At 45.2% G+C, this 71820-nt stretch overlaps 1 protein-coding gene and 3 long non-coding RNA genes across 5 annotated transcripts in view; 1 reads left to right on the top strand and 3 right to left on the bottom strand.

Moving 5' to 3' along the window:
• The window catches only part of LOC310743603, a 1574-nt gene extending 1409 nt beyond the window's left edge, over positions 1-165 (bottom strand). The window contains exon 1 of the long non-coding RNA XR_014539114.1: positions 1-165. This exon is cut by the window's left edge and continues 102 nt beyond it. This is a non-coding gene — a long non-coding RNA (uncharacterized lncRNA).
• Positions 166-29658: 29493 nt separating this feature from the next.
• Positions 29659-37710, bottom strand: LOC310743846. The gene is made up of 2 exons (XR_014539267.1): positions 37617-37710; positions 29659-29882 (listed from the first exon to the last, which is right to left on the bottom strand). It is a non-coding gene; the product is annotated as an uncharacterized lncRNA (long non-coding RNA).
• CAVIN2 (caveolae associated protein 2) lies at positions 37623-71544 on the top strand. The gene is made up of 2 exons (XM_083570989.1): positions 37623-40337; positions 66413-71544. Exons 1-2 carry the CDS (start codon positions 39831-39833, stop codon positions 67202-67204), a joined length of 1299 nt encoding a protein of 432 aa, XP_083427115.1. The 5' UTR covers positions 37623-39830; the 3' UTR covers positions 67205-71544.
• Positions 52383-61107, bottom strand: LOC310743586. 2 transcript variants are annotated; one of them, XR_014539110.1, is made up of 3 exons: positions 58936-61107; positions 56569-56661; positions 52383-54803 (listed from the first exon to the last, which is right to left on the bottom strand). It is a non-coding gene; the product is annotated as an uncharacterized lncRNA (long non-coding RNA). The 2 variants fall into 2 exon arrangements; XR_014539109.1 differs by having other exon boundaries at positions 56569-61107.
• Positions 71545-71820: the final 276 nt, after the last annotated feature.

The following is a 71820-nucleotide window of genomic DNA, read 5'->3' as shown; positions in this document are numbered from 1 at the left end:
TAAAAATGGAATAATACCTTAACCGAGGCTTGGGTACTTCAGCTGGCTGCTCTCTGTATGGCCCTGGAAAGTGGGCAAAAAAACAGTAGTCCTAGAGGGAAGGGCAAAAATACCACCGCAGTTACAGAGAGAGACAGGGGAACTGAACAAATGCTTTGCCTCTTTATTTGCATCCCAACCCTCTTCTAGCAACATGGCCCCAAATGTTCTAGCTGGAACGCCAGCAACGTATTAGCCACCTGATCAAAGTTATCTTTGCTAACAGCCTCCTGAAATAATTGGATGGTTGGTAAATGAATCTAGCCTTTATTTCTTTCTTTTTCCATTTACAATTCCTCAGACCCCCGTCCTATTGTTTTACCTTTTACTCGCTGCCTAATAAATTATCAGTAATGCGCTCGCATAAAACATTTATTGTCCTGAGCATCATGTGATTAGGAGTAGCTGCAAATTTCTGTCAATATAAATCTATGCACATTGATTTCTCATGAAAACAGCCCAGGACTTGTATGTCAGGACAGGGTGAAGTTAATATGTTTAACTTTTTTTAAAAAAAAAAAAACACAAATGCTTTCTTTCTTTTTAACAAGAGCACAGACCCTCCTCACTTTGCCTAGCCGGAAAGGTCTTATGTTTTGACAATTGATGAAGTAAGCTAGTACAGTTATATCTCGGGTTACAGACGCTTCAGGTTGCATTTTTTTGGGGGGTTGTGGACCGCCGAAACCCGGAAGTACCGGAACGGGTTACTTCCGGGTTTCGGCGGCCGTGCATGCGCAGAAGCTGTGGGTTGCGAACATGCATCCCGCACGTATCACGTTCGCAACCCGAGCGTCCACTGTACAAACCCCACAAACAAACAAAAAACCGGACAAATATTTTTGTCACACTCAAAAAAGGAAGGTCCTTTGTATAAGCCAAATATTTTCCAGTTGTTATTGGCCTTAATGCATAGGTGCCAAAGAGGCAATGCACAAAGCAAAGAACTTGGTAGGAGAGGTGCTTCAACAAGAGCATTTTTAATTTAGTAATTTTTACTTTTATACCACACTTTTCCTCCAAGCTCAGCGTAGCATTCATGGTCCTGTTCCTCCCCATATCTTCCTCACAACAACCCTACAGGGTAGGTAAGGCCAGGTGTGTGCTTTCCAGCAGGAGCTCACAAGAGCTTAGCTCTGGCACTTCTCAGTGGACACCATTGCCAATCTGAGAGAACAAGGGAGAAGTTTGTGGTGAGCTCCGGCGCCTCTTCTTCTAGAAAAATAGCACAGGGTAAGATGCAGGTGGCGCTGTGGTCTAAACCACAGAGCCTAGGGCTTGCCAATTGGAAGTTCAGCGGTTCAAATCCCCACGACGGGGTGCGCTCCTATTGCTCAGTCCCTGCTCCTGCCAACCTAGCAGTTCGAAAGCACGTCAGAGTGCAAGTAGATAAATAGGTACCACTCCGGCGGGAAGGTAAACAGCATTTCTGTGTGCTGCTCTGGTTCACCAGAAGCGGCTTAGTCATACTGGCCACATGACCCGGAAGCTGTACGCTGGCTTCCTCAGCCAGTAAAGCGAGATGAGCGCCGCAACCCCAGAGTCGGCCACGACTGGACCTAACGGTTAGTGGTCCCTTTACCTTTACCTTTAAGGCTGAGAGGCAGTGACTGGCCCAAGGTCACCCAGTGAGCTTAATGGCTAAATGGAGATTTGAACCCTGGTCTCCCAGGTCCTAGTCTGACACTCTAACCGCTACACCACATTGGCTCCACTGAAATAATTTCATAACTCACCATATTAACAAATTACATATTGTCACAAAATAAAGTAACTCAATATGGGTAAGTGAACTGTAATACAGTCGTACCTTGGTTGTCGCACGCCTTGGTACTCAGACGCTTTGGCTCCCAAACGCTGCAAACCTAGAAGTGAGTGTTCAGGTCTGTGAATGTTCTTTGGAAGCCGAATGTCCGACGCAGCTTCCGATGGAGTGCAGGAAGTCCTGCAGCCAATCGGAAGCCGTGCCTTTGTTTTCAAACCGTTTTGGGAGTCGAGCGGACTTCCGAAACAGATTAAGTTAACCAAGGTACAACTGTATAACACGGGGTAAGCAAACTTTTTCAGCAGGGGCCAGTCCACTGTCTCTCAGACCTTGTGGGGGGCCGGACTATATTGGGGGGGGGGGGATGAACAGATTCCTATGCCCCACAAATAACCCAGAAGTGCATTTTAAATAAAAGCACACATTCTACTCATGTAAAAACATGCTGATTCCCGGACCATCTGCAGGCTGGATTTAGAAGGTGATTGGGCTGGATTCAGCCCCCAGGCCTTAGTTTGCCTACCCATGGTATAACATATCAATACTTGCCAGAAGAATGTAGCTCAAACTGGAGGGGGCACATTCTCTGTTTCTTACACACACATGCACACATACGCAGTAACACTTTTTCTGACCTCAATATACTATAATACTCAGCATTCCTGACTTAAAAGCTCTCAGAGCTGCAGAGTATATACTCTCTCTCTCTCTCTCTCTCTCTCTCTCTCTCTCTCTCTGTGTGTGTGTGTGTGTGTGTGTGTGTGTACATATTTTATACATAAGTATTTTCAAAGAATCTCTGTTAGCAGAGCACCTTAGGCAATATTTTAACTGCCTACATTGTACCTTTTGTAAAAGAAATTGGGTTTGAAACCACATGAAAGATGACAGCAGAAAAGGTCCTTTCTGCACCTCTTTTTCAATTAAGCCTGGCAACAAGCTTAAGATTTTAGCAGCATTTTTGTTGTGCAGCAAAGGGGTCAAACATAGAACAACAGAACGACAGTCTTGCTCCTCATTCGGTAAATTGGCGATATACAAAAGGAGAGTTGGTTCGTTTTCTGATTTGACTTTTGTCCCTTTGGGCTATGAGAGTTGTAAAACACATACTGGCTCCCTGTGGCCCTGCATTCCTGAGCACCCACAAATTTTGGTGCATGTTATGTACTGAAGTTCTCACCCTGGGCCAGCAGGGGGATACTGTAGATAGCTATGCAAATGAAGGATCGAAAGTGACGTTCAGTGATTGGATAGTTTGTATACAAATGAAGGATCAAAAATGACATTCAGTGATTGGATAGTTTTAGAAAGTTGCAACAGTTACACTGTTCTGGAGCTCTATATAAGCAGGCTGACTGAGCTCCTCAGTTCAGTTCTGTTCTGGCCTCTGAATAAACAAGAGCTGTTTGAAGAATCGCTGTGTCGTCTGATATGCTCGCCCACAACTTAACAGTGCAACTTAACAGTTGCTAAAATAGTAGAGAGTTATGGTGGTGGTTTTTCTTATGAACAGATATTATATTACTGCATAATTTTTGAACAGTTTAAACAGGTTATCTGACACAGCAACAGCCAGTTTTCTGCTTTCCCAAACCCAAAACACCTCAATGAGGTTATCAATTCAAAAAAATTGTCAAGAGATCGTGATTCTACCGGAATGTCAGGGATCGGGGTGTGACAGACAGGCCTTGGGTCACCCTTCTGGAAACCCCATAGCAAATCATGGAGAAACAACCAATCAGGAGGGAGTGAAGAGTAAAAAGGTATAATTTGGCAGTTTAACTGCCAGATAGGGCCTGGCTAGGGAAGTAGATGGGTGGTTAGGGGGTTGAAATTAAACCAGTTTAATTTCCTTAGGGAAAGGAAGAGATTTTAAAAAGGGGCTGGAGGCATTTTACAGGCAGGGTAAAGAGGATAGCCCGTTCTCATAGGAATTGGATTTATGAGAAACAATCTTTTAGAGGAAAGTTATAAGTAAAGTTTTTAATTACATCTGTAAAAGAAGTTTTGACTGAAACAATTGTGCCTTTGCAAGCAGAACCATTAAGTTTATCCCTCATAAAGTGCTTGTTAATAAAATTCCAGTTTTGTTTCCATTGTGCCTCATCTTTAGTTTATTCCCAGTTCAACAATAACTGGTCACAGGACCCCCAAAACAACCATGAGAGTCCTTGCATATAATTAAATGCTACTCTAGAGCTCATCTCATTGCAGGGATTCAAACCGCCAACCTTCTGATCGGCAAGCTCAAGAGGCTCAGTGGTTTAGACCACAGCGCCATAGTACTAGACTAAGAGCTGGGAGACCAGCTCTGAAGTTCACTCAGCAACCTGGGCCCATCACTGTTCCTTAGCTAAACTACCTCATGGGGTTATTGTGAGGGCAAAACAAGAAGGGAAAGAACCATTTGTGCCACCTGGAGCTTCTTGGGGGAAAGGTGGAATGGAAATGTGATAAGTAAATAAATAAGTAAGATTAAATAGCTACAACCCCCTGGCTATGAAGTTAGGGGGTTAAAACAGTTGGGTTATGCACAAGAGCCTTCACACTGTAAGGGAGACAGAGCAGAAAGCGATGAGAGTGACAGCTGACAGAACGAGGAAGCCATTAGCGCCAAAGGGCTATAAGGTGAAAAGGCAAAGTGAAAGTTAGACTATATCTACAGGGACATAGATCCAATCAGTCTAGAAGACTCGTGGGCAGGAAGCGCAGACAGCTGCATTCTTGGTTCTTTAGTGTCAAACAACTTCACCAAGGGAGGAGGGCAAGTGAGAGCTGGTTTTTGATGTTTTCCAGAGAATTGGGGGTACGACTGAGACCTGTTGTATGCCCCAATTTGTCTCTGGTCAAATGGACCTTCAGGTTTCTTTCACACCTCAAATACTTTCAACCCTGCAGATGAAAGATGCCAGAAATGATTGTGTACACTCTAGGCCACAGCTTCATCATAACACTTCTAATTCTCAAAAAAGAAAAGGTGGAACATCTTGGAATGTCAACGTTATTAAACTTACTTTTTTGGTAGCTGCGTATTTATTTATTGTTTGTTTGTTTATATGTATCAACTTGATAAATTTAAATTAAAGACACAACCAACTCTCTCCAGAATCATGTATCGCACACAAATGTGTGCATTCACGTGCAAACTCACAAACACATGGTTGTTTCCCTCAATAGTCTGATCTATCTTCCATCTGTCTACTCCATCTTGATCCATGTTTGGGCCTCCCCTTCTTCGCATTTCCTTCCTCCTGAGAGAGAATCACATTGCTTCCATTCATCCCCCCTTTGCCACAAAGCAATTCCCAAACAAACCCAGTTCAATGCTCATGGGTCTCTGTTGGGGACTGTCTGAATCGGGTCAGCAAGGTTTACCTCACCTGGGCTGGTTCACTGCAGCGGAGATCCCTCTGTGGGCCGGATTACGCACATGCCCACGATTTCCGGTGTTTGTGTCTGCATAGGTGTGATTTTTGGCGTCTGTGTCTGCGCAGACACAATATCCAGCACCATGGAAGTGAGTCCCCCCGCCACGCTGTGCCGTTTTAGCGCAGCGCACGTGGACTCGTCGAGCAGGCGGCTCGGTTCAGGGGTGGCTTGTGGGCCAGTTAAACAACCCCTGTGGGCCGCTTGTGGCCCATGGGCCTTAGGTTGCTGACCCCTGGTCTGGATGAAGAGGAGTGTGGGGAGACAGCAGCTGGGAACCCCAAGGGAAACCCCAGCGGAAGAAGACTCAGAGCCAGGGGATTGGTGGTAGGACACTGAGGAAAGGTCAGAAGGCAGGGGCGGTAACTTTTAACTATAAGGAGCTCTGGGTGTCAGAGCTCCCACAAAAAAATTGTTGTGGGTGCTCAGCACCCACAACACAGTGCCCCCGACACAACTTCTGGTGCCTCACGAAGCACTGGAAGTCACATCCAAGGCCTCACGAGACCTCAGAGGTGCTGTCTGAGGCCTTGCGAGACCTCAGAACCCGAATTTCGGTGGCACCAAAAGTCAGGTTCTGAGGTCTCGCAAGGTCTCAGAAAGTATGCTTCCCAAGTTCTCGTGAGGTCTCAGAACCCGACTTCCGGTGGCACAGGAAGTCAGGTTCCAAGGCCGGGGGCATGTGCAACCTCATGTTGTCACCACACAATGTGACATCATGACATCACACGCACTGAGCACTGAGCACCCATTACCTGGGGACCAAGTAGGCTCTCCTGTCAGAGGGAGAAGATTGGGAGGAGGGTTTGGATTCTGCACTACAGGGGCAAGACCAGCTGGGCAGTGCTGCTGAGCTGCATGCCGTTTCCTTGAAAAAAGAGTTAACTTCATAGACAAACTGCCTCCAGACCAGGGGTAGGCAACCTAAAGCCTGGGGGCCAGATGCGGCCCAATCACCTTCTCAATCCGGCCCACGGACGGTCCAGGAATCAGTGTGTTTTTACATGAGTAGGATGTGTGCTTTTATTTAAAATGCATCTCTGGGTTATTTGTGGGGCATAGGAATTTGTTCATTATTATTTTTCAAAATATAGTCCGGCCCATCACATGGTCTGAGGGACGGTGGCCCGGCTCACGGCTGGAAAAGGTTGCTGACCCCTGCTCCAGACTGTCAGTGCTTAGCAGGAATGATTCAAGCACCTACTAAAAAACCTTGGTTTGCGCAATAAAAGCAGATGAAAGTGCACAGCTGATATAGCGCAACAAATGCATTTTTTAAAGAAGAAACAGACTTTTGTGGTTAGGAAAGTGGCATAGAAATGCATTGAAAAGTATGGTGTTAATCATAATTAACAGGAAGATGTATAACGACCTCAGGACGGATCCTCGTTGCATATTTACAGCATAAGTAGTAATAAAAGATGCAAGATGTACCAGAATCGGATGTACTGTCCAAAATGAGCATTGGGATGTGGTTGTTCATCTGGAGGAGGAACAGGAAAGTATGTTCACTATTCAAAATATTATTATTATTTGTTTATTACGTTGATGGTTGGGAACATTCTGCAGGCAGCCAAGGAACAAAGGACAGGCTGGAATCGCCCCGGCCTCTCTCTCCCTCTTAAAAATATGCCCACTCCTTTCTGTGCTTGCATATTTGGAAACCTAAGCATATTTTCCACGAGGTTTCTCAAGTTTGGCAGACCCGACGAATTCCGTTGACAAGCACATTTCACAAGTTCTTGACATCTCTTTGCATTGCACCTCTTCACCCCAGACGCAGAGCTTGCGGGCTCCATCAGCACAGGAGCAGATCTGTTTGTTTAAACCTTGCTCTCTAAACCATGGGGCATCTTATTTAAGCCACTGGCAGAGCAATCCTGGGCATGTCTACTCAGAGCAGGGAGTCTCCTTCAGCTCAGTGGTAAAAGGTAGGGTTTTGAGTTTCGCATTCTTCCAAACGTATGTTCATTTCTACACATTTCCTTATCAGTTTAAGGGGGGGGGCATAAAAATTCCATATTTTCGTGCAAATTTCTCCTAACATACACATTTTTTGCATGCATTTCCCCTATTATAATATATTTTTGAACATTCTTGCCATTAATATGAGCATTTTCACAGCAGAACATATTCTTTTCTACTGTCCATTGTATAATCAGATTCTATCCAGAAGTAACTGCAAAGGTTTGTTGTTTATTCGTTTAGTCGTGTCCGACTCTTTGTGACCCCCTGGACTAGAGCACGCCAGGCACTCCTGTCTTCCACTGCCTCCCGCAGTTTGGTCAGACTCATGTTGCTAGCTTCGAGAACACTGTCCAACCATCTCGTCCTCTGTCGTCCCCTTCTCCTTGTGCCCTCCATCTTTCCCAACATCAGGGTCTTTCCCAGGGAGTCTTCTCTTCTCATGAGGTGGCCAAAGTATTGGAGCCTCAGCCTCACGATCTGTCCTTCCAGTGATCACTCAGGGCTGATTTCCTTAAGTTTGATCTTCTTGCAGTCCATGGGACTCTCAAGAGTCTCCTCCAGCACCATAATTCAAAAGCATCAATTCTTCGGGGATCAGCCTTCTTTATGGTCCAGCTCTCACTTCAAACTGCAAAGGTAGCTGAGTTTTTATCAATAGTATCTCCCAGAGTGCTGAATGGCACTATTTAGCAGGAAGAAAATCCTCGTTATCGCATATTTTTACATGGCTGTTTATTTGTCTCTAATTAAAAAAATTATATATGGATGTTTTATGATGGTCTATATTTGTAATGCCTAAGAAAGGTTTAGCAAAGTAAATACCTGTATAAGCATTTTATGCATACGCCAGTATATGCATTTTTCGGCACACGTTACTTAGCTAGAGATCTGCATCGCAAAATTCAAAGAAGAATGCATATCAAAGAATGGCTGGGATTTCAGTTCTTGTTTCAGAAAATGGAAGCTCACCTTTCAATGTGAACGGAATCAAATGTCTGCCCCATCCCAAGGCCCAGTTTAAGTGAGTATAGGATTGCAACCAGTGTATTGTTAAAACTAAATGAAATTCGCTCCCATTCTTCATCCTTGACATATTTATTTACACTGCACGTAATAATGACAATATGCAATTGCAATGTTGGCCCTGTTGAGAGCTTGAAATTATGGCAAAATAAACATGTCACTCTTTGAAAGGCTGGTTTAGGAGGGGTAAGTAACTGAGCCTTGGAAATGGAAACCCCAGACTGCCAATTTGCAGCCTGCAAGCTTCTGCCTGGTGAATTTTCTGCTCTATGAAACTCCTCTCTCTCTCTCTCTCTCTCTCTCACACACACACACATCCTAGCCTGTTTAAAGCTTCTGTTTAAGAAGAACTTCTGTTTTAAGGTTTGCACAGATGGCCCCTGATCTAAAAAAGAAATACACACACTGCCTAAATAAACCATTCCCTTGGACTTTTGCTCAAGTGCATTGAGATAGTTAGATAACAAATTGTTCCAAGCCATGCCCTAAAAATGCACTTATCTTATTTGTCCAGTCTTAAGGGGAAACTGACCCGAAAGGTTGTGACATCACAACTTTGTTGGGTCATTCCCCACCCCCACCCGATAGTGCTGTGGACATAAGGGCCACCATTCCTTCTTCACCCAGGTGCGGAGAATCCATTTAATACAATTTATGGCGCTGAATTAATTTTCACGACAGGGACAATTAATCATAGGGCCCAGGTACTTTTCTCCAGGACGGAGAGCCTTTCCAATATTGTTTTAATACTTACCTTAACCTCTCTAGATTAGGCAGGGGAGTACGCAGTGGAAGAGTTTAACACAGATCCATACTCATAAATAATTTTCCCCAGGCATCAACAAGAATGTGTGGCAGTCTGTGAATCATATTTTCCTAACGCTCCACAGAAAGGGAGATGTGAGACTTGGCTTCCATCCTCTAGCTGGAATTTGGTGGTATCTCCTGCCATCTACTGAAAGTGCAGAGGCAAGTGAATGTGGATTTTTCCCTCTCTCTTTCCTAATTCATTCATTAGCAGGATCAGTTCAATTATCATTAGATTTTGGCAAAACGTCATGAACATCCCAATCAAGCAGAAATCCATTCTGCTTTGGTTTTGATTTATTTATTCTTTACTTTTTGTAGCTCTCATTTGCTCAGTGCTATTCCTTAATATCTTTTTTTCAAAGTTTTTATTTGTACTTTTCAAGTTTATGCATTTCATTAGTTTTACAATCAATTTAACATTTCAAAATTTGACTTCCTTTCTCCTCTTTCTGCGGTTCCTTAATTTTTTTTATTTTAATATCTTCTCCATATCCATATTCATTTAACTTGCTCATTTAATTATCTACTGTAAATATATACCCTCTTGAAACTGCAGGTTATTACAATAATCCTGCTAATGTTTTTATCTGTTTACAATTTATCTGTATATATTCAATTTCCATTCTTTTATAAAAAGTTTGCTATCTTGATTTCTGATTCTTCTGTTAAGTTTTGCCATTTCTGCATATTCCATAAGTTTTTGTATCCATTCTTCCTTTGCTGGGACTTCTGCTTCTTTCCACTTTGGGTCAGCAATATCAAAAGCAACACGATGGCCAGAAACAATTACAACATGAGAAACTTTATGGAATAATTCAAAACATCAAAACTAACAAACTGAAGTCTCTGAAAGTCCTTAAATGAATCACGGTGCCAGACTTTACGCGGCAGAGAACAAGCTGTGAAGCTTTGTATAATCAGCAAATGTCCAATTCTGATGTCCAACTCTGAATAGTGTTTCCAGATAATAATTACTGTTTCGTTGAATTCTTCATCAGCCAATTAGTTCAACACTCGTAAGTAGAAAGATATTCATTAACTGAAAATAAAATATTCAGATGATGACCTGCACATGCACAACAACAACTTCAAACAGCATAGAAATTATAAACTGTAACATAAAAAAGTTACATACCCAATCTTTTTCCGAATAGATATAATATACATGAGAATGAAAAATACTCTGGAACAGTGCTCATGCGATTATGTAGTCACTGTTACTAACAACATTTTTTAAAAATATATATATATAGCCAAACCCAGGTGATACTAATAACAAGGAGACCGAGTTTAAAGAAACAGTACAAAGTAACAGCAAAGTTACTTTTATAAAAGTTATTTTGAACATCCTTTTCAGTTCATTGTATATCATTTCCCAGTAAGCTTTAACCTTACTACAAGACCACCACACATGATAAAAAGAACCTTCTTTCTCTTTACATTTCCAACACTTATTCGATTTAGATTTATACATTTTTGCCGCTTTCCTCGGTTTTCAATACCAACGATATGTCATTTTCATATAATTTTCTCTTAAACCATAACATGCTGTAAATTTTATATCCATATTCCACAATCATTCCCATGCTTCCATATCTATATTATGACCCATATCTATTGCCCAGTTATCACTGAGGATTTTACTTGATCATCCTTTGTCTTCCATTCCAATAAGTCCATGCAAAAAGTCCATAAGAAATTTCCAATCCTTAACAAATGTCCGTAATGATTTCCCTCTAATTCAACATATTAACTTTGCCATTTTAGACAATTCCAGTAGTCAGTCAATTCCCACAGTGTAACTCTCAGAAATTTCAAAGGGACGTAGTTATGAGACGCACACATGATTGGTGACCCAAAGTCATGTTTTTTAAGGAGCAATTTCTACCAAAATCAAATGAGGCTTACTGCTGAGTCTGCTCCCCCAGTAGATCCCTGCCCAGCCTTATTTTGAAAGCCTCCAAGGGATGATCATAAAGTCAATTAACAGCCGGGGGATGGAACACCTTAAAATAGCATGGGCACGTGTAATGGTTCTAGGGGTTGCTCGTGCGTAAGCCGGTGCCAACACCTGGCTGGGTTGCCTGAGTGAACCTTTTCTGTCCGGACAGCCACTCACCCGTGGCTGTCTCAATCGCTGGCAGAATCCGTCAGTGGGCGTTTCTTAAACTTCTTCCAGCAAAGAAGCTCTTTGACGCCTAGTCTCCTCCTACTCTCCCTGCACGGAAGCCTTCTGCACAAGGAGGGCGTAGGCAGCGGAGGACCCCTACTCTCCCCGCTGGTCCCCGGCAAGGAGTCATGGGACCGCCTCGCCGATTCCCCCATCTGCCCCCCTTCTCCACTGGTGCTACGCTGATTCTCTTCCCCAGAAGCTGGGCTGCCTCTCCCCATTCCGGGACGCTCTCTGGAATCCCTCTGGAGCTTGCTCTCCCCCTCCAGCACTGATGGCAGTTCCCTGACAGCACGCAAGTTGGATCCTCCTAACAGAGGGTCCATCTTGTGCTTGGCCCTGAAATTCTTCCCTAACCAGCTTGTGGGCGGGGCTTGCCCCGCTCCAAGCTGGTGGTGCCACAGTTATGCCAATGGCCTTTAGCCAATCAGCAGCATGGCAAGGTTGGGGGTATCTATTTGGCAGCGTGACGTAGGGACCTCCTTTTGCTTCGTGCTGCCGAACACCCGCCCACCCACCTGTTAATGTTTGGCCTTGCTTTGGACTTTGGTTGGTCGCCTGTTTTGGAACGGGGGCCAGGTAGGGATTTTTTCCAATGTGGCAGATTGGCTGTGGCCACTTGGTTTTTGCCTATCTCTTAGCAATCGTTCACAACTTTGTTAGGTTTGGTGGTTAGGCATTGGTTTAGGGGAATGTGGGGAGGGGAGGTGCGGCCATCACCTGCCCCTCCAATGAATAGGGTATTCCGTTAAATGAATCCGGGGGTCTGGATCTCGTCCGGAAGCCTAGAGAGGGGCTAGGGCCATGCCAGGACCCCCGGAAACCCCAGGGGTGAGCACTGACGGAGATCCCCTAGCTGGTTATTTACCCTTCCAGGCTTCCCACAGGGTGGGGCAGGAGCCAGATATAGTTTGATACCAATGCCCAAGCCAATACCAGTCACATTTGTGTATTTTAATAAAGTTGTGGCCAAAATTTGCCCATTAACATTTAAACTAAATTCTATATGGGACTGGCAGAAATGACTGGCAGAATCCGGGACCAGGGGAGAGAGACAGCGGAAGAAGACTGGAAGAAATTTAAGGACTATCTTAAGAAATATTGTAAAATTATTGAATGTTAGAAGGACGCTGGTTTAGAATTTATGTGGTTTTCAGCTGTAATGGATAAGTAAAAGAAAAAGAAAGGTCAAAAATTGAATGAGAATGAAGGGAAAGGATTTGTTGAATCAAATAAATTAGAAATTGGAATACAGAATATGAGGAAGTCGGGGAAGTAAGTTATAAGAAAACAACGGATTGAAAGTATACTTGTTCTTATTTTTGTTTGTGTGTATTTTTTTTTCTTTTTTTTCTTGTATTGTTCTGTTTTTATATAATTTTTGAAACTTTAATAAAAATCTTTTTTAAAAAAATAACATTTAAACTAAATTCTTTCTCCACTGTGTCTTTATTTCCATTTGGGATGGGTTTTGGGGCTCGAAGCACAATGAAGTTTTGCAGAACAACGTTGATGCTGACTCATGTTCAGCTTGAGCCAGACCAATTGTCACCCTGGCAGTTTGTCCTAGCAATCCACTCGCAGCCTCCAGAATTTCACTGGCTCGGTTGGAATTTCACCCACCTGGCCTGTTCCCAGATCTGGAGGATGTAAATTCAGGAACAAAAATGTGTGTTTGGTGTTTTCGTTACCAGTGCACAGGCCGTTAACAGGCTTGGAACCTTCATTGGAAAGAGTGCTTCTATTTAAGGTTTGTGCACATGGCCTCTGATCTAGAGAAAACAACACCTGAATGAAAGATCCCCACGGATCATACAATAAAACAGCGGACCTTTGCAGAAGCTCTCTGTACATGCCCAGAGGCAGTTCATTCTTGCATCGAGGAAGAAGCAGCAACAGAAAACAACAGTATTCTTGCAGATGCTGAGATACAGCCAGTCTGTTAATACCAAATACATGTATATATATATATAACAATTCATGTTGTACCCTTTATTGTTCATTTATGTATTTATTGAATTTCTACACCACCCTTCATCCTAGGATCATGAGACAATTTACAGTATAAAAACTGAAAAATACATAACATAGTAACAAACAAAAACAACAGCCCCTTTCCCCCACCGCCTAATGGTTTAAATGGCCGTCATGCATGGATGCATGGGAGCTTTTGAATGTTTTAGCTTCTATTTTTCTTTCCGTTTGTTCGTTTTATTTTTGAAAACTCGTCCTGCTCTTGTGCAGATCAGAGGCTTCCAGGGCTGTCTGTTACACTACAGTTTGAAAGCGGGGGGGGGGGAGGGAGAGTTCGTGGCACATTTGGCATTTACTTTTTGCAGCTTTCTCTCATGTGATCTGCATTGCTCTGTGACTCACCCAGTCTTCCACGTGGGCTGGCTTGCAACTGTCCCGAAAAACTCCCTCTGCATGGATGCCTTCAGAGTGTGATCTCAAACCCTCCGAGTGTCCCTATTCTCCAGGGACAGCCCCGGATTTACAGAAGCCTACCAGTTCCTGATTTCATCCCAGGATATCTCACTTTCCCTTAGAATGTCCCTATTAAAGAAATGTTTGAGGGCATGGAGTTATGTGACACCGCCCCCCCCCCCGAGCCAAGGAGATAAGTACAGTCAAACCTCTTCTTATGTCCGCCTCCGCTTGCGTCCATTTCACCCAACGTCCGCAGCAAACCCAGCAGTAAACGGCGGGTTTGCCGCCGGTCGTGCATGCGCAGGAGCAGCGATCGCCATTTGCGCATGCACACAACTGCGCCTCTCCCAGCAACCCGTTTCGACCTCCGGATGGACCTCTGGAACGGATTATGGTTGCAGGTAGAGGTTCCACTGTAACTACACCTTTTAGAAGACATTTGAATACAGCCCTGTAGGGGGAAGTTTTTAAATGTTTTATTATGTTTTGATATATGTTGGAAGCTGCCCAGAGTGACTGGGGCATCCCAGTCAGATGGGCAGGTAATAATAATAATAATAATAATAATAATAATAATAATAATAGAACAGGATGTCCCTATTTCCATCAAAGAAATATTGGAGGGTATGTCATCATGCCACACTAAGGCACAGTAAGGGAGGCAGGTGGCGCTGTGGTCTAAACCACTGAGCCTCTTGGGCTTGCTAATCAGAAGGTTGCGGTTCGAATCTCCGCGACGGGGTGAGCTCCCGTTGCTCTGTCCCAGCTCCTGCCAACCTAGCAGTTTGAAAGCACACCAGTGCAAGTAGTTAAATAGGTACCACTGCGGCAAGAAGGTAAACAGTGTTTCTCTGAGCTCTGGCTTCCATCACCAGTCCTGCTGGCCACATGACCCGGAAAGCTGTCTGTGGACAAATGCTGGCTCCCTTGGCCTGAATGCAAGATGAGCGCTGCAACCCCATAGTCACCTATGACTGGACTTAACCATCCAGGGGTTCTTTATCTTTACCTTTTACCTTAGACAGAACTATTAAGTGTAACTTCTTTTCTAGCCTGTTGGTGCCACTGAAAAATTAGACTCATGTCATCGCATACAACCTATAAGCACTGAGCACTCGGAGACGGCAGAAACCCATGTAGACACTTGTCAAAATTGCTAGTTGCAGTTGACTACAGATTCTGCCAGATATGCTTGCAGTGGAAAACCTGCTAGTTGACCATTGCACAGAAGAAATGCCTTGTGTGAAATGTGTGAAGGAATGTTGGACGTGACTTTAAGAAAAACATTTCTGAATCAGCTGCACCCACATTTAGACGGAATCTTCTGCACTTGTTCATGTTTTCCCCACTGCTAAAATTTGCTCTGCGTTTAGATGTTCCTTTTGCGATAAGAGTTGGCGCAACGCGTGCCTATCGAAGTCTGCCCAGCTACACCTTGGGAGGAATTTGACCTCCTCTTTCAGGGTCAAAGAACATTAACAGTAGCAAGGGATGAGTCATATCCCATACATCCTGATATTTCGTGCTGGTTAGTGGAATGCTGTTCTAATCATATAGCTTTTTTGGGCTCGGCTGTCTCTCTCTCTCTCTCTCTCTCTCTCTCTCTCACACACACACACACACACACAGCCATGTCGCAGCTTACAGCTGCCAGCCCTCAGATAGTTCTGTCAATGCAAGATGCACCAAAAATTACCTAACTACCAAATTATTGGAGTACTACAATATATCCAAAACAATGGGAGAAATTGGAAGGATCTCAAAAGAGAAGATAGACAGGGACTGGAAGGTGTTTAAAGCATACTTGCAAAACCATATTGAAACATCAGAAGTCCTATTGGAATAAACAAGTTCCATTTTAAATACTGGAATACTAAATCAGATGGATAACAATGTGTAATAGAAAAAGAAGCATGAAATTAGGTTAAAGGTGTGTGAAAGAAAGAAATAGAAGTGGAAAGAAATTGCAATTGAGTAGATTGGAAGTCTAACACAAAGGGTGAGGGGTGGTGGATGGTAATGGGAAAAGGAATTATCTGTGGGATTGAGTGTAGGTATGTTTGAACATTTTTAAGGACTGTATGAAATGTATGTTTGTATATTCGCAATATGTGTGTATTAATGCTGAATTATTTTATCAATAAAAACTTTTCCAAAAAAAATTACCTAACTGTGCGCTACAGAAGCACCTTTGTTGCACGAAACAACACTAGGGCTGAGCTGGAAGTGGGGTGCTTTCAGGAGGACATTTGGCAGTAGTGAAAAACTCAGCCGCTTTTGGTGATGTTGTAGGGTTTGCGGCAAAAGTGGCAAACCCATGAAGCCACTTTCAAGTAAGGGCTGGGATCACCTATGTGACCAGGGCAGGAATCATTGCCCTCACTCTTAGTGACCTTCGCTTGCTCTCGGTGATGTCGTTGCACAGTCAGATGTGATAGGCTACATAGCATTGTGGTGTCATGTTCACTATAAGCTCTCTGATTGGTAGGGATCATACTGTGAATGAAAAAGAACCCCTATTTGAAGAGGGGGTGTGGGTAGGAATGTCATTGAAGCAGCAGCAGATATGAATAAGTACAAGGGGGAAATATGAATACAGTGGTACCTCGGGTTAAGTACTTAATTTGTTCCAGAGGTCCGTACTTAACCTGAAACTGTTCTTAACCTGAAGCACCACTTTAGCTAATGGAGCCTCCTGCTGCTGCCGTGCCACCGGAGCACAATTTCTGTTCTCATCCTAAAGTAAAGTTCTTAACCTGAAGCAATATTTCTGGGTTAACGGAGTCTGTAACCTGAAGCGTATGTAACCTGAAGTGTATGTAACCCGAGGTACCACTGTATCTGAAGAAGCTGATGGAAGAAAAGGGCAAACAAAATGATTGAGGCGATGCAGAAACTCCCCTATGAGGAAAGGTCAGTGGCTTTAAAATTTCAGTGGGGCCTTGACAGTGGGGACCCCTTCTGTTTTTTGACAATGTTGTAGTACCCCCATAGTGCCCTCTCAGCTTGGCATCCAGTATGGGCAAACCAGTCGTGCCCCTCTAAATCCGCCTCTGGGAAAGGTTGCCAAATTCAGGGCTTTTTGGTTTAGAGAAAAGGCATGTGTGAGGTGAAATGACAGAAGAGTACAAAAGTATGCATTTTATGGAGTGGTTGGGACAGGGAACCCTCACTCTCTCATGACACTGGAATTCGGGAACATCCAACCCAGCTAACGTTGGAAGGTTCTGGAAAGACAAATGGAAGTAATTACTTATCCAGAGCATATTTCAACTATGGAGATCGCTCCCACAAGCGGTAGTGATGGCCACCAACTCGGATGGCTTTAAAAGAGGATTTGATAACTTCATGTAGGATAAGGCTCTCATTACTAGTCATGTGGACTACTAGTCATGGGACGTGTGTGGTGCTGTGGTCTAAACCACTGAGCCCCTTGGGCTTGCCGATCAGAAGGTCGGAGGTTCGAATCTCCACAACAGTGTGAGCTCCCATTGCTCTGTCCCAGCTCCTGTCAACCTAACAGTTCAAAAGCATACCAACGTGAGTAGATAAATAGGTACCACTGCGGTGGGAAGATAAAGGGCATTTCCATGTGCTCTGGTTTCCATCACGGTGTCCCGTTGTGCCAGAAGCGGTTTAGTCATGCTGGCCACATGACCCGGAAAGCTGTCTGTGGACAAATGCTGGCTCCCTTGGCCTGAATGCGAGATGAGCGCTCCAACCCCATAGTTGCTTTTGACTAGACTTAACCGTCCAAGGGTCCTTTACCTTTTTACCTTTTACTAGTCATGATGGCTAAATCCAGGGCTTTTTTTCCAGCCGGAACTCACCCACCAGATCCCAGTTCCGGCACCTCTCAGGTGGCGCTTTTGCAATTCTAAGAGAAGAAGGGAGGCTTCGTGGTGAGTTCCGGTACCTCTTTTTCAAGAAAAATAAAGGTAAAGGTAAAGGGACCCCTGACCATTAGGTCCAGTCGTGACCGACTCTAGGGTTGCGGTGCTCATCTTGCTTTATTGGCCGAGGGAGCTGGCGTACAGCTTCCGGGTCATGTGGCCAGCATGACTAAGCCGCTTCTGGCAAACCAGAGCAGCGCACAGAAACGCCGTTTACCTTCCCACCAGAGCGGTACCTATTTATCTACTTGCACTTTGACAGGCTTTCAAACTGCTAGGTTTGCAGGAGCAGGGACCGAGCAACGGGAGCTGACCCCGTCCTGGGGATTCGAACTGCTGACCTTCTGATCGGCAAGCCCTAGGCTCTGTGGTTTAACCCACAGCGCCACCCGCATCCCTTCAAGAAAAATAGCACTGCCTAAATTGTACCTCCACAGTCAGAGACAGTATGCTCCAGCCACAGCTGGAGAGAGTGCCCTTATGCTCCCATATTGCTTGAAAGCTTCTTATTGGCCATTGTGAAAACAGGAATCTGGGCCAAATGAGTCACTTGACCCAATCCTGCAAGGCTCTTCTTACATTCTTAGGCAGGAACAAAAAAGCACACATTTTACACCAGAAATGTCCACAGTGCAACCCAGCATAATATGCCATCTGTTCTCTTATTGATTTAAAAGGCAGGTTTCTATTATGTTTGACTTGCCTGCACATAACTGATGTTTCTCAAAACAGAATTCTCGTCAGGTCAAAAAGCCCATCATCTCGAGAGAGCCACTGAAGGTTATTAGACAAGCAAGCAGCCCCTTCATCATCTGATCCATTCAGGTCACAGCCCAATCAGGAGGCTTCACAGGTAACAGTGTGACTCTGGGAGCCAATGAGAATGGCTGTCTTTACTTTGGGCCACATACCTGAATAAGCAACTGCAAGTGACCGTCTAGGGAAGAACTTTACGCAGGGACGCATTTTCACTGTGCTGGTAGAAAAGTGCTGATCTGGGACTCAATGTTCTAATGCTCAGAGGAAGCGGGAGGGAAGCGTGGTAAAGTGGTTAGAGCCTGGGAGACAGGGATTCAAGTTCCCACTCAGCCATGAAGTTCACCGGGTGACCTTGGGCCACTCCCTTCATCTCAGCTTAATCTACCCCAGAGAGTTGCTGTTGTGAGGACAATATGGGGAGGAAGAGGTGTATGTCACCGTGGAAGCTGCCTTATACAGAGTCAGACCACTGATCTATCCAGCTCTGTACCATCTACACTGAAGACTCATCCATACTTTGGCTTGTTCCACCGCTTTTCCCCAGAGAAAACTCACTGAATCGGCACAAATGTCAATTAGCCCCAATGGACAAGCCTCCTCTGCTTATTGCCTTGGTTTGCCAGTAGCGGCCATTGCCATTGTAATAATAAAAACAGAACAACAACAACAATTTTATTATTTATATGCCGCCCGTCTGACTGGGTTTTCCCAGCCACTCTGGGCGGCTCCTAACAAAATATTAAAAACATAGTAAAACATCAACCATTAAAAATGTCCCTTCAGATGTCTTCCAAAGTCAAATAGTTGTTTCTCTGTTTGACATCTGACAGGAGAGCGTTTCACAGGGCGGGCGCCACTACCAAGAAGGCCCTCTGCCTGGTTCCCTGCAGTTTCATGTCTCATAGTGAGGGAACCACCAGAAGGCCCTCGGAGCTGGACCTCCGTGTCTGGGCTGACATGAAGAACTGCATGCAGCAGCCCCGACGTTCTCACCACTTTCCTCAGGTCATGGAGGGAGATGGCAAGAGATCAACAGGAGCCCTGCCAAGGACTGCAGGGTTTGGCAAGAGGTTCGGAATCTTCCAAGGCAAACAGAAAACCACTTGGAACAGTTCCCAAAAAGCATGGGACAAGCAAAAGAAAAAAGAAAAGAAAAAACTCTGCTCAAACCCGTGCTTTCTAGGCACAGGATAAGCAGAAGTGTGGATGAGCTCTGCATGGCAGCAGATCTCCACGGGATGTTGCCAGCCCTACCAGGAGGTGGTAGAGACTGGATATTGAACGTGCAGCCCTCTGCAAGCAAAGCAGATGATCTGACATTAGGCAAGGGTGCTTCCTCTTTGTAGCAAAACAAAGAATGGCTTTCTAATGATGAGACATGCAAAAGGTTCTGCTGAAGTCCAATTAAATAGCAAAGGCAGGTGGGCAAGGGAAGGCAGCCCAGGCTCGGATGCTCGAAAGCCAGAAAGCCAATGTTCATAATAATCCGGGTCAGTGTATAATAATCCAGATGCAATCATCATCATCATCATCATTGTTCTGCCAGGATGCTGAGGTCCAGCGCCAAGGGCCTTCTGGCAGTTGCCTTGCTGAGAGAAGCAAAGCTACAGGGAGCCAGGCAGAGGGCCTTCTCGGCAGTGGTGCCCGCCCTGTGGACTGCCCTCCCACCAGATGTCAAAGAGATAAACAACTACCTGACATTTAGAAGACATCTGAAGGCAGCCCTGTTCAGGGAAGCTTTTAAAGTGTGACATTTTAATGTATTTTTAATCTTTGTTGGAAGCTGCCCAGAGTGGCTGGGGAAACCGAGGCAGATGGGCTGGGTACAAGTAATAAATTATTATTATTATTATTATTATTATTATTATTATTATTATTATTATAAATTTATACCCCGCCCATCTGGCTGGGTTTCCCAAGCCACTCTGGGCAGCTCCCAACAGAACATTAAAAACACGGTAGATCAAACATTAAGAACTTCCCTAAACAGGGCTGCCTTCCAGATGTCTTCTAAAAGTCAGATAGTTGTTCATCTCCTTGACATCTGCTGGGAGGGCGTTCCACAGAGCAGGCACCACTACTGAGAAGGCCCTCTGCCTCGTTCCTTGTAACCTCCCTTCTTGCAGTGAGGGAACTGCCAGAAGGCCCTTGGAACTGGACCTCAGTGTCCAGGCTGAACGATGGGGGTGGAGATGTTCCTTCAGGGCCACAGCTGTTTCGGGCTTTAAAGGTCAGTAGCAACACTTTGAATTATGCTCAGAAACATACCGGGAGCCAATGTAGGTCTTTCAGGACCTGTGTTATATGGTCTCGGCGGCCACTCCCAGTCACCTTAGCTCATTCTAACCTTAGATAGTTTTATGCTTTCGAGGGGAAATGTCTGAGGCTGACTGACCTCACAGTGCATTGCGCATCTATCCCCTGTTGAAAGTGGTGCGCTCCCTGGCTGTCCATTTTTTCAGGAGCTAGATTCGAGATTTTGCTACTGCTGTACAAAGGAAATCCCATACGGATTTAGATTGGGGCTATTTGAAAAGCCAGCTGCCCCCCCCCCCCATCTTTCCTCGCTCCTTTATATCTGTGGATGAAGAGCAGTTGATGGTGCCACATCCCCATGCACTAAAGCATGCTCTGGCGCAAGCATGTGTTTTTTCGAGCACTGTGGCGCCAGGAATTCCATACCCTCCAACCTTTCTCCAATGAAAATAGGGACGTCCCATTCCATAATGATAATTTTACTATTTATACCCCACACATCTTACTGGGTTGCCCCCGACACTCGGGGGGGGGGGGCTTCCATTCCTAACCTGAAACTGTTCTCTTTTTTTCCAAAACATTTTATTCATTTTATAACACAACTAAACAACACAAACAGAAAAACAAACAATACAAACAGATTCTTGTCTTATCCTTATTTTTTCTAAACATTGTTAGGTGAGCTTCCCCAAGTCCCCCCATCTGATTTTCATTTTACCTCATCTTTAGCAGTTTACATATATCATAATTTTAACCATTTTTTATCACACTTTTACCATATAATCACATTTTATCCCCTACAAGTAATACTATTTTAAAATACACTATCTTCTACTTCTAACCCTACAGCTTATATCCGCTTCCAAAGCTATTCTAAGATTTAAATATTAGCATATTTTTTTTCAAATATTCTTTAAACTTCTTCCAATCTTCCACCATCTCTTCTCTCTGGTCTCGGAGTCTCCCAGTCAGTTCGGCAAATTCCATATAGTCTAACCTGAAACTGTTCTTAACCTGAAACTGTTCTTAGCTTTAGCTAATGGGGCCTCCTGCTGTTGCCGCGCCACTGCCGCACAATTTCTGTTCTCATCCTGAAGCAAAGTTCTTAACCCAAGGTACTATTTCTGGGTTAGTGGAGTCTGTAATTTGAAGCGCCTGTAACCTGAAGCATCTGTAACCCGAGGTACCACTGTACTCCCTTGCAGCTGTTTTTAGGGTTGCATCCACAGTGGTTTACCACACTGATTGCCACCGCATAAACGTGCTTAGCACATACTGTCCATAAAACACCTGATTTTGCAGCTGCGATAACACTGCCCTTGCGATGAGCAATAAAACATGTACACGGCTGTATGGCGGGGGGAACACTCCCTCCATATATCGCTATTTAGAAAGCAAGGGAAATGACTCCTGATCTCATAACAATTCACACTTTCCAGGGCTGGTCTTCTAGGAAGTATGACACCCCCATTTTGGAGAGAGGCCCAAGCAATTTAATTCCCATTATGCTGAACCTTGATTGTTACGACCATTATTGTTTTAAGCAAAGCACTCTTGAGGAAGGTAACGTAGAGGAAAATATATTCATCATCTTCAGAGAAGGAAGGAGATGAACTGATATGGAGGGCTGGGTCAAGGAAGAAAGGTCCAGCTTCCAGTTCTGGATGTTGTTGGGGATCCACAGTTGTGTTACAAATTTCCTACCCTCCAAGATTTCTCTGAAGAAAATAGGGATGTCCTATTCTATTATTATTACTATTATTATTATTAATCGTATAACTCCACATCTTTCAACATTTCTCCTATGAAACATCCTAAGGAAAAGCGGGACATTCTGTGATCAAATCAGAAACTGGGATGACTTCTATAAATCCAGGACTTGTGGGATGTGATACATATGCAGCAGTCAAATACAGCATTCCTTGTTTTCCTAGAGTGGACATGCAAGGGGATGTTTGGTCCAGCCAGTCGGAACTTCCTGTTTCCTCCTGGACTGGGACATACTTCCTTTGGTCATAACCTTACCTGTTCAGGTAACAAAAGCACAAGGCACGCAGCACACTCTCTCTTTTTGACTTCCTCCATCATTGAAGCAGCTTTTAGCTTTTAGCTAGAGATGCTCTGTTTGCTTCCAGCCAACAGAGGACACTGGGATTATCCCCATATGGGATAGTTCCACATGTATATACTTTGTAACTAAGTCTGCCTTCAGGGATCCAACTGTAACTGATGATGTGAGTAAACTTCTTTTATTGACTTTAAATAAGATTGTGGCATGTTTATTCTTTTAAGAGGGATATAAGGGGATCTTACCAGGAACCTAACAGTGGGAGGCTTACACAAGCGTGCAACAAGCCTGAGAGCTGGTGTGGTGTAGTGGTTAAGAGCGGTAGTCTCGTAATCTGGTGAACCGGGTTCACGTCTCTGCTCCTCCACATGCAGCTGCTAGGTGCCCTTGGGTTAGTCACACTTCTTTGAAGTCTCTCAGCCCCACTCACCTCACAGAGTGTTTGTTGTGGGGGAGGAAGGGAAAGGAGAATGTTAGCCGCTTTGAGACTCCTTCGGGTAGTGATAAAGCGGGATATCAAATCCAAACTCTTCATCTTCTTCAACCAGCTACCTGGTGTGCGTTTAAAAGGGGAATTTAAAACTCTGCTAAGTAAAGGAACTTGCTAGCGCAAGTTAGGAAGGATATTAATAAACAATATATCCTCTCCTGCCTCCCTGAACATTCCCACAGGGCTGTCCCTGGAAAATAGGGACACTTGGAGGTTCTGACATTATACAGATGGGGTGGCTGCCCAGCCAGGCTTATGCATGGGCTTCTCATTAATGGTGTTGCAGGAGACATTGATGTGCAGCTGGTCATCCCAACACTGCAAGCCACATCCAAACAGGAATCTGACGTCCATAGCTGAAAGCAGTAATTTTGGATTAAGCAGGTGGTGGCAGGCAGCTAAGGGTGTATTCAGACACATGAAAAATATTGCATTAGTTTTCGAATGTTCCTTTCACACTGCAGTTCCTGCTGTGTTGGGCAATGCTTGCTCTGTGTTCGACATACCACAGTGTTGCACTAAATTTCATTCCTACCATTGGGCGTGGTGTGGACATGTGTCATCAGACATTACCACTGCCCCACCTTCCTGATGCCCAATGAAAACAGCAGGAAAGAACTGTCTGGTGGTATGCCATCCCAAATTTTGTCACTTTACTCCCACAATTTTCCAGTTAAGGGAGCTGCAAGCATGTTTTTCCTTCCTGGAACCAAATAACATGGAAGAGAGCACTAAACATGCACTTATATTCCATTAATTTCACAGAAGTGGCTTTTCACATCGTGTGAAAGCTCAGATATCATGTGGAAATTAAAAATGGGGGAAACGTAAGGGAAATGGAATAAACTTCTGTGTGAATGCAGCCTTAAAAAACTCCAGAAGCAATGCAACTTTGGAGGCAGCCCGGCTGTCCACTTTTTCTGCAGCTTTATCACATTACTCAATATGCACATTTAAAAATTAACAGGCCATTTCTTTTGTCCCTTTGCTGATTTATCCACTGCTAAAAATGTAAGCTGTAAATTCTTTGGAATAAGGAACATGGATTTTAAAAAAAAATGTTAGTCTGTCAAGAACCATGTATACTGATGGCACTACACTGGTACCTCTGGTTACGAACTTACTACGTTCCGGAGGTCGGTTCTTAACCCGAAACCGTTCTTAACATGAGGTGCGCTTTTGCTAATGGGGCCTCCCGCTGCCGCTGCACGATTTCTGTTCTCATCCTGGGGCAAAGTTTGCAACCAGGAGCATCTACTTCCGGCTTAGCGGAGCTCATTACCCGAAGCGTTCGTAAGAAGGACGGTACATAACCCGAGGTTCCACTGAATCCAAGCAAAAAGGAATATTGAATGGAGAGCAAAACTCTTCAGTGTGCTTTCTTTCAAAGAAAAGCCTATGTGTGGATAAACGTCACAAGGCAGCTGGAGTCTGGAGTTTCCTGTTGCCATTCTGTTCTTGCCTTAAGGGAGGGAATAAAGCTCTGGTCTAGCTTCCTGGCACCTCTACAACGCAGGTCAATGCAATTTTCACCCTTCGAGATAAATCCAGCTGGCCCATCGAGTATGTAATGGCCCCAGCGGTGGAACAAGCTGATCGGGCACCTAAAGGTAAAAGGTAAAGGTACCCCTGCCCATACGGGCCAGTCTTGACAGACTCTAGGGTTGTGCGCTCATCTCACTCTAGAGGCCGGGAGCCAGCGCTGTCCGCAGACACTTCCGGGACACGTGGCCAGCGTGACGAAGCTGCTCCGGCGAACCGGCACCAGAGCAGCACACGGAAACGCCGTTTACCTTCCCGCTATAAAGCGGTGCCTATTTATCTACTTGCACTACAGATGCCCAAGGAGAGATGTGTGGCTCGGGCGCACTGCAGGCCCCGCGGTCAGTGCTGCCTGTCATTTCGTCACCCCCCTCAGTGGTGACACCCGGGATGGTCCGCCCCCACCGCACGCCCCCTTCCTCCATCCCTGGATGGCCCACCAAGATCTCAACAAGCCTCCTGGTTTCCATCTCCTGGTGAGATTGTCAAGCACATAGAATCATGGAATTGTAGTGTTGGGAGTACACAGGTAAGGGCTTTATGGCAAAGGTGGAGGAAAGATCTTGAGGCCTTGTCCTCACAGGCTATTTTAACAGGTGGCCAGCGCTGCTCGCCTATCAATCAGGCGACCCAACTTGAAAGGAAATAATTGGGAGTGCACTCCAATTTCCCCCCAATTCTTTTCTTTCTTCCTTTGCAGTGCAGCTTCAGCCCAAGCTGGGCTGCAAAGGAGAGATCTCTGCCGAAAGCAGGAGTTGGCTGCACTACAGAGTTTGCAGCCGGCTGGCTGCCTGGCTGCCTGGCTGGCTGATAGGAACTGAAATCCTGCCACATCTTGAAGGCTGCAGGTCCCCCTTGCTTGCCAGTGGTGGCTAATGCTCATTGCAGCTGGTAGAGTAGAAGGAAAGGCGCCCCAACAGGAGGCAAAGCCAGAGCCAAAGACAGGTGGAACCAACTTATTCCAGACCCTCCAAGTGCCCTTATTTTCCAGGGACAGTCCCAGATTTACAGAAGCCGTCCCAGTTTCTGATTTGATCCCGTAATGTCGTTTTCATCGGAGAAAGGTTTGAGGGTATGTGACCCCCGAGCCAAGGAGATAAGTAACTATCTATGCAACTTTTAGAAGACATCTGAAGGGAGCCCTGTGTAGGGAAGGGTTTTTTTTAATGTTTAATGTTTTATCACATATTTATATATGTTGGAAGCTGCCCAGAGTGGCTGGGGCAACCCAGTCAGGTGGCTGGTGTATTGTTATTGTTGTTTCTGTTGAACAGAGCCTCCCTATCTTCATCAGATTGTTGTTGTTGTTGCTGCTGCTGAATAAAGGTAAAGGGATCCTTGACGTTAGGTCCAGTTGTGGATGACTCTGGGATTGCGGCGCTCATCTTGCTTTATTGGCCGAGGGAGCCGGCGTACAGCTTGGTCATGTGGCCAGCATGACTAAGCCACTTCTGGCGAACCAGAGCAGCGCACAGAAACGCTGTTTACCTTCCCGCTGGAGCGGTACCTATTTATCTACTTGCACTTGTGTGCTTTCAAACTGCTAGGTTGGCAGGAGCAGGGACCGAGCAACGGGAGCTCACCCCGTTGCGGGGATTCGAACCGCCGACCTTCTGATTGGCAAGCCCTAGGCTCTGTGGTTTAGACCACAGCGCCACCTGTGTCCCTGCTATGGAATAGGCATCCGTATTTTCATCAGATAAGTGTTGGAGGATATGCTTATTCCAGGTTTGTCACCATCCTGCTTCCTGAAGGAGGGTATCACTAAGCTAAGGAGGAAGAGGAAGCTGACAGGCAGGCCCACCCCCTGGACTGGGTGCAAATAGGAAGGTGGGGACTTGCTGAGTGGGGCGACTGAAGTTGGTGGTGGGGCAGTGGCCTGATTTGCCCCAGCAGACCAGCCTCCACTGCTTACGGCCCTGGTTGGGCGATGGCGGTCATGGCGCTCCTGCAGACCTGAGACTGACATGCAGAACGACATGCAGCCCTGATGTTCTCTCTGCTTTCCTCAGGTCATCGAGGGAGATGGCAGGAGATCAGCAGGAGTCCTGCCAAGGACTGCAGGGCTTGGCGAAAGGTTCGGAATCTTCCGAGGCAACTTTTTTTCCCCTGACCTCCTCTCCCCCTTGGCCAAACTCACATACACAGCTCTCCGGTCGGACGGTGGTATTGTTTCGGAGCTTGAAACTGGTCCAATATTTGGCCTTCACTTCCCCTCCGCAGCTCAGGAGACATTCTGTTCTCACACACTCTAATGGCTCTTCTCTAATGAGCACATGAAAATAACAAGGAAAACTAAAGCAATTTGGCTCGGTTTTGAGGAGGTGTGCCGGGGAGTGGGGGAATGAGCAGAGAGGAACAAATGCTGAAAAGCCAAGGCCTCTATTTTCCAATGCTGCTAGCCATGACAGGGGTTTTCTGAAAGCTCACCTTTTCAAAGGGCAAAGTCTGAAGTTTGGCTCTGCAGTGCAGTGATTTGTTTATAATTATATGTTGAGAGGAGAGTTCCTAGGGAAGGCCAGATGCACAGATCCTGCTCAAACACCCCTAAGGATAGAGGCAAGGGGAACAGAGGGTGAGGTGGAGAAATGTCCCCGCTCAGACTCATAGAACTGCAGAGTTGGGCACCCCCAGGGTCATCTAGTCCAACCCCCTGCAATGCAGGAATCTCAGAAAGAGCAGCCCCGCTCTCAGTGGCGTAGCAAGGTCAGGTGGTACCCGGTGCGGAAAATTTCTTGTCACCCAACCCCCACATTGAAATTATTATTATTTTCTGCCTGCAAATAATGGTTTGACTTTATTTCATATTTTGGGGGGGAGCCAGAGTTGTTGAGCTTTTTGGGGGGAGCCAGAGTTGTTCAGTGTTGTGTACTGAGTTGAATAGGATCCAAAAGGCAGCAGTCTGATTGGTCCTAGAACAATAGGGTCCAGAATGCAGCAGTCTGATTGGTCCTAGAACAATGCAGCAGTATGATTGGTCTGCAGGAGCCACCCAATCCAGCTCCAGGTGGAAGTGAATCTGCAACCTGATTGGCCTACAGGAGAACCCCAGAATTAGCCAATCACATGCGGCCCATTGTGTAAATAATGTATATAAAGCAGATATTTGGGGGGAACTCTCATTCCTCGCTACTATGAGCTGAATAAAGAGCATGAAATCCACTCTCGACTCCGAGTATATTTCACTGGCGACGAAGGTGGGATCCCGCTGAGCTGACTGCCACACACACCGCCACCTGCCGCACCACTGCCTCGCACCGTGTATCCAAGCTTCAGCTCCGAGTATATTTCATTCAGCTTTTTTTTTTAAGCGATCCCGTGCCTTGTGACGAGGACTCTGCCTGCTGCTCACCAATTCCTGGATGCCAGAACCACCTACCCACAATTCCCCCATCTTGTCAGGATTCCGTCTCAGGTCATTGCAACCTATCACTGAATGTTCAGAAGAACGCTGGTTCAGAGGAGGAATGAGTTCAGAGGAGGGACGTGATCAAACTCTTCAGATACCCAAAGCAGGGATGGGAGACACTGTTGCGCTTGAGATGCTGAGGGACTCCCAATTCCCATCAGCCTCGGCCAACAGAGCCAAGGGCCAAGGATTATGAGGGCTGCAGTCTGACCACACCTAAAGGGCCACAGGTGTCCTATCCCCGACTGCTATGTACTGAGTTGAATAGGATCCAAAATGCAGCAGTCTGGTTGGTCCTAGAACAATAGGATTCAGAATGCAGCAGTCTGATTGGTCCTAGAACAATGGGATTCAGAATGCAGCAGTCTGATTGGTCCTAGAACAATAGGACCCTGAATGCAGCAATCTGGTTAGTCCACAGGAGCCAACCAATCCAGCACCAGGTGGAAGTGAATCCGCAACCTGATTGGTCTACAGGTGAAGCCCAATCAGAATTAGCCAATCAGAAGATCCCTTTGAGGAAGGGTCACAGCTCAGTGGCAGAATATTCGCCTCTCCTGGTATGTCCCACAGAGGAACTTACGGTCTTCAAACAAAAATATCCTGAAGGTCCCAGTCCACAGAGAGGTTAGGCTGGCCTCAACTAGAGCCAGGGCTTTTTCGGCTGTGGCTCCAATCTGGTGGAACGCTCTGTCACAAGAGACTAGGGCCCTGCGGGACTTGACATCTTTCCGCAGGGCCTGCAAGACAGAGCTGTTCCACCAGGCCTTTGGCCAGGGCACAGCCTGACTCCCTCCTTTGGCAATCTTCACAGAACGCTAGCCCAATGGTTGCCATCAATTTGATTTGAATTAATTTTATAATGAAATGATTTTAGAATGTTGTACTATTTTATTGTTGTTAGCCGCCCTGAGCCCGGCTTCGGCTGAGGAGGGAGGGATATAAATAAAAATTTATTATTATTATTATTATTATTATTATTATTATTATTATTATTTCAAGCAGAAGGCTCGGGGTTCAATTCACAGTATCTACCAGTTTCCTATCTTTTTAAAGATGAGTATGTCACAATTAAGAGAAGGGAGAAGCAAAGAAAATGCTGTTCCCTTCACTGAAACACAGCCCTTTGGTGACTAACTGCTTTGGCCTGTGAAGGAAAGAGGATTCTTTCTGTTTCCTGATAGCAACTATGGTTACGGGGGAAATGTGAAGGGAAATCTGCCAAGCCTCTGAAGGGGAAATCGACCGAAGGAATTGATCTTTCCCACCCATCCCCAACCCCAGGGCAACTGCGAAGCACATGTGCAAAAAAACAAATCCCACCCAGAACCAGATTCCTATGTGGAAAGCTGACAGAACCTGCAGAACAGCTTTCCATACAGCCATCATATGCATGCCATTGCAGCCCTCCCACCAAGAAGAGGTGAGTGCCAAGACTGTTAGAAGATTTACAGCGAGGTCTTCAAACTTTGCTTCCACAAATTAGGCACCTAACTGCTGGGGCTGCAACCGTTTTGCAGATTATTCAGCGAGATGAGTCAATTAAAAAACAACAACACAGCTTTCAACTGATTTAAGCAGGTGGGCCCACAATGAATCTGGCAGCAGGGTTTTTTGAATTGTTAATTATTTTAATAACATAGAAAAATGCAGCTGGCAGGTGCCATCTTAAAAAGAAAAACAAGAAAAGGTTTCCTTCTTCTCTCAGTATCCAGGAAAGGTGATGTAGCCCTTGGGAGCACCAAAAGAAACAAAAAAAGTAGATTATCCTGTGGGCCTGGGAAGCTAATGTCCTCTACTGAACTTTGGCTGGATAATGCTCCTCCAAAGCTGTCTGGAAAAGAAGAAAAGTTGCATTTATTGGTACTCATCTTGATAGCATAGATAGAAAGATGATAGAGATAGATGGATGAGATAGATAGGTAGATAGATAGATGATAGATAGATAGATACCTCTGGTTGCGAATGGGATCTGTTCCGGAGGCTCGTTCACAACATGAAAAGCCCGCAACCTGAAGCTCCGTATCTGCTCAGGTGCGCAGCATGATTTGGTGCTTGTGCGCATGCACGAAGCGCGATTTAGCGTTACTGCGCATGCGTGAGCAGCGAAACCCGGAAGTAACCTTTTCCAGTACTTCCGGGTCGCCGTGGGACGCAACCTGAAAATCGTAACATGAAGCAAACGTAACATGAGGTATGACTGTAGATGATAGATAGATGATAGATAGATGATTGATAGATAGATAGATAGATAGATAGATGATAGATAGATAGATAGATAGATAGATAGATAGATAGATAGATATAGATGGTAGATAGATTAGATAGATAGATAGATAGACATACAGACATACAGACATACAGACATACAGACATACAGATATAGATATAGATACAGATACAGATACAGATACAGATACAGATACAGATACAGATACAGATACAGATACAGATACAGATATAGATATAGATATACTGTGGGGGGGGGGGTTAAAAAGAAAAATATGTGTCAGTATGCACCAGACCCCTCGCCACCGCTTGCCCACCCCCCAACTCGCTCATCCCCTCTTCATCTTTGCCACTTTCCAAGGGTGCCAACTGGAATAAAATATTGTGGGGGCCCAGGTAAGCCCCGCCTTGCATAATTGATCATACGATGCATCGCGCACACACCATTTGAATAGCAACGCCCATCAACTTTGTGGGGGCCCAACCTCCTCAAATATTTTATTGGGGGGTGGGGCAAAGCCCCCACAGCCCCTAGGATTTGGCTCCTATGTTGCTGCGTCATCCTTCATCGCTGCTGCTTCTTGTGGCTGCAGGCACAGCTCCCCGGAGGTGCTTTGACGCGACCCTTACGATTGCCAGAGTCGCTTCTGGGGAGGTGCCTGGGGACTGTATGAGTTGTGCCAGAGCATAGGCGCTTTGGTGTGACCCTTACGATCACCAAAGCACCTTTACAATCATCACTGGCAAGACCAGTGTTCAAGGACGATGGGCACTGCAGTCCGAAAACAGCTGGGGAGCCAAGTTTGAGAAAACTCTGCCCTAATGGCTGGAAAAAGGGGCACAGGAAGATGCCATTCATATGTTTCCCACATCATGTCTCGTTTGGGCCTTAGACTCGCCTCTGAAATTGCTGTATTTTTCGCCCTATAGGACGCACTTTTTCCCCTCCAAAAATGAAGGGGAAATGTGTGTGCGTCCTATGGGGCGAATGCAGGCTTTCGCTGAAGCCTGGAGAGCGAGAAGGGTCAGTGCGCACCGACCCCTCTCGCTCTCCAGGCTTCAGGAAGCTCTGCGCAACCCTTGGGAGACCGGCGTGACTTCGAGCCGGGCTCCTGAGGGTTGCGCAGAGCTGCCTGCACTCCCGGGCTTCCCGCAGCTCTGCGCAACCCTAGGGAGCCCGGCGCGAAGTCTAGGCTTGCGGATAGCAGGCTGTTCTGGGGGCTGGGGGCAGGGGAAGCTCGGGCTTCCCCCGCGCCAGCCCCTGCCTGGGGGGGAAATATTTTTTTTTTCTTTATTTCCCCCTCCCAAAAAAAACTAGGTGCATCCTATGGGGCGGTGCGCCCTATGGGGCGAAAAATACGGTACCCAGCCAGGAAGGGTGAGGGGAGGCAGGGAAGTGTTAAGTGTATCTGGTGCCGTGGTGCAAAGATCCCTCCGGCGGCGGCGCCCCCCCCCCCATTTCCAAGAGTTGCCAACCTTTTTACAGCGCTGCAGGCAGCTTTGCGGGGCTGGAGGAGGCGGGCAGCGGCTGGAGGGCAGCTCCTCCAGCAGGGAAGAAACAGAGGTTCTGGGTGCAACGCTGCCTCAGCGAGGCGGGTGAGGGTGGCGAGCTGATGTCGGAAGGCGCCGCACCCAGCTTGCGCCTCTTCCCTGGCGCCCTCCAGAACTTGGCGCCCTGGTGCCCCGCACCACTTGTCTCTATGGGCAAGACGCCCCTGAAGGAGGGGCAGTCAGGAGAATGGAAGGCAGGACGCTGTAGCCATCAGCTGCCAGAACAGGACAGAGATTTGCATAACATTTGCATATGCCGATAGGTGCCATGTGAGAAGACCAGAGGGGTTTTCCTTCCACCTGAAACTAGCCACAGGGAGGGTGGCACAGGCCTGCCTGGCTCCACATGCCTGGATCTATTTTTTTGTGGATGAGTGGAATTGCCTTCTTGCTGACAACAAGGGGGGGGGGCTGGAATCTGTTTCTGGCCTAGTGCCCAGCAACAACCAGGGAGAATGTGCATGCATAGAAAAGTTAGTCATGTACAGTTGTTAAGGGCAGTCATCCCAGAAGATCTGGAGAAAAGATCACTCGTTCTACTGCCAGCAGTGCCGGATTTATGTATAAGCTAAACAAGCTAAAGATTAGGGCCCCACTCTCTTGGGGGCCCCCAAAAAAATTAAAGGGGGAAAAACTGGATGTACATTTCCAAAATATAAGATAAAAAACAAATAAACTAAAACCTACATACAGCAGCAGTGTTTTGTGTTGTGCAGGCTCCTATGATGCAAGTAAAGGGCCCCGCCTGCTAGCCTGCTCCCTAAAATATCACTTTGTTGTTGTTTAGTCACTCATTTCTATATACCTGAAGGTCCCCATCGTTCTGCCCAGGCACTGAGGTTCAGCGCCAAGGGTCTTCTGGCAGTTCCCTCACTGCGAGAAGCAAAGCTACAGGGAATCAGGCAGAGGGCCTTCTCGGTAGTGGCACCCTCCCATCAGATGTCAAAGAGATAAACCTGACATTTAGAAGACATCTGAAGGCAGCCCTGTTCAGGGAAATTTTTAATGTGCGACATTTTAATGTATTTTTAATCTTTGTTGGAAGCCGCCCATAGTGGCTGGGGAAGCCCAGACAGATGGGCGGGGTACAAATAATAAATTACTATTAATTATTATTATTATTATTATTATTATTATTATTACTACTACTACTACTATTATTATTATTATTATACTGTATAGGGTGCCTACATTCTGCATGGACTGGTTGCATGGCAAAATGGGCAAATGGCTTTAGATACCTATTAGGTCCATAAATTACCATATAGCATATATTTCAACACAAAAAAACAGCGACAATTTGTTGTTGACAAAGGACAGGTGGACATAGAAAGGGCCCCATTACCTTCAGTAGCTTAGGGCCTCATCAAACCTAAATCCAGCCCTGACCACTCACTAAGGAGGACAATAATACAATTCAAAACCGTGACAATTTGTTGCACATTTACTCAAAATCTAAGTGAAACTACAGTGGTACCTCAGGTTAAGTACTTAATTCGTTCCGGAGGTCCGTACTTAACCTGAAACTGTTCTTAACCTGAAGTACCACTTTAGCTAATGGGGCCTCCCGCTGCCGTCGCACACCCAGAGCACAATTTCTTCTTCTCATCCTGAAGCAAAGTTCGTAATCTGAGGTACTATTTCTAGGTTAGCGGAGTCTTTAACCTGAAGCGTATGTAACCCGAGGTACCACTGTACTGGATTTCTAAAAAAAAAAACTGCTGAACTTGATCTGGTCAGAGCCTCTTTTCAAAGTCTGTTAGTCATTTACACCTCCAGTGCCCTCCTGTCGTCCCCTTGGCTCTTAGTACCACCATATCTTGTAAACCGGCCTGAGACCTGCAGGTATAGGGCAGTATACCAATTTAATAAACAAATAAAATAATAATAATTTACGGCTTCCTGTGCACTGAAAGAAAACTGTATGGAAACGTTGTACCAGTGGTATTTGACTCTTAGGAAACTAGCAAAATTGTTTAAGACAAGTACAAATACCTCTTGGAAATGTAAAGCGAAAGAAGGCACCTTTCAACATATGTGGTGGTCCTGTAAGGTAATAAAAGCATACTTTACCAGAATTATTAGAATGGAGAACCAAATTTATTGAATTCACGGAGATGGCAAAATTAACAGCATCAATTAGAGACTACTCTAATCAAAAAATTAATAAAGAGTGGGAATGCGTTAAGGAATACATGAAAAAAGTCGGTGCTGGAGTTTAAAAACTAATATGCAAAAGTTTAAAAGGCGCAAGGAGATAGAATAATAATATATCAAGGATGGAATAATAAATAAAGTGAATAACGCAACAGTAACCATAATAATAGTAGCTAAAGAAGATGAAAGTGATAGACTATATGGAATTGGCGGAAATGACTGGCAGAATCCGAGACCAGGGAGAAGAGTCGGTGGAAGAAGATTTAAGGAAATTTAAGGACTATTTACAGAAACACTGCAAAATTAATGAATGTTAAAATGATGTCGGAATGAAATGAAGCGGTTTTAGCAACAATGTTAAAAAGGAGTATGTAAAAATGATTTGTTAATAGATGAAAATATAAGGTTATAATACGTTAAGATAAAGAACTAAGATAAAAACAAAGAGGGAAAGGATTTGCTGAACCAACTACTCGAAATGGAATACAAAAAAGGGAGGTGTGAGGAGGGCAGGGAAACAAGTGAATGAAAGGCAAGACATTGAAAGATGGACTTGTTTTTTTACTGTCTTTTCTTTTTTCTTTTTTTCTATTCTGTATTTTGTATTATTATTATTTCTTTATGTTCTTATTATTTTTGTAATCTTTTTTTGAAATTTGAATAAAATATTATTTTAAAAAAAAGAAGATTGCACACGGGTGGAGGGCTGTGGAGGAGGGAGGTGAAGGGATTGGTATAGTATTTAAGAGATTTAAATTTTTATAAAGATTCTATAAGAAAAGCAAAAAGTAGCAAGAAATATCAAGTAAAGGTATCGGAGAGATCAGTGTAAATGAAAACATGAGACTTATGGTTTTGTTACATATGATTTTATTTTGGAGTTGTCTGCTTATTTTGGAGTTGTTTGTTGTAAAGAATGTATATTATGTGAATAAAAAGAAAGAAAGAAAAAAGAAGCAACATTCTGAATATTTGCAGTCAGTTCCTATTTGTAGCTAACAATGTTGTACAAATATTAAAGAAAAGGATCGGTTCTTAGCTGTGATCCCAGAGCCTTCAAGATAGCCAAGGGTAAGGACCCCTGACCATTAGGTCCAGTCGTGACCGGCTCTGGGGTTGCAGCGCTCATCTCGCTTTATTGGCCGAGGGAGCCGGCGTACAGCTTCCGGGTCATGTGGCCAGCATGACTAAGCCGCTTCTGGCGAACCAGAGCAGCGCACAGAAACACCGTTTACCTTCCCGCCAGAGCGGTACCTATTTATCTACTTGCACTTTTGACGTGCTTTCGAACTGCTAGGTTGGCAGGAGCAGGGACTGAGCAACGGGAGCTCACCCCGTTGTGGGGATTCGAACCGCTGACCTTCTGATCGGCAATACAATGGGATAAAAACAATACTTGGCAGATTCCTTCACTCAGTTAGTTTTTCAAGGTATGAAAAATGCCAAATGGTCAATGTTTGTGACATGAAGGCAGACTTTCCCATGCCTCTGGTCTATTGAAAATGTCAGCTTGTCAACATTTCCATCCACCTTAGGCAAAGATTCTGACCAATGTAGACAAAATAAGCAGATTTTCTGTTGCTAAGAAAATAAAAAATTACTGAAACACAAAATAAAATAAAATAAAAGCATTCTGTGAAATGATATAAAATGAACTGAAAAAAGTTTATAATAACTTTTGTAAAATAAAAAAAAGCCAGAAGCATTTTTATTAGGAATTGTAGGTACCGACATAACAAAGGAACAGAAAAGGATGTTATTAGCCCAAAGATGGAAAGAAGACAAAGTCTCTACCAGAGCGGAATGGCAAATTAAGCTATCAGAGTATGTCAAAATGGCAAAACTGACCGGAAAGCTCAGGAACCAAAAAGACAAAAACTTTTAAGAATGAACGGGAAAACTTTATATAGATAAATTTATAAATAGATAAAATAGATAAAAACATTAGCAGAATTTTAACAACATTTTTAATGTAACAAATACTGTGGACAAATATGGGGAGATACAGTATATGGATTGTGAAACAATATGTATCTGAAGATGTTGACAGTTGGAACCACGGAGAGGGGAAGTCAGGAGATTCAGAGAAATCTCAAGATATGCTTATATATTTGGTATTGTTATAACTTTTTGCATGTAAAATCAAACAAAAAATATTTTAAAAAATAATAAACAAATATAAATAAATAAATAAATAAATAAATAAATAAATAAATAATCCCACCGTCTCCCACATAACCTCCAACATTTATCTGGTGAAAACAGGGATGTCCTGTTCAATAATAATAATAAAAATTTTATTATTTATACCCCGCCCATCTGACTGGGTTGCCCCAACCGCTCTGGGCGGCTTACAACACGTATAAGTTACAGGGAACCAGGCAGAGGGCCTTCTCGGTAGTGGCACCCGCTCTGTGGGACGCCCTCCCACCAGATGTCAAAGAAATAGACAACTACCGGACTTTTAGAAGACATCTGAAGGCAGCCTTGTTTAGGGAAGCTTTTAAGGTTTGATAGAGTATTGTATTTTAATATTTTGTTGGAAGATGCCCAGAGTGGCTGGGGAAACCCCAGACGGGCACGGTATAAATAATAAATTATTATTTATAAAATCATAATAAAACTTTAAACATTAAAAAAACTTCCCTATACAAAGCTGCCTTCAGATGTTTTCTAAAGGTTGCATAGTTACTTATCTCCTTGGCTCGGGGGTCGCATAACTCCATACCCTCCAACCTTTCTCCAATGAAAATAGGGATGTCCTAAGCAAAAGTGGGACATTCCGGGATCAAATCAGAAACTGGAAAAGCTTCTGTAATCCAGGACTGTCTCTAGAAAATAGGGACACTTGGAGGATTTGCTCCCAAGGGATAGTGCTATCTGCTTTGGGAACCACTGGTCTACACACTAACTGATAATGATTAGATGGAATTGTAGGGGAGGGAGGAAGAGAGGGTGGGAGGGAAGGGGACCTTGACAAATCTGCAAGCTCTTGATTGCCCCATATTCCTGGATAGCTCAGTTGGTTGGAGCGTGGTGCTGAGAATGCTAAGGTTGCAGGTTCAATCCCTGCATGGAACAGCTGCATCACAAGGGGTTGGAGTAGAGTAGATGGACCTCAGAGTCCCTTCCAACTCTGTGATTCTATCATTTTGGTCAGATCTGGTCTCCTCTCGTCTAAAAACAGCAGCTAAATATGTCATAAAAGGTGTTGTCTCTGGTCCATCTGAGTGCCGTCTTTGAATCCTCATTTAACCCATCACTGTTCTCACCGCCAACAAGCACATGCATTTATGTCTTTGTTTTTATATATTTTTCCTTTTATTTATTTAAACTTTTCAAGTTTATACATTTCACTAATTTTATACATTTCACTGATTTTACAATCATTTTGACATTTCAAAACTCGACTTCTTTCCCCCTCTTTCTGCGTTTCCTAACATTTGTTTTTAATATCTTCTGCATATCCAAAGTAACTTAATTTGCTCATTTATTCATCTTCTTTGAATATATATACTCTTATAAAACTGCAGGTTATTACAATAATCCTGCCAATGTTTTTATCTGTTTATAATTTATCAATAAACCATTTCCTCTTTTTTTGTAAAAAACAAAACAAAAAACTTGTTACCTTGATTTCGTATACTTCTGGTAAGTTTCGCCATTTCTGCGTATTCCATAAGTTTTTGTATCCATTCTTCCTTTGCTGTGACTTCTGCTTCTTTCCATTTTGGGGCAAGTAACATTCTTTCCGCTGTATAAGTTTTTATACATTTTAGGTAGTTCTGTCCCTATAACTCCCCAGAGAAAAGCTTCTGGTTTTTCAAACATCCTTTTCATTCATTATATATCATTTCATGAAATGATATGTTTCCAAAGACTATATGCCCTGGCAAATCCTGGCTTGCCCACACACTACTTGGTACCTCTGCCTTCTGTTGAGGCAAATAAAAGGCATAGCCAGAGGTTGAGGACAGATTTAAGCCAAGCAAAAGCACTGAATGCATGGCAGGGACAGTGAGGTGTGTGTGCACGAATGCGTATGTGTGTACTAGGAGAAACTGGCTATGCAAGAAATGCACTTTGCATAAACCTAGAGGCACTGTGTTATTGCACTTGAAAACACTCAAAAGAGGCTCCAGGATTAAGCCCAGAGGCACAATCCAGTCAGGGCTGGATTTAGGTTTGATGACGCCCTAAACTACTAAAGATAATGGGGCCCATTATATGTCCAGCTGTCCTTTGTCAACAACAAATTGTCACTGTTTTTTGTGTTGAATATATGCTGTATGCTAATTTATGGACCTAATAGGTATCTAAAGCCGTTTGCCCATGTTGCCATGCAACCAGTCCATGCAGAATGTAGGCACCCTATATATAGAAATGTGCAAACCAGTCATTTGTTTTTTACCTTATATTTTGGAAATGTACATCCAGGTGTGGTTTTTTACTTTAATTTGGGGGGGGGGGGCAAGAGAGTGGGGCCCTAAGCTTTAGCTTGTTTAGCTTTTAGGTAAATCTGGCACTGTAGGTGGTGCAAACCCCTACTCTGAATAATGATTTTTTATAGAGGAGGGTAAGGGGTACTCGGGACACGGGTGGCACTGTGGGTTAAACCACAGAGCCTAGGACTTGCCGATCAGAAGGTCGGTGGTTCGAATCCCCGCGACGGGGTGAGCTCCCGTTGCTCAGTCCCAGCTCCTGCCAACCTAGCAGTTCGAAAGCATGTCAAAGTGCAAGTAGATAAATAGGTACCGCTCCGGCGGGAAGATAAATGGCATTTCTGTGTTCCGCTCTGGTTCACCAGAAGCGGCTTAGTCATGCTGGCCACATGACCCGGAAGCTGTACGCCGGCTCCCTCGGCCAATAAAGCAAGATGAGCGCCGCAACCCCAGAGTCGGCCACAACTGGACCTAATGGTCAGGGGTCCCTTTACCTTTACCTTTAAAGGGGCACTCAGAATGGGTACATACAACCAACCCAGAAAAGTTTGAGACTGCTGCTCCAGAGTTATAAAAGCCTAAAGCTCAGACGGAAGGCCTAGCAGGTTTGGCACACTGTTCTCATCATGCCCAGATGCCTCTGTGAAGCCCACCAGCAAGCCGGGGGCCCACCATGGGCACCTCCCCACTTGTAGGGGGGTGGGGAAGAAGTTCTTTTGCCTCAGAGGCATGAACGCAAAGGACAGAGGTGCTAACTTAGGAGAACAGAATAAAACCCTTTGCAGAATATAAATAAGATGTTCTCAACTGCTTCTCTCTCCCCCTTCCCTTTCCTTGCTTTCAGGACAAACGCAAACAATTCTTTCCATTAAAGTCATTTTCTTTTAGGGTGGGGAGAAAAGGAAAAAGGAAAAAAAAAAGAAACCCAACACAGGAAAGGAACATTGGGAGGGCGGGAGGGGGAGAGTCCCTGGCGCTGCATCCGCAGCCTGTTTGAAAAGTTTACAGGCTTTGCACCAATGGCCGTCCAGGGCCTGTTTTGTTTTGTTTTTTTCCCCCGCCTTTGCCAATGAAGTCATGGGGAAAATATGGCATTCCTCTCATAAAGTAAGAGGGCGAGGAGGGGCTGGAAGAAGGGGGCGAGAGAGAGGCAGAGGAGCGGAGTTAAAGCTACAGGAGGCCTGATCCGTGCAAGAACCAGGCTTCTTCCTGCTTCGGGGAGGAGCGAAAGTTTTGCGTCCCACCGACGGCGGGGAGGTTTGGGGAAGGCGCTCGCTCCCGGGGCGGACCTTGCTCTTGCAGTCGCCCCACCAGCAGCAGCACCCAAGCAGAAGGGCACCCCCCACCCAGCCAGCCAAGCACCCAGAAGTGGCTGATAGCGGCCGTCCAGGCAGCCTCCCGCGATGGACGCGGTGCAAGCGGAGAAGAGCAGCGCCTACGTTTCGCCGTCCAGCCCCGACGGGCCTCTGGATCGCGGCAGCCCCAGCCCGGTGCCGTCGTCGGGCAGCCGTAGCCCCAGTTTGCAGCCGGGGCCGACGGGGGCTCCGGGAGCTCCGGGCGAGGCGGTCCGCGACAGCTCTCAAGTGAACGCCATCACGGTGCTGACTCTTTTGGACAAGCTGGTCAACATGCTGGACTCAGTGCAGGAGAAGCAGCAGAAGATGGAGCAGCGTCAGGTGGACCTGGAGGGCTCCGTCAAGGGCATCCAGAGCGACCTGAGCAAGTTGTGCAAGCAGCACACGTCCACCAGCAACACGGTGGCCAAGCTGCTGGAGAAGTCGCGCAAGGTCAGCGCCAACACGCGCGAGGTGCGAGAGCGCATGGACCGCCAGTGCGCGCAGGTGAAGCGGCTGGAGCACAACCACGCGCAACTGCTGCGCAGGAACCACTTCAAAGTGCTCATCTTCCAGGTAGGTCGGGGGTGGGGGATCTGGAGAGAAAGGGCCGGGCGTCTGGGGACAGGGGTGCCAACTCGAATAAAATACTGGCAGCACCCCCTAGGCAGTCGAACTCTTCCGGGGGGCGGGGTTGTGGGGCTTGCAAATAATCTCCTAAAACTAAGAAAGCTTGATTGCACTTTTCTTTCGGGATCAAATCAATATTATTTTGATCTGTTGTCGCGGGGCCCCTAAAAGTCCCCATAAACTGGTTCCTACTCTATTTGGCAAGCTGGCACTGGGGGGGGCGGGTAAGCCCCACCCCACATAATTGATTTCAAGACGTGGCACATGGACACCATTTGAATGGCAATGCCCATCAATTTGGGGGCGGGGGGTTCAACACCCGCAAATACTTTATGGGGGAGACGAAGGAACCTTGGCCCTCGGAGTTGGCTCCTGTGGGTGGGGGTAAGACGAGGGGAGATTGGGGCCGCAGGGACAGGCTCACCCCGGAGAAATGTTCGGCCAGCTGCTGTTCAGCAATTGCCAGAGACCACCGAGGCAGGGTGGTGCAATGGTTAGAGTGCCTTTCTACCCCGGGCAAAACCCAGGTTCCAGTTTTCACTGGATCATCAAGTGTGCTGGGCAAGCCTAGGCCAACCACTATCCCTTAACTTAGCTGTTTTTTGGACTACAGTTCTCATCATGGCTAGCTTGTGGGACCAGTGGTTGGGGGTGATGGGAATTGTAGTTAAAAAAACTATTAGAGTCCCAAGTTTGGGAAACACTTCCTTAACCTGTTTCCTAAAAGTCATATGCCTCTTGACTGTAGAAAACCTCATAGAGGTTTACAAAAACCTAACCTAACCTGCGACGCCCTGATTTCTTTGAAGGAAATGTGGAATATTAACTAGTCATCCAAGCAGTCCTTTTCCTGCCATACAGACTGTATTCATTTATCATTGTGCTTTTCCTACTCTCTCATCCCCTTGCCATTGCTTGCACACGCCAAGATCTGGCAAAAAGAAAATATTTGCCCGTGGTCAAGTCTTGCTGGGAAACCCATTGCAGCAGACATCCCACCAGATGTGTGCTGTGGTTACCATCAGCACATGCTCAGAGGCACAGTCCTGATGGTTGCCTCACAGGTTCCAGGTTTGAGTCTAGACAAGAAAACAGGATCCTGAGGCCATGGTAAGCCAAGGCTGAAACTCAGCCTTGCCAGTTTTCAGTGCTTAAAGATCATGCCTGCTACATGCCGTACTCACAAAACTGAAATTGGTATGAATCATCAGATCTGTGTTCCCAAATTCCACTGAGCAAACACAGGTCTTATTTATGTAGTCTGGAAAAAATGACCCGTTAGCTGCCGGCCCTGTGATTGGTGCTGCCGATGGAACACGCCTCCCACTGAATCCTACCTAGTTCCTTTGCAGCAAATGATCCTCAGCTCCGATATGCAGCTAAGCCAGCAAAGCAGTCCTAGAGTCTGGTCCTGCGCATGTTTACACGAAACTAAATCCCGCTGGGTCTTACTCCCAAGTGAATTATGCACAGGGCTGCAGCCACAAAAGCATCTTTGCTTGAGTTCAGTGATAAATGTGTTTTAAAAGTAGATGAACCTCTCTTTCAAAAACTGGCACGGCATCTGCTGTATGGTTAGTTTTAAAAACAACCAGCGACAACCACCACTTCGGTTTGTATGCTTTTTCTGTCTGCGTAGTTCTGCCAGTGGTCAGCAGATAGCGAAGTATCGGACCGCTCCACCCTCCAGAGAAATAAGATCAGAAGTTTGTGTCGAACTTACAAGCAGTTATCCATGCTGTTGTTATTTGGAAAGTTGTTACTTGGATGTTCCTGGTCCCCTCCTGCTTTGCCATTGGCCATGCTGGTTAGGATTGATGGATGTTGTAGCCCAACAACATTCAGAGAGCCACAGGTTCCCCACCCCTTCCTGCAAAGCAGTCGCCATTGAAAAATCCATAGTCCTTGCATGGGTTCAAGCCTCACCCTCACCTGTTTTGCAGCAAGGCTTTCTTTGTGACAGTGCTCACCTGTACAGAGCATCACACCCTCTTCTTTTCGCTGCCCACGGGGGTCATTTTGTTCTGGTACTCCCAGCACTTTTATCAAGATAGGAGTACAGGGCACCTAATTTATTTTTTTTAATATTAAAAAGAGAGAGAACACGGTATGCATTTGTATACTTATCAGCTTAAAAAACAGTCACACCTAGTTCCTGGCTGTTAAAAGGTAAAGGCACCCCTGACCATTAGGTCCAGTCGTGACCGACTCTGGGGTTGCAGTGCTCATCTTGCTTTATTGGCCGAGGGAACCAGCGTACAGCTTCCGGGTCATGTGGCCAGCATGACCAAGTCACTTCTGGCGAACCAGAGCAGCACACGGAAACGCCGTTTACCTTCCTGCCAGAGCGGTACCTATTTATCTACTTGCACTTTGACGTGCTTTCGAACTGCAAGGTTGGCAGGAGCAGGGACTGAGCAATGGGAGCAGGGACCGAGCAACGGGAGCTCACCCCATCGTAGGGATTCGAACTGCCAACCTTCTGATCGGCAAGTCCTGGGCTCTGTGGTTTAACCCACAGCACCACCTACGTCCCCACATCCTGGCTGTTAAAAAGTAGTTAATGGACTTTGCCACCCTGAGCAAATTCTTCTGGCTTTTCCACCCCACCCCTTCCCTCCCCACGGGTTTATGCATTGAGCCGGCCTAAGCTTTTCCCGTCGCTCTGCAGCCATTGGTGCCTGTTGATAAAGCCTCGTTCTTCATTGTGTACAAAACGTGAGCTCTTGTTTCCTGGGCATCTGCCTCCAATTTGATGTTGCTAAATATATTATGCTGCAGTATAGACAATCTAGTAAGGTTTTGATTTGTGGGCCTGCAAAGTATATCAAGTGCTCTCCTCCCAAGATCTGACTTTCTCCCTGTGCTAAAGCATCTTTGTCTTCAACAGCACTTACCGTATTTTTTGCTCTATGAGACTCACTTTTTCCCTCCTAAAAGTAAGGGGAAATGTGTGTGCATCTTATGGAGCGAATGCAGGCTGCGCAGCTATCCCAGAAGCCAGAACAGCAAGAGGGATCGCTGCTTTCACTGTGCAGCGATCCCTCTTGCTGTTTTGGCTTCTGAGATTCAGAATATTTTTTTTCTTGTTTTCCTCCTCCAAAAACTAGGTGCGTCTTGTGGTCTGGTGCGTCTTATAAAGCGAAAAATGCAGTACTTTTTGTTGTTGTTGTAGAACATGAATGGGACATCTCAGGCCTCTGGTCCAAATGTAGAAGCCCTCTTAAGCTTCTCTGTCTGTCTCCCAGGCTCCAAAACCCCCTGGAATGTTTTTGCCTGGGTGGAATGTCTTTGAACTGTGATAATCACAGAATCATAGAATTAAAGGGAGCGCTGAGGGTCATCTAGTCCAACCCCATGCAATGCAGGAATCTCAACACATATTCTCCCATCCAGTTGGAAACCAGGCCAGACCCTGCTTAGCTTTGCAAATGTGCTAGCTAGTTTTATTGCCACACCACTAGCATGATGCCTTTGCTTGCCCGGACAGGGGATAGAGAGATCCAGTGGGCAGGTGTAGAAACTTATCTACACTACAAAAGTGAAATTTCCTTTCATTGCTCTGCCCACTTTCCCCTCTGGCCACGCCCAGTTCTGGCATATGCTGCCCGCCCTCCAATGCCACTCTCAGGCTGAAAAATGTCTCCCACCCCCGCTGTAGCCTGCTCCTGTGGAGCTAGCTTGGATAGAGGAACGTTTTTGCCTGGCGCCTAAAGGTGTATAATGAAGGCACCAGGAGAACGTCCCTGGGGAGAGCATTCCACAGACAGGGAGCCACTGCAGAGAAGGCCCCGTTCTCGTGTTGCCACCCTCCGGACCTCTCAGGGAGGAGGCACACAAAGGAGGGCCTCAGAAGATGATCTCAGGGTCTATATGCTGCCTGACCTCCAGGAACGCAAGGTAGCATGTGTTTGTGCGCATGCATATTTTCCATTCTGTTTACCCTCACAACAACAACCCTGTAAAGTAGGCTAGGCAAAGATGTAAGGGTGCTTCAGCGAGTGTGCAGCTTGTGCACGCAAACAGTAGAGCTGTACACTTGTGCAATTATTCACACGGAGCGTTCAAAGGGTGCACAGTGTGCTTGAGAGAAGTAATGCAACGGGTGCGCACTCTTGTACAGACAGCTTGTCCTTGTGTTCAGTGTGACATGTGAACCAGGTTGCTCAGTGAGATTCAGATGTTGCTGAACTACAACTCCCATCATCCAAGGCCAGTGTCCGTGCTGTTTTAGGGCTGGTGGGAGTTGTAGTTCAACAACATCTGGAGAGCCAAAGCTTCCTCATGCCCTAATTGCTACATTAAAGGTAAAGGACCCCTGACAGTTAAGTCCAGTTGTGAACGACTCTGGGGTTGCGGCGCTCATCTCGCTTTACTGGCCGAGGGAGCCGGGGTTTGCCCGCAGATAGTTTTTCCAGGTCATGTGGCCAGCATGACTAAGCTGCTTCTGGTGAAACCAGAGCAGTGCACGGAAACACCGTTTACCTTCCCACCAGAGCAGTACCTATTTATCTACTTGCACTGGTGTGCTTTCGGACTGCTAGGCTGGCAGGAGCTGGGACTGAACAACAGGAGCTCACCCTGTCGTGGGGATTCGAACCGCCGACCATCCGATCGGCAAGCCCAGGAGGCTCAGTGGTTTAGACCACAGCGCCACCCGCTTCCCAATTGCCACATTACACCGGCACATTTTGGCTCTTCACCACCCTAGCACACCCCTGGTGTAGAGAGGAGAAGCCACACAATTTTTTCCAGTGCTGCTGAGAGGTTTCTGTGGTGTAGGAAGGAGCACACATCTGTGACTCCCACACAGGCGAGCAGATAGACAAAACTAGTCTTTCGTACACAAATGTACAGCAGCGTCAGCTGCCTGTCTTGTCAGAGATAATAACGTATGGGGTGTTTCTTTTCTAAAATCAGCAGGAGATGCTCAAAGTCCAGAGTAAAAAAAAATGTCAACCCCACCCAAATTGCAGATTAGTGTTTTCCTAGGCAGGAAATGTGACAAAAAAACCTGTTTTGAAAATTGCAAAGAGCTTAAAGCTAGTAATGAATTATGTAACGAGTTAACAAGCTATTAAAGGGGTGGGGGGAAGAAGCCCGTTTTTAGAGAGATCTATACACGATGTCGAGAATAAATTACGGGAACGAATACTGAGCCATGCTTCAGAGCTGTGTAAGTGAGTTTGCTCCAGCTAACTCAGTGGGCTGTGTTGGACCCTCGAGGAAGCAGGCGACTTTCTCGCTTTCTTTTTTCCACCACCCAGAAAGAACACCCCAGGCACGCTGCCAGAGAGATTGCAATGAGAAACCTGCTCCCCGTGCCTCAGAGAAATGTGCCCAGGAATCTTGACATTTTCTTATCAGCAAGAAAATACCACAGGAAGGTTGCAGCCCTGTGGAAAATGTTGAGGGAGTTTCTCCCACCGAGGCCGGTGGGACATATTTCCCAGCAAATATTCAAAAGTTTGGGCTGTTAGTTGACCATATTTAGGATTACATCCAGTACTGCATTTTTAAGACATGGGGAGAACTTCTACATGCCACTCCCATGTCCAAAGTTCAAGGCAGCCATCTCGCCTAAATAAGTAACTGCTTTCGAGACAGGTTGGTGAACTGCAAACCCCAGAAACAGCTCAGCCGTTTTCAGGCCTTTGTCTTTGAAGGAGTCGAGGAGGACGGTGTGATTTCTGCAGTCACGACAATTGCCTCAACCTTTTTTAGTGCGATTTAAGAGACAGCCATCGTCTCAAGGTCCCCTCGGCAGAGACAGCAGTGATTCCCTTAAACATTACATTGTGGACTGAGATTTTCTTTCGGCAAGTGACATTTGTACCTTGGTGTTTTGTAACACTTGGCCAGCGTGTCTGTTTCTGCCCGTTTAGCGATAGTCTTGTGCTGTTGATTTTGGAATGCTGAAGAAGTCTGTGAATTTCTCTTGAAATGGCTTCAAGTTACAAGAAAGGAGGGCGGGCCCAGAAATCTTGCTCAGTTAGGTTCTTCCTTTGGGTGGAAGATCTCTACATCGGTATACCTGTAGAACTACCATATTTTTTGCTCTATAGGACGCACTTTTCCCCCTCCAAAAATTAAGGGGAAATGTCTGTGCGTCCTATGGAGCGAATGCAGGCTCCTTGGCTTCAGCGATAGCAACGCGAAGCCTCCGAAGCGCAGAGGGAGCACTCCCTCCGCACTCAGGAGGCTTCGCGTTGCTTTCACTGAAGCCTGGAGAGCGAGGCGGGTTGGTGCGCACTGACCCCTCTCGCTCTCCAGGCTTCAGGGATAGCTGCCTGAAGCCTTCGGAGCGCAGCGCGAGTTCCCACTGCGCTCCACAGGCTTCGGGTTCCTTTTGCTGAAGCCAGGAGAGCTAGACTCTCCTAGCTTCAGCAGAGAGGGAGAGCTGCGCAGTGCCACTTCAGCCAAGCAGGAGGAGAAAGAAAGGGGCTCCGTTTCTCCTGCTGCTTCGCTGAAGGGGCACTGAGCAGAGAGGGGGAGAAATTTTTTTTCTTGTTCTTCTCCTCTAAAACAAGGTGCATCCTATGGTCCGGTGCATCCTATAGAGCGAAAAATACGGTAGTTTTCCACTGCAGCTAGACTCTCCTAGCTTCAGCAGAGAGGGAGAGCTGCGCAGTGCCACTTCAGCCAAGCAGGAGGAGAAAGAAAGGGGCTCCGTTTCTCCTGCTGCTTCGCTGAAGGGGCACTGAGCAGAGAGGGGGAGAAATTTTCTTGTTCTTCTCCTCTAAAACAAGGTGCATCCTATGGTCCGGTGCATCCTATAGAGCGAAAAATACGGTAGTTTTCCACTGCAGCCAAAGGTGCAGATGACTGGGAATGATTTCCATAGGGCCATGGCACACATTTTCCCAGGAGCAGGGCTAGCCCACATGGACCCCTTTTCAACCCATATTTCAACATGGCAGGCGTCATATGAACCCTCCCTTTGAAGGTGACCATATCAGAAACGATGGAGAGACGCTATGATCATAACCTTTATTGAGTACTTGAAACACTACCCATATACAGTGGTACCTTGGTTCTCAGACTTAATCTGTTCCTGAAGTCCGTTCCAAAACCAAAGTGTTCCAAAACCAAGGCACGCTTTCCCATAGAAACTAATGCAAAATGGATTGATCTGTTCCAGACTTTTAAAAGCAACCCCTAAAACAGCAATTTAACATGAATTTTACTGTCTAACGAGACCATTGATCCATAAAATGAAAGCAATAAACAATGTACTGCAGCCACACACACAATCAATCAATCAATCTATAGCTGAATTGGGTTCCACACAGTCACAAAAAAACAAAACAAAAAGAGCTGCAAAAACAAAAACACAAAACAAATAGCAAAAAAAGACGGACCTCAGTGTAACACTCAAAACGGAAGTGTGGCACTCAAATCGGAAACATAACACTTCCAGGTTTGCAGTGTTTGGGTTCCAAGTTGTTTAAGTGCCAAGGCGTTTGAGAACCAAGGTACCACTGTATCATCTCTGTGATCCTTACAACAAACCCATAAAGTCAGTGTTACCATCTCCATTTTACAGACCAGGAATGGGGGTAGATGCTGCTCAGGTAGAGAGAAAATGCCTTTCCCTAGGGCACCTAGTAAGCTTATGAAAGAGCCGAGATTTGATTCTTATGGGGTTTGTATTTGTTTGTTTCTCTCTCTCTCTCTAAAAAGCATCCTGTAGTAGTTAGTGAGAGTGAAAACACAGCTTCATGTTCCAGGTAGTGTAATAAAGAAACGAATTAAGCAAGGTTTTCAAATTCAGTTTGTTTTCCCACGTATATCAATATTTTATCAGTAATCTATTATAAGATTTGCTCTCTCCTCCTGCCTCCCCGCCAGAACTGCAGACAGGCAGGCTACCAATCAGCCCAAAGCTATCAAAAGGATGAGCATTGAAAGAAATGTTTGTATTGTGTGCGTCTTCCCCCTGCTTAGCGGATGATGTCCCATTTTCTACATCATTGCTCACACACAAACCCCATTCATCTCCGCTTTTGCTAGAATGCAATCACATGGGGTACGTATGTTGCAGATTAGAATAGTGGCAGAAACAAGTATCTTTGCAGGCTTCCATGTATCGTTTTCCAGCAATTGCAGTTTGTTGAGAATATATGCATACAGTGGTACCTCGGGTTACATACGCTTCAGGTTACACACTCTGCTAACCCAGAAATAGTGCTTCAGGTTAAGAACTTTGCTTCAGGATAAGAACAGAAATTGGGCTCCGGCGGTGCAGCAGCAGCGGGAGGCCCCATTAGCTAAAGTGGTGCTTCAGGTTAAGAACAGTTTCAGGTTAAGAACGGACCTCTGGAACGAATTAAGTACTTAACCTGAGGTACCACTGTATACCAAAATAGTTTGCTCAGAGCATGGCAAACCAGCCCCTCCATTGAGTGACCCATTTTTGCTTTCTTGCATGTGGGATTTGTGGAAGTGAAAATATGTCAGGGGGTACATTGATGCTGGGTGTTTAGGCGTTTTGGGTTTGTTTGTTTTTTTGCGTATGGGCTATTCTTGCTAATCTTGAAAGTGTTGTGTACACAGAGAATATATTGACTTACTGGTTACATTTTTATCTCATTCTTCCCACGGTGAGTTTAGGACAGTTGCCATGGTGCATTTGATTACCAATATATCCAATACACTCCAATATATCCAATACAGTGGTACCTCAGGTTACATACACTTCATGTTACATACGCTTCAGTTTACAGACTCCACTAACCCAGAAATAGTGCTTCACGTTAAGAACTTTGCTTCAGGATGAGAACAGAAATTGTGCTCTGGTGGCGCAGCGGCAGCAGGAGGCCCCATTAGCTAAAGTGGTGCTTCAGGTTAAGAACAGTTTCAGGTTAAGAATGGACCTCCGGAACGACTTAAGTACTTAACCCGAGGTACCACTGTATATAACAGTTGTGGAAGGCAGGATCAGCCAGAAATGCAGAACCTGTGGTTCTGCAGATATTGGACTCCAACTCCCATCCTCCCTAATCATTGGCCATGCTGGCAGGGGCTGATGGGAGTTGAAGTCCAGCCCGGAGCTCCGTGTCAGTAGAGCATGAGACTCTTCATCCCAGGGTTGTGTGTTCAAGTCACACGTTGTGCAAAAGATGCCTGCATTGCGAGGGGTTGAGCTAGATGATCCCTGTGGTCCCTTCCAACTCTACGGTTCTATGATGCGGGAAATCCAGAGCTTGTGCATCCGCATCTCTTTACCCACTCCTCTGCTCTGATTCCATGTACCGTATTTTTCACTCTATAGGACGCACCAGACCATAAGATGCACCTAGTTTTGGGGGGAGGAAAATAAGAAGAAAATTTTGAATCCAATCCCAGAAGCCAGAACAGCAAGAGGGATCTGGCTTCTGGGATACTGTGTGGCTGTTCTAGCTTCTGGGATAACCACGCCAAACCTCTTCAGGGCAGCGGGATGAAGGCTTCCCCTGCCCAGAAGAGGCTAAGGCAGAAGCCAGGACAGGTGCCTCGCTGAAGGGGCGCTGCGCAGTTCTCCCTCTTTGCGCAGCGCCTCTCCTTCGCAGGCTTCCAGGACAGGCGCCTCGCTGAAGCTTTCCGCTGCTCCCCGCAGCTTGTGGGGCTGGCAGTGGGGAAAGCTGAGCTTCCCTCACTGCCAGCCCCGGGGACCATACATTCGCTCCATAAGACGCACAGACATTTCCCCTTAGATTTTAAGAGGAAAAAAGTGTGTCTTATGGAGCGAAAAATACGGTAGATTGGCTCCTCTTGCCGTGTTGCCCATGAGAAGCAAGCACAATTTGCCAGGCAGCTAAGCAGCAAAGCATTTGTGAAATGGAAAAGGGTTGGTTCTTTATGTCTTTCAGGAAGTCGGTGCGTCACGTGTTTAATGTGTCACGTGCAAGTCAGGCTAGTAACTACCAGACTTATTTGCAAGGCTGTACATTTTTGTTCTCTTCGCACTAGTTGTCATCTAGTCTTCAAGCACAAGCTCTAAGTCAGTGGGAGGGCTTTCAGCAGCTACGCCCCCAGGCAACTCTGCACCCTTCTTCTGCTAGAAAAAAAAATCTGCTAAAAATTCTTGCATAAAGCAGTCTGGCCATTTGCTGGTTAAAAGTTGGAGTTGTTTTCAAGTATCAATACTGTTAACTCTGGATAGAATGCCAGTCGTAAACTTTTGAGGACCAATCCAATCCGTTCAGAAGTGGAGCTCAAGGGGCAAGAATTGCTTGTAAAACCAAACTTTTTCTTTTTCTTTGTCTTTTTTTTTTAATAGACTCAGCAGTGTGCATTCCATCCCCTTTTTTAGCAGTGGTCTGGATTGCACAAAATCTAAATTTGAATCAGCTATACAAGACATTCCACTCAGTTCTTTTAAAAAATGGGGGGTGGGAACAACCATGCGGCTTTGAGAAGGGAAAGAAAGCTGTTTGATTTTGCCAAGTTTAATATAGGGGTATGTGTGCAACGATGTTTTCGTGTTAAATATCTCTTGCACCGTTAGATGACAATACTTTAAATAAATCAAGCAGGCCTGGTGGAAAACATTTGGCACAGGTTGCTCGCTAGCTCGCTAACCTCCTGTCCTTTCCCTCAGGGAGGAAAAGACTCCACCTTGCTGCTCATTGTTCTGCTCGCTGTGCAGTTCTCAGTATTATAAAACCAGAGGAGGAAAAGGATCCTGGCACGCTAGCAGCTTCTGCCTTCCAGTTTTTAATGCTTTGCCCCGAGAGCAAACTTTGAAGTGTTCCATCTCGCTGCCATATCAAAGGCTCTGCATAGACTAAAAAAAAAACACACACACACCAAAGATAGACCTTGTTGGACTACAACTCCCATCATCCTTGGCCCTGCTGGCTAGGGAGGATGGGAGTTGTAGTCCAACAACTTTTGAGGACCCAAGGTTGAGAAAGGATGCCCTAGACCAGCGTTTCCCAAACTTGGATCTCCAGCTGTTTTTGACTACAACTCCCATCATCCCTGACCATTGGCCTTGCTAGCGAGGGATGATGGGAGTTGTAGGTTTTAGGTTTAAAAGGTCACGAGAGAAGCTGAAGAAGTGCAAAAGAAGGAAGATAGCACTGGTGTTATAAGAGTTGGCAAGGTGCTTTTCTGCCAAGATAACAAGATTCTTAAGAAGAAAGATACAGGAATATAATATGGTTGGTTGCTGTTTTTTTAATTGCTCAGGCTTTTCATATCCGTTTAATGGCAATTCTCAGAGTTCCTTACTGCTCTCAAAAGAATCCAGGCAATAGAGATCAATTTTGGCCAGTGGCATGCAGTCAGTGGACATGGGGAGCTAGGCTAGTCCCTGAAATGTTCCCATTAAATTAGAATATTACAATATTAAAGTCTGGTGCCTCCTTCCCAAAGCCCGGGAAGCTTCTGCCCAGCTCAGGGAAGGAGGCACGATGCTCATACACATGACGTTGTCTCTCCCCACCCCCCTTTGCCTTCACAAGCTGGTGCCTCTGATCCTAACTGTTCCCCTATGAAAGATTTCACTGCACACCACTGCTTTTGGTGGGGAAAAGGGAGCGCTTTGATTCAAGGGGGATTTTTCTTTTGTTTGGGGTTGTGGCCTCCCTCCCATTCCTAAGATCTTCCTGGCCATGTGGTGAGGAGAACTTTGGACCTGATCAGAAACCCAGGAACAAAATTCTCGGTGTCACGAAGAGGCTACGGGCAGACCATGGGAAGTCATCGTGTCCTCTGAGCTCCTCTCAAATTACGAATCGTAGACCTGCAACTGCAGATCTAGGGACTAGGACATGGGTAGGCAAACTAAGGCCAGGGCCCAATCGCCTTCTCAATCCGGCCCATGGACGGTCCAGGAATCAGCGTGTTTTTACATGAGTAGAATGTGTGCTTTTATTTAAAATGCATCTCTGGGTTATTTGTGAGGCCTGCCTGGTGTTTTTACATGAGTAGAATGTGTGCTTTTATTTAAAATGCATCTCTGGGTAATTTGTGGGGCACAGGAATTCGTTCATTTTTTTTTTCAAAATATAGTCTGGCCCCCCCACAAGGTCTGAAGGACAGTGGACCGGCCCCCTGCTGAAAAAGTTTGCTGACCCCTGGACTAGGAGCTTAGGAAGTCCCAGGCAAAGTTTTCCGCACTGGGAAATGGTTTTCCCTTAGGCCTGTTTTTACACAAAACAAATATGTGGGGACGGCCATATTGCCTCCAGGGCTGAATGTCTCAACCACCCCCATCTTCTTGGCAACAACCCAGACCCTGGGTGCCTCTGTAGCTCCTGAGACAGAGGATTTAAGAATCTTTGGAATGCATCGCTTACCACCACGTCCAGGCCTATTTTTATAGCTCATGCTGAATCACAAGGAACAGGGAGTCCCATGTGCCCTGTGGCCATGCTCAAAAAGCTTTCCACCCTTGTGCCCCTCTGCTTGCATTTTCGCCATACTGGGATAGCCGTGCAATGCGGACATGTGTACACAGAAAGAGGCTGGCCCATAGATAAAGCTTTCCTCATTCACTTCAGCCCCAAAGCACTCGCAAAATTATGAGATATTCAGCCCTGCAGGCTGCACAACTTTCCCTGCCAAGAATGTCCACATCTAGGGAACTGGTTCGCCACACCCTAGAACGGATCATAAAACACAGCCGCCATGTTCAGGTCTCTCTTTTTCTCCCCCCCCCCCCTTTCATCCACTCTAGGATTTTCCAGGCAAAAGCCTTCACAGAGATCTCTCTTATATGACCTCGATGAAGAAAAGACCTATTAATTATTATTATTTTGTCCACTCCCTAGTTTAAAAAAGGAGGCGAGTATTGTAAACACAGGATGAAAAGCTTTTTTAAAAAAAATCCCGTCGTTAATGTGTGTGGTTTCATTCACTAGTGAACAGCGAGCTTTTAAAAATCTCCCGGAAACGAGTGAAAATCTCCCAAAACAATCTTGACCTCTGGTTTCTTGTAGAAAGCTACAGTAAGAACCTGTAGAGTTTGAGGTTTCTACATTAGCTTTCGGATTACCAAAAAACAACAACAGCCCCCAGACAGATTAAATCCATGGCTTTCTTTTAGCCGGAACTTGCCGGAACTCAGTTTCTCGGCGCCATTACCATTCTAAGAGAACGGGTGAGGTGTTCGTGGTGAGTTCTGGCACCTCTTTTCCTAGAAAAAGAGTGCTGATTAAATCTGATACTTTGTGTTCCTCAGCAAGACCGTTCCTACCCCTTACCCAAGATGGATGTGAAAATAAATGCATATGGTTTAGGTTTGTGAGCAGGTCACTTTCCAGTTTCTGGGAATCACAGTTGGGGAGCAAAAGTGCCATTGCCCTCAGATCCCGCTTGCAAACCATAGCTGTCAGTGTTCCCTTTTTTAAGGGAAATTCCCTTATTCCAAATAGGATTCCTTGCAAGAAAAGGGGAAAGTTGACAGCTATGTTGCAAACTTCCCGCAGGCATCTGGTTGGCCACTGTGAGAACAGGATACTGGACTGGATTGGGCCCTTTCCTGATCCAGCCGAGCTCTTGATACATTGTTTTTTTCTTTATTAAAATAAAAACTTTTGTACCTTTGCATGCCTCTTGTTTCCCTCTCATTTAGATATAATGTCCCATTCCAAGCTTGGCTTCTCTTTCTTCCTAACGTGGCTGCAGGAGTTGTTACAAATTGCAAACGGCACAGAATACCTAACAAAACACAGAAATGACTGTTTGCAAAGCCTTATTAAGCTTTGGCATTGTTCCTTTCTGCTTTGTTGGAACCACATGACCTGCATGATTCCCCACCCCCGCCCCGCTTTGGTTCAGAATAAACGTCATTCAGCCAATCGTGCACCACAGCAAATGAGCAAGCTCGTGTTGCCACCGAAAACGGAGAAATTCAGGTCTTTTTTATTAAAATAAAAAAAGCAAAACACAGTAACAACAATGTGCAGTTTAATAGCATGTGGGGACCAGAAAAATCCCATTAAATGAGAGCTTAGGGGTCACTGAATTTGGTATTCAGTGCCACTCCAGTTAGTAAATATTTGATCTTAAAATGGAAGGAGCCAGAAGAAGAGAAAAACACCAAGAAATGTCATTGTTCGGTTGCCTTTTGTGCTGTTTGAATACCAAGAGACTCCCAGCTCAGAAACCTGCCAGCTCAAAAATCAAGAGGAAATGGGGCCAGGAGGCCAAAGACGCAGAAAATTTTAATGGTGTCTTAAAGAAACTGATGAAGCAGCTTATGAGACCATTAGAGTTTATGCCACAGTAAACCAATTCAGACATGCTATCACAGTCCTGTCACAGATCTCTGCCGCCTTGGAATGATGAGCTCACCTTCTCCCTGAAACATTCGGCTTTTCCACGTCCAGGGCTCCCATTTGCACATCACGGTCAGCCATAAACCAATAGCGTACTGTGCATGGGTTGATCACTCCCGCTTTGCGCTTCTTCCTGTTAGCCCTGGAGAGAGAAGCAAGCCACAGTCCCGGGTTTAGCATTAGGTCCAAACCAAGGATTGTGGTTTATTTCATTTCCCAGAAACCACAATCTGTAGCCACTGATTGTTCTTGAATGTGGTTTGTTTGGAGGGATCACAGTTTGTTTACTCTGCATAGCAATACAGAGGAACAGGAGTGCCCAGCTAGGTGGTCACAGTCAACCACTAACCATGGTTTACAGTGACATGCAGATTTTGTAAGTGGAAGAGGTGGAACAGTCGCCTCCCAAGTGCTTATGAGGCAGTACAGTGGTACCTTGGTTCTCAAACTTAATCTGTTCCAGACGTCCGTTCTAAAACCAAAGTGTTCCAAAACCAAGGCGCGCTTTCCCATAGAAAGTCATGCAAAATGGATTAATCCATTCCAGACTTTTTTAAAAAACCCGTAAAACAGCAATTCAACATGAATTTTACTATCTAACGAGTCCATTGATCCATGAAATGAAAGCAATAATCAGTGTACTGTACTATGAAATAAATAAGACAGTATTGTAGATGATAAAAGTTATTATTTTTTCTTACCTGCACTGATGATAGTCATTGTTTGGCTGGGGGGCTTTTATCCATTTCCGCAGTCACACAATCAATCAATCAATCAATCAATCAGTAGCTGAACTGGGTTCCACACAGTCTCAAAAAAAAATTAACCGAAAAAGCCTCAAAGACAAAAACTCAGAATAAAGAGCAAAAACAAAAGCGCCAAACTTAATCCGTTCCAGAGTCTGTTTGACTTCCAAAATGTTTGAAAACCAAGGCACAGCTTCTTATTGGTGTAGGCGCCTCGGAAACAAATAGCCGACAGCCAGATTGGACGTTTGGCTTCCAAAAAACGTTTGAAAACCAGAACACTTACTTCTGGGTTTCCAGCGTTTGGGAACCAAGGCGTTTGAGTACCAAGGCGTTTGAGAAACCAAGGTACCACTATATTATCATGTGAGATGACTGTGCCAAGTGCTCATTTCACATAATGAGCTTTTATCTTTTACAGCTTATTGCTGACTAATTTTTAGCATACTTCTGAATACCAGACAATAGGGAACCTTGTGTCCCTGCAGATGCTGCCAGGCTGCAGCTCCCATCAAACCTGCCTATTGGCCATGTTGGCTGGAACTGGTGGGAGTTGGAATATAACTCCCTTTTGGAGAGATACAGGATTGCATCCCCTGCCTGCATCAATGGTGGCCCCCTTTTATTCAGTACGTAGCATTTGTAAACAAGGAAAGAGACCAATTACCAGTGAGCCGACATCACTTTGCAACAAAATCAAGCCATTCTGTGTCGTCGAGATGATTTGACCACACTGTGCGAAATTTTATTTATTTGAAAAAACTCTCTTGTTAGATGTCAAAGGCTCTGCTTGGTCCTCTGCCAAGCATAAGTTAGAGAGAGTTTTGCCCATGTAAGGAGAGAGAATTTGTGATTCAGAAACAAATTGGAGTTAGCCATAACCCAGACTAAGGCCTCAAGGCAATGTGCCAACAGAAGAAACTATTTCGTTGCCTTGATTTCACAGGTTCCCACGAACGACAATAAGCCGCAGCCTTTCAGCTTGCTAGGTATCCAAAATGCTCCTCCCAAAAAAAGGTTTATTTGGATACCCATCAAGAATCATGCCCAGATGAGGAACGAACCTGAAAAGAATGAGGCAAAATGCTTTCTTAGGGGTTGAATCCGTGCAACTTCTGAGGCCGATTTTAACAATACCCTTCAGTGTTTAGGTATACATACCTGGGTACAATCTCGCTTTGGGTGTCTCAGCTGCAGCTTTCCCCTTTAAAGTGCATGCTAGTAATGGATCCAACCCCTGCTTGTCTGCATTCTCTACAAGGAAAAGACAGGGTGTTGCTTCTGAATGAGTCGTACTCAAATGAGATGGCTTGAAATCAATGGGCTTCTGGTAATCAACTCCACTTATTTCAATGGGTTTATTCTGAGTATGGCTTAGCACAGGGGTCAGCAAACTTTTTCAGCAGGGGGCCGGTCCACTGTCTCTCAGACCTTGTGGGGGGGGCCTGACTATATTTTGAAAAAAAATAATGAACGAATTCCTGTGCCCCACAAATAACCCAGAGATGCATTTTAAATAAAAGCACACCTTCTACTCATGTAAAAACACCAGGCAGGCCCCACAAATAACCCAGAGATGCATTTTAAATAAAAGGACACACTCATGTAAAAACACACTGATTCCCGGACCTTCCGCGGGCTGGGTTGAGAAGGCGATTGGGCCGGATCCAGCCCCCGGGCCTTAGTTTGCCTACCCATATATGCCAGGCAGGCGGAATGACTGCTGGGAAGAGGCAGAAGAAACACCATGGTGCACCTGTAGCAGCAAAAGCAGTCACCTTCGTAGCTGCAATAAAATATCTCTCCCTCATCATTCTTGCCAGCCACAGCAGGCGCTGAAACTCTCCAAAATTACCCCAAATGGCTCACTGTCTCCCGAGACAGATGGATGCCAATAACAATATGTATACATGAATTGTTGGCATTTTGTCCTCGGGTATCTGCACCGTAGACAGTGAACTGTCTCATTAGAAATGGAGCCAAGTCAAGCTTGGGAAGCAAGTGGTCTTTCAGATATTTGAGGCCTGAGTCTGTTTTCAGTGTTGCATTGTTGTGGCCTGGACTAAGTCCTTAGGGCGAAGAACCAGCAAGTTGTTGCAAGAGGTTGTCGTATGTTGCCCCACCTTTCTTAAATTCTAGGTTCCAGTTTGACTATAGTGGCAGGGCTGATGAAATGCAAATTCAAATCACTCCGCAGCTAAACTGGTCTAAAGTTCATTGTCCATATATTTTCAGTTGGGGATGGGCAGATCAGGACACACGGGCCATTTGCTAAATTATCCACAGTAGGCTTGCAAGGGTTTGTGACTCCAATTTGCTTAATAAGAACAACAACTAAAAGACTCCACCGCCCCTAAATTAGATGGTTGGAACCCATGATCTGCAAGTGTCTTAAGTATGTATGCATTTACGTTTATATGCGGCTGGCGCTGTGGGTTAAACCACAGAGCCAAGGACTTGCCGATCAGAAGGTCGGCGGTTCAAATCCCCGCGATGGGATGAGCTCCCGTTGCTCGGTCCCTGCTCCTGCCAACCTAGCAGTTCAAAAGCATGTCAAAGTGCAAGTAGATAAATAGGTACCGCTCCGGCGGGAAGGTAAACGGCATTTCCGTGTACTGCTCTGGTTTGCCAGAAGCGGCTTAGTCATGCTGGCCACATGACCCGGAAGCTGTACATCAGCTCCCTCGGCCAATAAAGCGAGATGAGTGCCGCAACCCCAGAGTCGGCCACGACTGGACCTCATGGTCAGGGGTCCCTTTACCTATTTTACCATTCTGTTGTATGGCTCACTGGGTCTAAAATAACCTAAAACCACTTTTTGTATTATTTTCTCCACTAAAAGCACAATGAGCACAACAACCTTGTTTCCCAAGATGTCATTTAATGAAACAGATGATGGGAAACTCCCAGGCTCTGTAGAACATGATGGATCTCTCTATTTCAGAACACAATGGCTCCCTTGAACATTGTGAAACAAACACCAGGACCTTAACAGTGTATCTTTTAAAAAATTTGAAATGTTGATCTGGTGTTTTCCGTGAGGGTAGCAGGGTTTTGTGGTTTTTTTTAAGTGATTACTCGAGTGCAAAATGGCATCTGCACATGGTATTCAGAATCTCAACCCTGAGGCAACTTTGCCAATAACCTTTCGTCCAGGAAACCATTCTGAAGAAGGGCTTGTGCTTTCTTTTCACCAACAGCTGACGGGTTCAAAAGCTACATGATATCTGCCACGTTTTGCAATCTGCTGGGAACAGAGTTGAAACAATTGCAGCATTTCAGCTGCACTGCCACCCTTCTCAGTGCGGAGGCAAATTTATCTCGTGAACATCTCGTTCAAAATGATAAACTAAGTATATAACCCTGACACAGGCAAACAGAAAAATGCAGATATTGCAAATGGCAACAGAATTTTTATTTTTTTGCAGTGGGGAGAGAACTTCAGAAATGTCAAAACTGCTAGATTTTTCTAAGCCCCAACCATGTGCCAATTTGCTGCCCAGTTCGTTTCAAGCTTCTGGGACATACCCTGCGGAGCTGTGATGTTTTCATAAGCGCACATTTCTGAAGGAAGGCCTTTGCTTGGTCCTCCATAACCTCTTCTTTGTTTGGAGGAGATTCCTTCTGAAATATTTGCTTTTCCTGAAGTTTCTTGGCTGTGAATGTTAACCACCGCATTCCATTCCAGAGCTGTGAAGAATGGCTGCTATTATGACTTCTAACTGTAGGGTTTTATTTCCTCTCGGATTGGTATCGGTTGTCATCTACAGCTTCGCTCAGTAGTGGCCGTTGACCGTTGGGACTTGAAAGGCAGAAAGCAGAGAGAGAGAGAGAGAGAGAGAGAGAGAGAGAGAGAAACAGTATGCAGCCTCAGAACCAATGATAGTCAGAGAAGACTCATCCCAGTTCTGTCCCTATTCTCCTCCCTGCTAGGTTCTACCAGGGCTAACTGTTGACCAACACTAAAACGACTCTAGCTTAGTATTCTCCTTTATGTGATGCTTTTCTGCAAGCAGGGAGGTGGGTATGTGTTTGTGTGTATTCAGTTTGTGAATCCACTCTTGGGACCCCTGAGTGCATCATTTGACTCTTAGCCAATATCTGATATCACGATATGGTCTTCAAACTGGTTTTGGACGAAATATGGATATATCTCCCAGCCCTACAAGATCGTAGTACTTAGCTTTCTCTTGTGTCTGGAAACAATAAGCACTTTGTTACTTTGAACTGTGCAAGAGAGGAGTTTTCCCCTAGAATAAGTTGTCTGACGTGGGAAGGAAATTTCTGAAGACTCTGCTGGGGTTCTCCATGTTCTGCTGATATAGCACAGAGGTTGAGGTGTGGCAAACAACCAGCTGATTTCTACAAGTCACCCACACTCCTGACCGCTGACTGTGAGCCAATTGTGGGGGGCACAGGGGAAGAAGAAGGGGGACCCCTGTGCACAAACAGAAGTCTTTCCACAGGGCTTCTGTTGATGGGACTCCTAAGTTGAATCCCGGTCTAGGCTTCTGAGTCAGGGGCTGACTCATGGTTATTTATTTCTATTTTATTTACTTATTAGATTTCTAGACTGCCCATCACCCAAGAATCACAGGGGGGTTTGCAATATAAAAACACAAAAATACATAGCATAGTAACCAACGAGAAAAATAACACACACACACACAGAGAGAGAGAGAGAGAGAGAGAGAGAGGGAGGGAGTTTAAAAGGCCATAGTACAGTATTTATTTCTATATCCATGGTGTTCATCATTATCGACACTAAAATAGACATGGTATGGTAACAGCAATAGAAAAATCAGTGCAGCCTTTCATTTATACTTTTAGTTACTCCCTGTAGGCGGACCAATTATCATTATGAAAGGACCAGATTGCCGCTTGACCGCCCGCCCCCCAAAAAAAGAAAGCGTATCTGATTTAAAGCACTTTGGAGGAGCCATATGAGCATATGAAGAGCTCTGCTGGATCAGACTGTGGGGGGGGGGTCCATCTCTTCTAGCATCCTGTTTGCACATATCCTACTGGGAGGCCCAACAGCAGACACCCGGGGGCAGTTTATTTCAATCTCCTTTCTTCTCAAAAAAAATGCTTCATCACATCACATCATCCAAAGCTCAGTAGGTCCTTGGGGAGTGATGGCGGGCGTTGTAGGATTCGGGCAGCTAAAAATGAGAAAGAAAGAAAGAAAGAAAGAAAGAAAGAAAGAAAGAAGGAAAGAAAATGTGCCCATCTTAATAAACTCCTAAAACATACAGCACATCAGCATTCAGTAAAAACACACACACACACACACAACCAGATCTTGTATGAGATTGGAGAGGCTGTTAGGAGGTGGTCCTTTGTGCTAGATTCTGGAACTCCTGCCCTTCGACCTTTTTAAAAGTTATTTGATTTGATTTGATTTGATTTGATTTGATTAATTTGCTTATAGGAAGGATGAGTGCCCTACCTGACCTCTTCATTTCCCCAAGTCATTTATGCATACGATTAGCAGCATATGAGAGCCAGTGTGGTGGTAGCATGTCAGACAAGGACCTGGAAGACCAGGGTTTGAATCCCTGCTCGGATATGAAACGTACTGGGTAAACCTCAGGCAAACCACTGCCTCTCAGCTTAGCCTACCTCATAGGGTTGTTGTTGTTCTTGTGATTAAATGAGGAAGGGGGGCACCATGTATGCTGCCCTGGGCTCCTTGGGAGAGGGGATATTGAAATATACTCAGAGTCACTTTATTCAGCTCATAGTGGTGAGGAGGAATGAAATGAAAGTCCCCTCAAAGTATCTGCTTTATATACATTATCTACACAATGGGCTGCACATGATTGGCTAATTCCGGAATTCTACTGTAAGCCAATCAGGTTGTGGATTCACTTCTATCTGGAGCATGATTGGGTGGTTCCTGCCAACCAGTCATACTGCTGCATTGTTCTAGGACCAATCAGACTGCTGCATTCTGAATCCTATTGTTCTAGGACCAATCAGACTGCTGCCTTTTGGATCCTATTGTTCTAGGACCAATCAGACTGCTGCAGTTTGGATCCTATTCAACTCAGTACATAACAGATATAAATGCAATAAGTAAATAAATAATATTCAAACGTTATGTAGGGTTGCCATACAGTGGTACCTTGGGTTACAGACGCTTCAGGTTACATATGCTTCAGGTTACAGACTCTACTAACCCAGAAACAGTACCTCGGGTTAAGAACTTTATTTCAGGGTGAGAACAGAAATCGCATGGCGGCAGCAGGAGGCCCCATTAGCTAAAATGGTACCTCAGATTAAGAACAGTTTCAGGTTAAGAACAGACCTCCAGAACGAATTAAGTTCTTAACCTGAGGTACCACTGTATTTCAAAAAGTTAAAATCCTGACACAATTTCCCCCCGCAAAATTGTTGAGCTTTTTTTGGCGGCGGCGGGGGGTGGGGTGGGAGTTTGGAGCTATTTTTAAGCAAAATTGACAAAAACAACACTGCTGACATGACTTGCCATACGTCCTGATTTTTCCCGACATTTTTTCCAGAGGGGGCGATTTCCACCCGGACACTGCTTCCGACTGCAAACTGCAGTTTTATATCCAGAAAATTCTGGACTTATGGCAACCCTAACGTTATGCAAATGCCATGGGTTCGTGCTCGAAGTCCTTTAAGTACCTCACAGCATCCCTTCTATCTATATAATGCCCCAAAATGCATCAGACTTGAGCTTTCTCTCATTTCCAACCCCCCACCCCCATGTGAATACTATATTAAGGCAGGAAAGAATTTGCAGCCGCTGTAGGTTCTATATTCGTCTTGGGAGCCAATTTAAAGTAAAACTGATTTAAGTCCCAGGTAATAAGGCAATCAGTCATAAATACCTACTTAAACAGCACCTCTTTCTTTCCTTTCCTTTTTTCCTTTGAGTAATTTTTTTTAAGTCACTATAAATACGAGTGTTGTTGTTTTTAAGCACACACAAGCATCACTGCAAAAGCACACTTCTCTTTGTCAACAACACCGACAGGATTAAGAAACCCAGAAGTTAGAACGTTTAGTTGCAGAAGAATCTTGTTCCGTGTACATGCTGAACGCAAGCCATTTCTGGTGGAGGCTGCTTTTGGTTTGACGAAATTGCCAGACAGCTGTATTTTGGTTAGTTAATTATTTTATTGCCATTCTTCTGTCAGGAAACCCAAAGCAGCGTGGTTCCCAGGCAGTCCCCCATCCAGGCACCATCCATGCCCAACGCTGCTTAGCTTCAGTAGGTGGGCGGGTCTTCAGACCATATACCCCAGTATGAGTCTTTCTACCCACTCACTGAATAGCCAGTCAGGGTGCTTCCAGGCAGCCTGTTTGTTGAGCGTTCGTCCTGATTCGTTTGCAGAAAGATTAGACAACGATGCCTATATTGAGAATTCATGTTGGTTTGCTAGCAGGAGTGTTAGACGATGTTGCATCAAAGCAAGCACAACCTCACCTTTTCCAGTACGTTTTCCCTTCGCATTTCTTATCACAAAAAGTCCAATCTTTTAGGGGAGGTGGTTTGTTGGCACAAGACCTCCCGATCGACTTATTGCAGACTTGAATTTGTTGGGTGTGCGACTGAATCCCACGTGAAAAGAGCAACAGTTTGAAAACCCCCTCCATCGCAGAACCATAGATATGGAGGTCATTCAAAGCTTGCCTATACATTTTTCATGCTGCTTTTGAAAAATAAGCTCATATGCCAGGGGTCAGCAAACTTTTTCTGCAGGGGGCTGGTCCATTGTCCCTCAGACCTTGTGAGAGGCCGGACTATATTTTGGGGGGGGGGAGTGGAAATGAACGAATTCCTATGCCCCACAAATAACCCAGAGATGCATTTTAAATAAAAGCACACATTCTATTCATGTAAAAAACACCAGGCAGGCCCCACAAATAACCCAGAGATGCATTTTAAATAAAAGCACACATTCTACTCATCTAAAAACATGCTGATTCCTGGACCGTCCGCGGGCCAGATTTAGAAGGCGATTGGGCCAGATCCGGCCCCTGGGCCTTAGTTTACCTACCCATGTCATATGCCATCAGTACCTCACACAAGAGGTTATTGTGAAAATATTGAACAAAGTCTAGGATGGATAAAGGGATGGTGAGTGATGATTTGTATTTCTTTAGCCATCCTCTGCCATTACATACTGATTACTCATCACACCCATCATAGACATTTTGTGGCACCCAAACCATCACATCCTTTCCAGTATTCGTTTAAAGGTGTTCTGTGCATTTCATAATGCCTTGCCATGGTACCATTGTTGGCAATAATAATGATAATAATAATTTATTACACACCCCACCCATCTGGTTACCCCAGCCACTCTGGGCGGCTTCCAACAGAATATTAAAAATACAATAAAGCATCAATCATTAAAAACTTCCCTAAACAGGCCTGCCTTCAGATGTTTTCTAAAAGTCAGATAGTTGTTTATTTCCTTGACATCTGATGGGAAGGCGTTCCACAGGGCAGGTGCCACTACCGAGAAGGCCCTCTGCCTGGTTCCCTGTAACTTCGCTTCTCACAGTGAGGGAACCACCAGAAGGCCCTCAGAGTTGGACCTCAGTGTCCGGGCTGAATGATGGGGGTGGAGATGCTCCTTCAGGTATACTGTGCCAAGGCCATTTATGGCTTTCAAGGTCAGCACCAACACTTTGAATTGTGCTCGGAAACATACTGGGAGCCAATGTAGGTCTTTCAGGACCAGTGTTATATGGTCTCGGCGGCATTCTCAATCACCAGTCAACTGCCGCATTCTGGATTAGTTGTAGTTTCCTGGTCACCTTCAAAGGTAGCCCCACGTAAAGCACAATGAAAGACCACTTTCATTGTTTAGGGCACTGAGGGTTGTGTTCAACTTTGTCATATTTAAGAGTGGACCTGTTGATATCAACAGACTTGAAATAGTTGAGCCTGTTAAGTTCAATGGATCTGCTCTTCAGTATGTCTTAGTCTGATGCATCAAATAGTTAAAAATGTGGGTTTGGTATCAACAGAGCTGGTGGCCACGGAATATTTCCCCCCTTATTTATTTAAAATACAAAGTGGGGTGTGCGTGGAATGATACAAGAGGCATGAGGCACAGATGGCATTAAACCAGCGCCTTTATGAAATACAGTTATTGCAACAACTAAAGCAAATTTCACAGAAGAATGTGCATGTCCCCAAGGCCAGAGCTCATGCCTTGCATGCAACATCGTCTTTCTCCTCAGCCATAAATAACTATCCTCAATTAACCTGGGGTACTTCTTCATGAGTCCTGCTTTATATTATTGTCAAGGGAGTGTTAATGCTCCAGACCGAGCATCAAAAAAAAAATTAAAACTCTCATAATTCTATGTTATAAATTCCGACAAGCACCTACAATTCTGATATTTCTTTGTCATTGAAATATTTTTTTAATGGATTACCTTAAAACACCCCAAAGCGATTTGACAATAAAGAGGACAACAGCTATTAAACTTGCATGAAAACAGTTTTGAATCCAATACTCAAACTGGGATAAACATCTCCACTTGAAAGGCATGTCAGAGAAGGACCGTCTTTGAAAGGCGCCAAAAGGACAACAGGAGATGGTGCCTGCCTGATTTGTAACTGGAGGCAGTTCCAATTTCACTTCCCCCCTTGGGTTTCCCTAAGGCCCATGACAGATACAAAAACATTGTTGTTCCATGTTGTGGCTTGGTTTTGCAGCAAGTAAAAATGAGTGGAGGATGTGCGAATGTCTTGTGTGCTCCAGCACATTGGTAGAGCACATACTTTGCATGTTCGAAGCTCCTAGACTCATGACGAGTTTGCCTATGCCTATAAAGTTTAGGTTAATGGGATAAAATAGGCCACAAATTTATTGGTTACAGATGTGAGCAGTTTGGCTTAGGCATTGGGTGAAACCAGACTATATCCTGACTCCTGCCCATCTGCAGGGAGTCTCATACGGGTAAACCACAGGTAGGGGGAGCCCTATGATATACATCAAATTGGGGCACCCTCAGGGTACCTGCTGGGGTCGTGCTACAGCCCTAGCCCATGCCCAGGCTTCGGACAGGAACCATGCCCCCTGGATACCCTTAACGAGGAGGGGCAGGCAGAGGCAACAACCTCCCCTCCCATAAACAAGGTTTACAAGGTAGGCGAAAACCAAATGGCTGGTGCCAGTTTGCCAAGTGGAAAAAATTCCTACCTGGCCCCAACAATATGGCGGCCGATCTTAGTCCATAGCAAGGCTGCTGTCAAGAAACGCATGAAAAGAGGGCAGGTGGGCTGGGAGATCCAGCAAGGAGGTGAAAGGAGGTCGCCCCCCGGCCGTGCCACTGTTTAAATGGCTAGCGGCCATGCCCCCCGGCTACCGCAATTGGTCAGCCGGTGGGGTGATGAGGCCAGGGGTCCCTATGATGCAGGTGGCATCCCTCCACCCACAGCTGGATCACTGGGAGGTCCTGGTTCCCCTCAATGCCACCCCCCGGGAAGGGGAGTGGACTTGCAGAACAATCTCCTGGTTAGCTTTTCCGGGACTAGTGGAGATACGCCGCTGCCAATTGTTTAACAATGGTTTGGAGCCAATTTCAGACTATGGGTTAAATGTGACCAGGAGCCCTAGTTAGCCATAACCATCGTTAATATTGCTGTTAAGGCCATCAGGGAGGGGTGCGTGAAGGGGAAACAGGAATTGATCCTGCATTTTGCTGTCAACTGCATTAAGAAATTGGCTAGGTTAGACCTACGCTGGCCTAAACGTGGAGCAAAATGAATTCTTCTACAATGCAGTTGACAGCTCGTAAGCCCATTACTCTTACAGCACGTAACTGAACAATTCCACGGGGAGTGATTGTTACTGGTTAAATATACTGTGGCAACAACAGCAGAAAAAACAAACTTCCTTTACCGCCTTATTCGAAAGAAAAATATTGATGTTGTTGAGGGCCGTGCCTTGTTTATCAAGTCTGTGCTATGTGAACACTGAATAAACACGATGTCAACTCTTTGCAGGAAGAAAACGAAATCCCGGCCAGCGTATTTGTGAAAGAGCCTGTTCCCAGTATTACTGACGGGAAGGAAGAGCCTGTTGATGAGAACAAAACTTTGGAGGAAACCTTGCACACTGTAGAGCTTTCCTCAGAGGATGAAGCACCCCATGATGAAGAGGGGGCAGACGATAGCATGGATGAGAAAATTGGGGAGACGAGAGCTGAGAAAATCAAGAGGTCCAGCCTCAAGAAGGTGGACAGCCTGAAGAAAGCGTTTTCCCGCCAAAATATTGAGAAGAAGATGAACAAGTTCAGCACCAAGATCGTCTCTCATGAGAGGAGGGAGAAGATTAAGAAGTCCCTCACCCCTAACCACCAAAAGTCCTCCTCATCAAAAAGCTCATCTTTCAAGGTCTCTCCCCTCACGTTCAACGTGAAGAAAGTTCGGGATGGAGATCCCTCCGCAGAAACGGAAGACAAGCCGGCAGAGGCTACCGGCAGTGAGCACACTGCAAACGATGAGGAGACATCCTTCACCGAGATTCACTCTGACCTGGCCTCTCCCAGTTCTCTGGTGGAGGAAGGGAAAGCCTTTGCTGACTCCCTGGAAAGAGAAAACGGGAGTGAAGGAGATGCAGTGGTCAACAACAACATCGAGCTCGCCATCGTTGAAGAAGGCGATGACTATAGGGCTTCGCTCGAAATCAGGCAGGAACTCTACGATGAGAGGAGCAAACCGACCAGCGGGGAGATGGAGCACTCCGACGAAGAATCAAGCCAGGCCGCTGTCCTCCACGTCAACCAAACTGCATAAATCCCATGAGCCGCCTTTTATGTTTCTATGCGCATTTTTTTGTAGTTACATCAGTAAAACAGGGCTGTTACACAATAAACAAGAGGCAACAGTAACCTAAGGTGGAGTGGTTCTTTTTTGGACAGTTAGGTTTCCACAAAAGGCTAATTTCATACACTTAGACGGGAAATGAGGTAATTTAAAGGCAACTGCTGCATTTTGAAGTCCATTCCAACCTCTATTGCACATCTCTATTGGTTATCGATTTCAAATTGCTGCAATCAATTGCAGGTGGAGATGTACTTAAACAAACCGGTTTAAAAGCAGCACTACCCTACAAATTGAATCAGGCTGATATCTGTTTCACTTCCACCCAAAGAATCTGGGAACTGTAGTTCAGTGAGGGTGCTGAGAATTCTCAGAGATTTTTCCCCTAAGAAAACTTCTACTCCCAGGACAAAAAAGGGGAGGCTATTAAACCTTTTTTTTGGGGGGGGTCTGCCGTGTAGGCACAATTTTCGTTGGTGAAAAGCTCTCCTAAGTGCTAAGTTCATTCAAATGCGTTCCCCACTATTTTTTCCTGGCCGTGCACTGCTTGGGAAAAGTGAGTTTACACTGCAGAGGACGAGAGCTGCCTTCCACTTTGCTTGCTGTGCCCTTTTGTCCACAGAACTGCTGACTGGGAGAGTGTGCTTGTATTGCCTTCTTTGTGAGTTAATGAAGTGTGTGTTTGTGTGTGTGTGTCCCCGCTCGCTGTTTTTAAGCTGCGAACTGTGGGTGGTAAGCTGTGGGGAAGGGCTCTCGCTCTGTGACAGAGAGCACATGTTCTCCGGGTTCAATCCTGTCTGAAACCCTGGAGAGCCACTAGCGGGCAATGTACACATAGCACAAATATAAGGAGACACACAGGCCCAGGCCTCCCCTCTTCAGCTGATCTTATTGCTCCCTCTCTGCTCATCTGATGGCCGCTCTGATGACCAGGTAGGAGGCAATTCGTTTCCTCACCAGGGTGCTGGGCTCCTTCAGTGTGGTGTAGTGGTTAAGAGTGGTGGACTCGTAATCTGGTGAACCGGGTTCGCTTCCCTGCTCCTGCACATGCAGCTGCTGGGTGACCTTGGGCTAGTCACACTTCTCTGAAGTGTCTCAGCCTCACTCACCTCACAGAGTGTTTGTTGTGGGGGAGGAAGGGAAAGGAGAATGTTAGCCGCTTTGAGACTCCTTCGGGTAGTGATAAATCGGGATATCAAATCCAAACTACTACTACTACTACTACTACTACTACTCTTCTTCTTCTTCTTCTTCTTCTTCTTCTTCTTCTTCTTCTTCTTCTTCTTCTTCTTCTTCTTCTCCTTCAACCCCAGCACTTTTTAATTTTCTTTTGGCTGATGCCACGACCCAAACTAGTAGGGTTTTGGAAGGTGGCAGAATCAGGTTCCCTTATTGAGGGATTGCCCCTGATACTAGCAATACTGAAGAGTTGGACCAGTGGTCTGATTCTGTATAAAGCTGTTTCCTCTGTGTGTTTTTCCTCCCTATAGTAGTGTTTGTGCAGGTTCCACCTATTTCCCCTCCCTATAAAGTACTTCAGTTCGTTTCCTCATGTTAATATTTGATGCGACTGAGCCACCAGGATGCAACACATATATTATTATTTTTTAGTGTTGACCTTGTACAAGTTGAGGTGGTTTTTTTAAAAAAGGATTCCCATGTGGTGGTTTTGCCACATCGAAAAGTAATATGGGAAATAGGCATTTCAGGGTGTTGAGGAACTTTGGGTTCCCTTCCAACTCTACGATTCTATGAGAATTGAATCTTAGCTGCTTTACTGTTAGTAACTACTGAGACAGAATAGTTGGGCTGTTAACATGATCAGCGCCATAATTGTCTTTGAGTTCATTACTCTTGAGAATTTCATTTGATCCGCCCCTGTTCTGCTCAGGGGAGAAAATATATCTAGCATTCCTACAGCAACAGTGCAAGTTTAGATGTGTCTACTCAGAAGTAAGTCCCATTGAGTTCAGTAGCGCTTAAGCAGGTATAGCATTGCAGCCCTGGCATATTAGCTGAATGTAATGGCAGATGATGTAATAAGCATCTATTCCATGGATCTTCCCCTCCATGGAAAATGGTGTCTTGGCCTGGTGAGATGACACATTTTTTGCACATAAACCCATGGACATCTGCAAGATACATGTCTTACCTGAAGGGACGGGTGGGGAACCCCTTTTCAGCTACCTTCCATATGCAAAAGTGAGTGGAGCAAAAAAATTATATGTAAATTTTAGCTCGGTACACATACTCACCCTCTCAGCCCATCATCCAAACAAGCATGATGGAATGGGAACAAGGCCCCATTCCATTCAGGCCAAAAGCACTTGAGAGGGTGCAAAGGAGAGCCAGTGAGGGGTGTGTCCTGGCGGGAGGTTCCCTTAAACCTTAGGCAGACTGTACTGGTCGGTTTAGGATGAAGCACCCTGAGTAAAGTACAGTGGGAATAAGATCTTGCTCTTGTATATTTTGACTCCTTAGGATTATTTAGACAGGGGGGAGGGATGCTGTTCCTGGGCACACCTATCTGTTGGGAAAGTTGTACTCCTTTGTATTTTGTTCACGTTCCACAGGAGAGCTACCACATGTTGGACCAGGCGATATTTAAGAGGTGAGGCATGATCATGAAAACAAACCGGTTTTATGTGTAAGCTTAGCAATGTCTACATATGTTCCCTAGTTAATTTGACTTCCTTTGTTCCAAGTATGCTGATTCAGTAATGAATGTATATACGCATATATATATATATATTATTATTATTATTTTGTTCTATGTTAAGAGAGAACTGTTGTTTTTATTAAAAGATGCTATTTGCTTAATGCAATCTACTATGTTGAAATGGCAAAAGGGAGAGGTAGGACTGTAATCGTGGAAATAGATAATGAAACAGATTCATATATATATGGACCCAACTACTGTATTGCTGAGTGCAATGTGAGGGACAGATCGCCATGTTGCAATATAATCTGATAAAAGGAAAGAGAGCACATGATGGGGGGAAATAGAGGCTAGTCAATACAAACTAGACTAATGAAGAACACACTTAAGTAGTACACATGAACCATTCTGGAAATATATAAATATTCATTCTACACCTACACCAGATGACAAGCAAGGGTATTTTGATAACTTCGCCATTATATTATTTTTTTATGTGTGTGTGTACAGGAGATGGCCACATTCCAGCACAAAATGACATGTACCTTAACCCCCTTGATTTTCGTGGGACTTGAGTATGCGTAGCTGCATTGGCCATCGTCCAAAATATGCAGATTGTTGGAAAACACGAGGAAATGATGACCTCCACACATGTGGCAAATGTCCAACAGGATGGACTGACCCCTGTGAATGCTGATAAGGGCCATTAAGTAGTAGTTTAGTGAATTTAGACCATCTTCATATTTTTGGACGTGAGCCAAACACATGAGGGATTGTCAACACATCCTTGCCGTTTTTGAAAGTTCCTAGATTTTGAATGTTCACTGTGATGTGTAAGATTTGTCTTCAGATGGAAATATATGGTTCTTTAAAAGTGGGTGGAATGTTTGCTTTTTCCGCGGGTGATGTCAAAAGATGTTACATTTTGTTGCGTGCATTGTTTTGTGTATTGTGTGAAATGAGATATAAATGGCAATGAACACAACCCACCAGGGAATTTCCTCTGTTCAGGCTCAATGTTAAGACCGTTCTGGAGATACATCTGCAATCTTTTGCATCTTGAAGTATGTACTGGACTTCACAATGATACCGCATTTGAATTTCCTGCAAACGTTACGCTTTCCAACCAAAATCTGGACATCTTCAGAAACGAAACTGCATTCCTCTTGCACCTTATTTTCAAATCCTCCATTCCACTTTACAATCACAAACGTAAACTAGCAGTCAACCTACTAGTGCCTGACAATTGTATTTTGTTTTATATGCAATCTTCCCCCTTCCCCTTTTAATACTGATAAGTCTGCTTTTACATAATATTGCACTAAAGCATTGCTTTTTTTTTTTTGAAAGATATTATTTAGAAATACAAATTAAAGAAGTCTAAGAAAATCTATTGATGGCAGTGAGCTATTCCATGTGGGGAGCTTCACGCAATCATTTTAAGTGTCACTGGATGTTTGATCAGAGTTGATTTTTTGAGCAGGGCTATAGATGGTTAAACTTTTTTTAAAAAAAATCAATATTATGAGAGAGTTGCAATCAGTAGATATAACTGTGATATTATCCACACAGATTCATCTTATTTTGAATTAACAACAATGCCTGTTACTAACCACAGTTGTGATTAAGTAAATAAAAATCAAGTTGCATTAAATTACACTTGTCTGGACAAAATTATTGTAGAGATGGGCAAACAAATCTTTTGATATGTAATTCGTGGAGCCAAATTAGCATGGTTTAAAGTGGTGTCATTGGGGGATTTCCTCCCAATACAAATAGCACCTTCAGATGAAGGATTTCCCCCAAAATCACAGCAAACAAAGGAGTTACATTCCATCTCCATGTCCTTTGTGATTACTGGTAGCAATCTCCCTCTTTATGCTGTTTGTGTTTAAATAATAATAATAATACAAAAATCCCCAGCCCTTTA

The sequence above is a fragment of the Podarcis filfolensis genome (assembly GCF_964270895.1).
Source record: "Podarcis filfolensis genome assembly, chromosome: 1".
Taxonomy (NCBI): domain Eukaryota; kingdom Metazoa; phylum Chordata; class Lepidosauria; order Squamata; family Lacertidae; genus Podarcis; species Podarcis filfolensis.
This window is presented reverse-complemented; position numbering and strand designations above follow the sequence as displayed.

What these genes read in the sequence shown, in the direction of transcription:
- CAVIN2 (XM_083570989.1), top strand. Translation starts at nt 39,831, where the DNA reads ATGGACGCGGTGCAAGCGGAGAAGAGCAGCGCCTACGTTTCGCCGTCC. An exon ending in TCAAAGTGCTCATCTTCCAG is followed by an intron (nt 40,338 to 66,412) that starts GTAGGTCGGGGG and finishes AACTCTTTGCAG; the next exon opens with GAAGAAAACGAAATCCCGGC.